The sequence below is a fragment of the Mus caroli genome, unplaced genomic scaffold (assembly GCF_978045245.1).
Source record: "Mus caroli unplaced genomic scaffold, Mus_caroli_1 scaffold_9, whole genome shotgun sequence".
NCBI classification, from domain to species: domain Eukaryota; kingdom Metazoa; phylum Chordata; class Mammalia; order Rodentia; family Muridae; genus Mus; species Mus caroli.
In genome coordinates this window covers 111,018,060-111,090,148 of record NW_028227264.1, presented here as the reverse complement: position 1 = coordinate 111,090,148, position 72,089 = coordinate 111,018,060, and the positions used below count along the sequence as shown (strand labels likewise).

At 44.7% G+C, this 72,089-nt stretch overlaps 1 long non-coding RNA gene across 1 annotated transcript; it reads left to right on the top strand.

Moving 5' to 3' along the window:
• The first annotated feature begins 67,642 nt into the window (after nucleotides 1–67,642).
• On the top strand, nucleotides 67,643–70,224 carry LOC147002759 (uncharacterized). Its single transcript, XR_015048561.1, has 3 exons — nucleotides 67,643–67,748; nucleotides 68,801–68,865; nucleotides 69,938–70,224. It is a non-coding gene; the product is annotated as an uncharacterized LOC147002759 (long non-coding RNA).
• The last annotated feature ends 1,865 nt before the right edge of the window (nucleotides 70,225–72,089 follow it).

The following is a 72,089-nucleotide window of genomic DNA, read 5'->3' as shown; positions in this document are numbered from 1 at the left end:
TCAAATTAATGTTCTGTAGATGATATGGAATTATACTGAAAGGACTCCAAAGACTTCACCAGAAATTTCTTGGATCCGATAAACCCTTTCAGTTAAGTAACAGCATGCAAATTCAATGGCTTTTCTATATACTAAGAATGAGCATTTTAAGAAATGATAAATGGAAGCAATATGTTTTCATAATAGCCTCAATTTTTAAAACACTTAAGAATAAGTCTAAGGAGGTAAAGACCTTAATAATCAAAACATTAGAAAAAGAAATTGAATAAAACTTTGCAAGATGGGATTCCATACCGTATTCATGGATCAGCAACATGAGTAATATAAAAATGGCTATGTGATCAAAAGTCAGATTAAATATAACCGCCATCAAAATTTCAATGGTATCCTTCATTGAGCTAGAAAACTCCACCCTAAGCTTCATATGAAGGTCAAGGGATCCTAAAGAGCCAAAGACAATAGACTGTCATAGAGGACCCAGAAATGTGACCACATAGCCACAGCCAACTGATTTTCTTTTCTCCCTTTCTTCCTTTCTTCCTTTCTTCCTTTCTTCCTTTCTTCCTTTCTTCCTTTCTTCCTTCCTTCCTTCCTTCCTTCCTCTCTTTCTTTCTTTCTTTCTTTCTTTCTTTCTTTCTTTCTTTCTTTCTTTCTTTTTTTCTTCAAAAAAGCCACAAACATACCATGGAGAGAAGACAACATCTTCAACAAATGGCCATGGAAAAATTGGATGGACACACCTGTAGAGAAATTAAACTAATTCCCATCCTTCATTCTGCTCAAGCATCAACTAAAAAAAAAAAAAAAAAAAAAAAAAAAATGGGCCTTACTGCCTTACTGTAAAGCCTTTGGAATGACTAGAAGAAAAGCCAGGGAAATCACACCAAGGTATAAGCATAGGCAGAGTCTTTGTGAAGATTACTTATTACTCAAAGTTCAAGACACAGTTGCTACCGCTGACAACTGGGATGCAGTCTGGTTCAAAAGTTTTGGCATACACAAGGGAAAAGTTAACAGCCTCAAGAGACAGCCTACAGAATGGGAGGACATCTTTGCCTACGACCACCTGACAAAGTGTTAATATCCAGAAAAGATAATTAGCTCAGCCACTGTGGAAAACCCAGAAGACAATGATCCTGTCCCCCTCCTGGACACGCCCCCAGCGGAGTCAAAGCCTGCACACAGAAGAGGCTTAACACTATTCCTGATAGCCAGGTTGTACAATTAGCCTACGTGCCTGCCCATCAGTGGGTCAAGGGATGAAAACAATGTGGTATACATACCCAGAGAATGAAATTGTGTCAGCTGCACAAACAGATAGCACTGGAAACCATTATACTAAGCGAAATAGACAGACCTGTATGTTTTCTATGACATAATCACAGAAACTTGGTTAAAATATGAAAATAAAATGGTTCTTCAGAGCCCAAAGGAGCAGAGGTCTAATCACTTAACAAATGGTATCTGACGTGGGTCTTCCTACTGCTCCTGATTTCTTTTGTCTATGTCTGTTCATTGCTCCCCAAGGCTCCCACGCGCTGTGCTCAGTTATTGTTATAGCTCTTCTTTTACTTCCTAGGCCCATCCCGTACTTCCTGTAGTCACTGTTGTCTGATAATATTCTTAGGAATAGCCAGCACAATTACTGTGGTCATTTGGCACCCCTGCCCCATAGTCTGTCCGTGGCACACTTGGCCTCTCTCTATAAAACCGCCCCTCTTGCTCTCCTCACAGCTGTGCAAGTGGGCCTGCTGGATCAAACATAGACACCTCAAGTATAAAATTGCAGAGTCAAGCAAGAACTGGAAATACAATGGACTGTAAGAAACACACTCGCTGGCCAGCTGAATGTACCAGAGAGACACCTGGAGGTCAGCAGGCCAGAATGCTGAACTCTCTCTCTCTCTCTCTCTCTCTCTCTCTCTCTCCCTCCCTCTCTCTCCCCTTTTTCTCTCCTCTCTCCCCTCTCTCTCTCTCTCCTTCTTCTTCCTCTGTTCTCTCTCTCCTTCCTCTGTTCTCTCTCTCTCTCTCTCTCTCTCTCTCTCTCTCTCTCTCTGCCTTCTGCCATTCTCCTTTCCTTGAGGTGGGAGAAAGATTTTTATCCCCCCCCCCCCCACATCAACTGAGGCATGTTTCAGCCCAGGAGGCCCTCTTCCGCAGTCTAGCCCTCTTCACAGTCCTGTCAAGCCAGTCAGGTCCTGAAAAACTGGCAACAGTTGGAAGTTTTAATTGCAGTGGTTAAGTCCATTATCTTTCCCCACTCCAACTTCCCCTCGGTCACATTTCTCCTGCCTGGTTGGTTCCCTGCTAAGCACACAGACATCTCTCAGAGTTGAGGTGTCTGTACACACCCCTGGGAGTGTATGCAAAGTAGCTGTGCTTTATCAGGCAGTCTCTCAAAATGCTCTGTCAGAAGTGTGGTGACAGGGTGCAAAGCCAGAGAGAGGTCTCTCAGACTAGGAAAGAGCCTCCATGCTAGCAGCTGCTACAGACGGAACGTGAAAAGTCCCTCACACGCTCCCAGGCTTAAGCACTTGGACTGCAGCTGGTGGCACTGATCTGGGAGATTATGAAATTTCCTCGGCTTGCTAGGGAGAGCTAGTTGGCATATATAGGGGCATAAAGTGGGGGCTTAAGGTTTTTAAGTCAGTTTTACTTCCAGCTAAGCATTCTGTTTCCTGATCAATGGCCTGTGACAAGCAGCCTCTATGTATTGTCATTGCCATGTGCTCCTGACACCACAGCTGTAAAATACAATGGCCTCCATTCCCCTAAAGACTATGAAGGACTGTATCCCATGGACAATGGGCTGACTAATTCTGACTGACTTTAGATTTTCCTTTCAGGTAATGTACTGAGCCAATGAAAGGAATTAGGCAGAATGGGAGGAACGTTCTAGAAGCAAGACTGAGTTAAGTTGCTAATTTTCTCTAGAAAGTGATAAGCAAAAACCATCATGTTATAAGGTGGCTCTCGAGTGGTATTACAGCCAAAGTGTATGGTAAAAATCAGGGAAGTATGTCAGGAAACTTACCAATAAAAATAATGCTAATCACCTGGGTTTTGTGATATTGATTACCATTTAAAATTATTTTCTTGTTACTATCTCCTATTAAGATGAACAGTGTTTTGTTTATTGTAAATTATTGTCACTGTGCATTATTAATATACATTGTTGAAAAAGAGCAGATCACTGAAACAACCCAGATACATGGTGTCTTAGTTAGGGTTTTACCACTGTGAAGAGACACCATGACCAAGGCAACTCTTATAAGGACAACAGTTAATTGGGGCTGGCTGGCAGGTTCAGAGGTTCAGTCCATTATCATCAAGGCAGGAGCACGGCAGCATCCAGGCAGGCCTGGTGCAGGAGGATCTGAGAGTTCTACATCTTCATCTGAAGGCTGCTAGCAGAATACTGGCTTCCAGGCAGCTAGGACTAGGGTATTAAAGTCCATGCCAACAGTGACACACCTACTCCAAAAAGGCCACACCTTCAAATAGTGCCATGCCCTGGCCCAAGCATATACAAACTATTGCACATGTGAAAATGTTCCTAGAAAATAAAGCACACTGCACACCAGAGTCCTTTGTTAATAATAATTGACTCCCTTTAGGGACTCAGCAAGAGGTTGAGATGCTCTTTCTCCAAGGAGACTGTCCCCTGTGCAAATTTCCAATGACATATAGTTTCTGTACCTACCACAAATATTTAGCTTTGTAGTTTTTATTCTCTGAGTGAAATTTTTGGATGACATTATGCACATCATTTTAGCGTATCTTGAATGTGTTTGTGTGCCTAAACATACCAAGGTCAACTTGTGTAGTGAACGTGATAAGGGACTGTACCGACTTGGCATTTGATCAGCTGTTAAAGATGCACTGTGCCAGACACAGTGCTGTGTAGTAGGACGAGGGAAAACTGGCAGATGCAAGGTTGAGTGAACTATAGCTACTACTATAGAGCGCTTGCCAGACAATGCACGAGGCTAGGTTCTGCACACAGCTCTGAAGAAAAAGGAACCTGCCGTTGTTTCCAGAAGTGCACATTCTACCGTGACTCATGATCTAAAGAGAGAGGCACATGGATGCTGTACTGTGGGAAGAAAAAAGTGAAAGTTAACCAAGGGTCAGGAAGACTAATCGCAGATCCTCAGAACTGAACTAAATTCTTCAGGATCAATATATTGAGAAAAAGGAGAGTCTTTGGGGGGCAAAATGGGCCACTGACGCTTGGTTGAGCATCTTGTGTTTATGTAAAACAGATGTTAAGTAGAAAGTACGAAGCAGGGGATTGGGAGTAAGAAGAGCGTAGAGTGGGCCTCAGTCACGAAAGACTCTGTGGAAAGGGTTTTAAGCAGAGCACAGCTTATCACACTTGTAAACCAAATTTACTTGGCTCTTTGAATACAGGGAAACTTAATTTGCACATATACTGTTAACTAAATGAATCCATGAAGAGCTGAACTTTCAACTGTATGTCATAGACTTGAGAATCTGCTTGGATGAAGTTCACAGTTATGTCAGTAATGATCCGAAGCGTAATTGAGAAGATCAGTAATGCCAATGGCAAGCAGCCTGGCTAGAATTCCAGAATGAGCAAAGAGTATCATTTAATATGAGTCTCCTTTAACTGTGGCACATGCACTAAACACGTCTACCTCAAACCAACCTGCCTGGTTTCCTACAGCACTAAAAACCAGTACTGCACAGTTCCTGTGCCACCATCTAAAGATCCCTGCAGTTTCTCCATTCACAGCATTAACTCTGAAAGAAACAACGAACTGTAGTTCATAAGTCCTGTCCACAGAATCATGCAGCCATATTTTCTACAGAGGCGTTTTAGGGTTTCGTTGCTGTGAAGAGATGCCATGACCAAGGCAACTTTGACAATGGAATATATTTAACTGGGGCTGGCTTACAGTTTCAGAGGTTCAGTTAGAAGTATCATCATGGCAGAAAGCATGGCAGCATGCAGGCCAACGTGGTGCTGGAGGAACTGAGAGTTGTACATCTTGATCCAAAGGCAGCCATGAGGAGGAGACTGTCTTCTACAGGCATCCAGGAGGAAGGTCTCTCTTCCACAGTAGGCAGAGCTTGAGCATAGGACCTCAGAGCCCATCCCACAGTGATGAGGGCCACACCCACTCCAACAAGGCCACACCCACTCCAACAAGGCCACACCTCCTAACATTGCCATTTCCTATGGACCAAGCATATTCAAACCACCACAATATTCAATAAAATTCTTCCCTCAATTTTACATTAAAGTAAGTTATCATAATATTAGACTTAATTTAAAAATAGTTTCCCTTACGCAAAGAAAATTAGTCATTTTAGAATTTAAAAATAAGTTTCTATTATGATCTATCATATAGGTTAAAAATAAAGTGGTGACATTAGTCAGTACTGAAATAATTTTCTAGGCTTAGTTCTGGTTTCTTGCTTAATTTAAGTAAATACTTTTTAATCTGAAGAAAGTGTACCTTTGGAGGTGGTTTGAAAAGAATTGCTCTATTTATAGCTATACCAGCCCAGAAATGGCAGTACTACAAAGATTCTCATCCGGCAGTATCATACTCAAAATGCAGATAATTCAATTATTTATGTATTTTTCTTCTACTCAAAGTCTTGCCTTTAGGGAGCCTGGCCTGCTTCCTTCTTTGCCTTGACTATGATTCTTGCTGACTTCTGTGGCAGTGTGATGGTTTGTATATTCTTGGACCAGGGAGTGGCACCATTTGGAGGTGTGGCCTTGTTGGAATAGGTGTGACCTGGTTGGAGTAGGTGTGTCACTGTGGGTGTGGGCTTAAAACTCTCACCCCAGTTGCCTGGAAGTCAGTCTTCCACTAGCAGCCTTTGGATGAAGACATAGAACTCTCAGCTCTGCCTGTGCCATGCCTGCCTGGATACTGCCATGCTCCCACCTTGATGATAATGGACTGAACCTCTAAACCTGTAAGCTAGCCCCAATTAAATGTTATTTTTATAAGACTTGCCTTGGTAATGGTGTCTGTTCACAGCAGTAAAACCCTAAGACAGGAAGGTTTTAATTTTTTTTTTAATGTAGAATAAATTTAATCCAGAAGGCAGGTTGCCAGTTCTTCCCAAGAAAAGTTTCAAATTGAAACAAAGTAGCTGTGTGTTCATTGTTGCTCCTTGGAAACAGAGGACATCTCCATGGATACCATTTTTATTGTTTTCCTCTTCTGCTGAAACCTTCCCAGAGTGGCTTTTAAGTGCCGCCATCCACGCCATCCACACATGTCGCACGTCGGTACCACAGTGACTGTAGATGTCAGTAGAAGTGAGGGCATGTCCTATGCTCGCCTCATGATCTCAAGCTCACTCTTACCTGCTGTGATGTTCACTCTTTCCAACCAAATGAAGCTCCTATCAACACTCAATACTTACTGCCATTTGATTCTGACGCCACCAAATGTACAAAAAGGATGGGCTCCCACACCAACCAATTATCCAACTCTAGGTCTCCTATAATGGTATTCAGTTCTGGTATCAAGGAGTTAGATACACAGTAACTAGGGAAAACTGTAGCTGTGTCTCCTGAGAGTCACAAAGCATCTTTGTGGTTAAACACACTTGAAGCTGCGTTTAGGATGTTTCTTCATTGGAAACTAAGGCACTAGGGCATTCTCCCACACATGTGCATTAATGAAGGGCCTGTATCCTCAGAAGACTGGATGACTTTATAACATGTGCATTGTTATTCAACAGACTTCCACTTTTATGGAGACTGTGGAGAGAAATACCTAAAGGGGAGATAGTGTTCACCATGATTTGGGATAGGAGAAAATGGTTATTTTATCTCATAAATATGCTACCTACCTCATGAATATTCATAGTGTTTTTATTTAAAGTTTGAAACTAAGGGGCTGGGGAGAGGGCTCAGCAGGTAAGAGCTCTTGTTGCTCTTCCAGAGGTCCTGAGTTCAAATCCCAGAAGTAGGGCAGCTCACAACTGCCTGTAATTCCACTTCAGGGGATTCAGTGCTTTTCTTTGATCTTCTTTGAAGTGCACACACACAAGGAAAACAATATAAAAAGCACAACACAGACCCACTAGGCTGCTTTTTGCCTTGAGGCAACCCACTCCAAACTGTCGTCTTAGAAATATTTGCTCTGCTTATAAACTTCTATTCCAATTGTCTGTTTCTCTTGTCTGATCCTTTCCTTCAAGAAGATAAGAAGTTAGAGAACCCCAAGAATAATACTACCTCTCTGAGGACAGCCCAGACCCCACAATTTTGACCCAACAAAATTGCCCCCCACTTTAGACATATCTGAGTTATCACCTGTGTTTCCACCCCACCAGCAGTAACCTAAAAGTTCCATGGCCTTCTCCTCCATTTTTATAACTTACTATGACGGCTCATGGAAGTCACAAAATCAAGATTGTTTATTTCCAATTCATTATTTAAAATATATAATTTGCTGGGCAGTGGTGGCAAACGTCTTTAATACCTGTACTCAGGAGGCAGAGGCAGGTAGATCTCCGAGTTAGAGGCCAACCTGGTCTACAGAGGCATTTCCAGGACAATCAGGGCTACATAGAGAAACAGTGTCTCTAAAAACCAAAAATAAATGAATGAATGAATAGAATAGAATAGAATAGACCATTTAGGAACAGACAGATGCAGGTTTTGGGGCAAGAGCCTGAAACTCTCAGGGGCCTCTCCAGGTATAAATGTCATGGCAAAAGAAAAGCAATTCTAAAAAGAGACATTGTGCCTCTCCCTTGGCTGTCAGATAACTGAATCTGTGGGGGTCAAGAAATTGGAATTTCCTCAGAGCACCCATGCTACAAGAAGGTGAAGTTTGGTGCCTCAGCACCAGCTGTAGGGGGGATCTTATCTCTTCAGGACAGACTTCCCTGGGCCAGTGGGCTCAGGAGGTGGGTAAAGGTGCTCGCCCAAAACATCTAAACCATGAACTCAATCCCTCGAACGTATGTAAAAGACAGAAGGAGAGAGACGACTTTAAAGTTCTCCTCTGATCTCCACACATGAGTGTGGAGATGGCATGTGTGAGCCCAGGCAGACATGTCATATGTATGCACGATAGTAAGAATTATGAAACAGTGTTTTGACAGAATCAACTGACCTGGCCTCTTGAGGACTCACTGAGATCAGGAAGCCTGCAGGGGTCTGACTTAGGTCCTCTTCATCTATGTCATGACTGAGTAGCTTAATGTTCTTGGGGAAATCCTAACAGTGAGGGTGAGGACCATCTCTGACTCTTTTGCCTCCTTGCCTCTTATTTCCTCAAACCAGGTTGCTTTGCCCAGCCTTGATATGATGGTATATGCATGATCTTATTGGAGCTTGCTATGCACTGTTTGGTTGATGTCCCTGAGAGGCCTGCTCTTTTCTGAGGGGAGGTGGGGGTGAATCTGGGGGAGAAGGAAGGCAGAAGAAAGAGACTTAAAGAAGTCTCCACCCCCCCCCAGGTCCTGATGCAGGGTTCAGGTTTAAACAGAAGTCAAGAAAGAGCCAGAATTAGAGAGTCTTGGTCAAGGTGGTTCCCTAGATGCTGTGGCTGCACTCTGTTCTGTAAGGTCAGCACTGTGTGGACTCTACTCCCTTTAAAAACACTTTTTCTTATTATTTATTTATTTTAAACTATTTTTTATCCTTCTTTCCTATATTATATCCCACCACACGGACAGGCTGTCCTTCCTGAACCTCCGTGTGTGTGTTCAGCATACTGGAGGTGCTCTGTGTCTGTGAAGGTCAGATAATCATTTGGGAGAACTGATTCTCTCTTCCACATGGGTTCCAGGGACTGAACTCAGGGTGCCAACCTTCGCTGCTGGCACCCTCGTATACTCACTACCTCACTGGCACCTCAAGTTATTTCTATGAAGGCCATATAAAATACATATCTCACAGTGTCTAGAAAAGATATGGAAGCCATAAGCTCATTTTTTTTTAAATTTACAGTATTTATCCTTTATTTATTTATTTATTATATGTAAGTACACTGTAGCTGTCCAGAAGAGGGAGTCAGATCTCGTTATGGATGGTTGTGAGCCACCATGTGGTTGCTGGGATTTGAACTCCAGACCTTCGGAAGAGCAGTCGGGTGCTCTTACCCACTGAGCCATCTCACCAGCCCCCATAAGCTCATTTTTAAGGCCCTCCCTGAATTAGTTTCATCTCCTCTTGCTGTAATAAAAGACTGTGACAAAAGCGACTTAGGGAAAAGGGGGCTTATTTTAGCTTTTAATTCCAGATTATGCTCCGTCATTGCAGGGATGTCAAGGCAGCTAGAACTTGAAGCAGCCGGTCATGGCGCATCCACAGTCAAGAGTCGAGCAACTGAGTGCATGCACACTAATGCTCAGTGTGCTCTCTCTACTCTAATATAACCCAGGATGCCCTGCTAAGAGAATAGTGCTACCCATAGTAGGTGGGCCTTTCCATTTTAATTAAAAATAACCAAGGTGCTCCCTCCACACACATACATGCCCACAGGTCACCCTAATCTATTCCTTCCCTCCCTGAGACCCTTTTCCCAGGGGATTCTAGATTACATCAAGTTGACAATTCAAACTAACCATCAATGGTTGTTTGAATAGGGTTGGCCCATGGGAAGTGGCACTACTAGGAGGTGTGGTCTTGTTGGAGGGGGCTTTGAGGTCTCTTATATTTAAGTTCCGCCCAGTGTAGAATTCCACTCTTGGCTGCCTTAGGATCAAGATGTAGAACTCTCTCGGCTCCTCCAGCACCATGTCTTCCTGCGTACTGACTTGCTTCCTGAAGTGATGGTAACAGACCGAACTTCTGAACCTGAGAGCCAGCCCTCATTAAATGTTGTACATTATAACAGTTGCTGTGATCATGGTGTCTCTTCACAACAATGTAATCCTAAGACACCATTACACCCTCAATACTGAAGTAACTATAAATAAGAACCACACAATGGCAATTCATAACCTCAAAGGATTTGGGGGCAGACAGTTCAACTGTGGGAACTCTAGTAACGTTTATTCTTTATCTTCTTGACTTAGTTTCTGTTCTATTACTGTAAAGAGACACTATGACCAAGGGCAACTTCTAAAAAGAAGCACTTAATTGGGGGGAGGGTCTTGCTTACAGTTTCAGAGGGTTAGTCCATGACCATCATGGCAGGAAGCATGGCGGCAAGCAGGCAGGTGTGTCGCTGGAACAGTAGCTGAGAGCTTATATCCTGATGAGTAGGCAGTAGGCAGAAAGCTAGCGAGACAGCCTGGTGTGAGCTTTTGAAATCTCCAAGGTCACTGTCAGCAGCACACCTCATCTTACCAGACCACACCTCCTAAGTCTTCCTAAACAGTTCACCAACTGGGAAACAGATTCAAATTTATAAAGGTCCCTTCTCATTCAAACCACCACACGTATAAATCCTGCCAAGTCCTATGACAATTACAACATCTTAGATAACAAAGCAAAGAAACACAATAAAAGAAAAACAGATAAAGGTTCCACACTTAAATCTGTTTCAGACCAGATACCAGCATAGTCTTCCTTGGGAGATATTAAAGGCATTTGAGCTAAACTCCAGATTCTTCTGTCGTTATTTAGTATTATGATAGACAGTCTAGAGATAGTCTTAGCTGCTTATGGAAATTTATTATAGTGCAGGAGAGATCTCAAATCAATGTTAGAAACATGGTTTTTTTCGATTTTTTTTAAAGATTTATTTATTTATTTTATGTATATGAGTACACTGTAGCTGTACAGATGGTTTTGAGCCTTCATGTGGTTGTTAGAAATTTAATTTAGGACCTGTGCTTGCTCCGGTCAACTCTGCTCACTCAGTCCCTGCTTGCTCCGGCCCAGAGATTTATTATAAATAAGTACACTGTAGCGGGCATCAGATCTCACTACAGGTGGTTTTGAGCCACCAATGTGGTTGCTGGGATTTGAACTCAGGACCTTTAGAAGAGCAGTCAGTGCTCTCACCCGCTGAGCCATCTCGCCAGCTCGGTCTGTTCTTTTAATGCTACTAGAACAACTAGTCTCAAAACAAATGAACAACAACAACAATAAAAAAACTCATAGGATGCATGGTTAATATTGTTAGCAAGATAGGATCTAGACAGTGGTTGCCAACCTGTGGGTCACAACCCATTTGGGGAATCAAACAATCCTTTCACAGGGGTTACATATCAGATATCATGCATTTCAATATTTAAATTATGATTCATAACGGTAGCAAAATTATAGCTGCAATGTGTTTGCCGCAGACCCTCTGGTCCCCTTTGTCTGCGTGGAACGGGTATTATGTCTCCTCATGGATGGGCAAAGCGTCGGATGAATCGACAGACAGATGCACACAGGAGAGGTTGTGTTGGATCTGAATGTAATTTGTCAAATCGAGCATCAGATTTTTTATACAGAAGACAATAAGGAAGTTGGGTGACATACCCGCAAGGTACAAAATGAGGTAACCGGATGCTTAATGACTCTTACACAGAACAGAGGAATGAAACCGCAAAGACTGGCAGGAACTGGGCAATAAAATAACCGAGACAAAGTCAGCCCTATCTAAGGTCAGCTATAGTCTTAGAAGCCAGGTGTGAGGTCTTTACACTCCCGGGGCAAGGGCTTTCACACCCAAGTCATGGTTCTAACTAGGGAGTTCCGTTCTAGCTAACCATCTCATGAATAATGCAATACTCTAAAACCACAGCCCGATCTACTTCCTAAACCATTGTAAATTCCTGTATATGGGTGTAACTCAGCTATAGTTCTAAGTATCTATTCTGGTTTCTCCTATGGTCAGAAACTTCTTTCTTCCTTGGTGATGGTAGATTCCTGTGAAGGGCAGTGACCTAACTTTTACTCAAAGTGATAGTATAATACCAGGGGCAGTACTGAATTCCAAGCCCAAGGTCTTGCTCAAGGACGTTCTAGGACTGTTGGAACACTGGCTTTAGCTATGTCAGAATTCAATCTTAAAAGGCACTTATAATAGGATAATACTAAAAGAGAGCATGTGGATCCATGCACTAGACTAACGAGGGAATGGAAAATTAATGTATGGGTTAGAGAGAACGCCAGACTCCAGGAGCGAGTTTCTGTGAAACTCTTCTACCTCAGTGAGTAGCTTCCAAGCCTCTCGGCTTGTCAAGCTGACTCGACCAGAGCGCGTGGCATGTGTTAATGAAAATAATTTATGGTTGGGGGTCACCACAACATGAGGAACTGTATGAAGGACTCACAGCATTGGGAAGGTTGAGAACCACTGATCTAGACACACGGAAGAGACAAGCTTCTCTTGATTATGAGGGATCATCTAGATTCAACTTATTCATGTGGGAAGACCCGCCCTAAGTGTGGACTGTTTCATTCCAGGAGCTGAGGTCTTAGACTAGATGAGAACAAGAAAGTAAAGCCAAGTGCAGTTACTCAAGTCTGACTCTACACTACAGATGCAGTGTGACCAGTTGACCCAAGCTACTGCTGCGGTCATTTTCCACCTTGATGGACTGTGTATCCTTAAACAGGGAGACAAAATAAACCCCTTTCTGTATTAGGTCATTTTTATCAAGGTTATTTTTAATAGAGCAACAAGAAAACAAACTAAAACATGCAGCTAATACTTTCACATATGAAGATAACTGACAGCTAGACCAGATATTTAAGATCTGGGAAATGATATAATTAGGATAAAGCTGTAAAGGTTCTAGATGATCACAGTGAGACATATGTGTTTAAAGTTTATATATATATATATATATATATATATATATATATATATATATATATACACACACACACATATACATGCATATGTATACATATATACATACATATGTATACATATGTGTGTATGTGTATATATATGTGTGTGTATGTGTGTGTATAAAATTATACATGTTATGGATAATTTTGGAGAGAGAAAGAACTTTCTGACTAAAAACTTACAGAATATTTAACTGACAATTCAGAGTGAAGCTTCTAAAACTGTGACATTCTGTATTACTTACTTTTGTATTGCCATGAATAAACACCTGGTCCCCTGCCTCCCTCTCCCCCCAAAAAAAATCAAGAGAAAAATTTTTTACTTTTGTTCACAGTCTCAGAAGGGTCAGTCCATAGTTTCTTGGCCACATGCATTCAACACATCATCATGGCTGCAGAAGCGTGTGACATAGGATTGCTGTTCACAGGTAGTCCTGTGTGGGGCCATGAAAGGCAGCCTGTTTTGGTAGAATGAGGCTTGCTCCGGTGACCCAGTAGAGACCCAGTAAGAAACTCTACAAGGGACGGAACAGTGAGTTACATTCCCAGAGACAGGTGTCTGACACCACAGAGGCCCCAACTCCGTAATTCTGTGACTATAACTCATGCAGACAATGTCCCAAGCTTCTGACATTCTGGCTAGACTCCACCCCCACAGTTACCTGACTATAGCCAGGTAAGCTCCTCCCCACTGCTACCTTACAACTGCAAGATAGCCCAGCCCACTTATAAAAGGGGCTGCTTGGCCCCTTCTCTCTCTCTCTCTCTCTCTCTCAACTCTCATCTTTCTTACTCTCATCTCTAGCCCTCCTTTCCTCTCTCCCTTCCCCCGTCTCTCTACATGGCCATGACCAGCCTCTCCCTCTCTCTCTTTCTACCTTCTCTCTTTCTCCCTGCCTTTCTACAATAAAGCTCTAAAACCATAGACTGTCTCTGCTCATCAAGGCCCACCATGCTTGAACGATGGAATAGGCTTTCCCCTAAAGAACCGTATCTAACCTCCCATTGGAAGGCCTTCCTGAGCTTCAGCCAAGGATTCTAGCCTGCATGGGAACCACCCAGCACCCCCCCCTCTCTGCCCTCTCCTCCCTTCAGCCCTGGAGCCCCCATTTTGTTCTCAGCACTTCCACGGTGTCCAGTGGTGTCTAGGATGCCAGGGACTGAGAGTCAGTTATCTCTGGCCTCGGTGAGGCCCAGAGACATAAGACTGCCCCTGAGCACCCCCCTTGTCTGTAGCTTCCCACAGTCAGACACCCACCCTGGGCCACATAGAAAAGCATGCGTCAGTCCTCCTTGTCTGCCCACCCAGAACACCGGAACTCCGGCGAGAAGCAGGTTCTCTCCCACTCCCTTTATTCCCCCATGCCCACTGCCCCACAGACCTGGGAGCAGAGACTGAGCCAGGAAGCTGCCAGGGATAATTGACCCCCAAGGACCCACATTCCACCTGACCTGTTTCCTTCAGCAGGGCACACCTTCCAAGGTTTCCAAAATAGTACAACCAGCCTGGAACCAAATATTTAAAGCATGAGCCTTTGGGGGACATTTCAGATGAAACCATAACAAGTGAGAAAAGTGATTCACTAAGAGTTTGAACCTGACTAATCTCCATGAAATAAATGAAAAGATCCCAAGAGGTTATAGGGCCCATCCTGCAAGACAAACTCCAATGAGCCACGCCTCTGAGATCAATGCCCTCATAGAGGCCAGTCCCCAACTCAGGGCAGAATCGGGGCAAGCCTGGTGTTACCAAGAGGATTAAGACAAAAGTAAGACAGTGTGTGACTTCTCCAACTAGGTCAGTAGAAGGCATTGCATCTATCCTGCTCTAGGCAAAGCCAGCCACTAGGCTCCAGGGCTACTCAGCAATCCTTCGGAGAGGTTAGTAGAAGAGAAACAGAGACTCTTGGTCCACCTGTCAATCATGTTAGCGAGTCAGTTTGAAGTCAACAAAGCCTTCTGATGCCTATAGCCCCAGCCATCAGTACCTGACCACAAACTCAGGAACTTCAAGCCAGGTTTCCTGCTAAGCTAAGACCTCAGGGTTACAGAGATAATAGATGGCTATTGATGTTCCAGCCCAGTGAGTTTAGGAATGATTTCTCTTTTTTTATTTTTATTAGATATTTTCTTTATTTACATTTCAAATGTTATCCCCTTTCCTAGTTTCCCCTCTGAAAATCCCCTATTCCCTCCCCCTGCTCCTGCTCCCCAACTCACCCACTCCCACTTCCTAGCCCTGGCATTAGGAATGATTTCTTACACTGCAAGAGATAGATAATACAGAGACACCTTTGAAGAGGGCACCAAATTTATGTAGTGCCAATGAGATTCACCCGAGCACCAAAAAAACTGTGCTATTTACATATCCTGGGGCAGAGAAAAGAACACTTTCTATGGAAGGAACATAACCTTCATATCAAAGGTAGACTAACTATAATACTCAGACAATAAGCATAACAAAGAGACAGAAAGACAGAGAGATGAGCACTCCAGCACTTAGACGTCTCAGGTATGACTCTATTCATGCAGGCCTTCTAGTTAAAATATTTATAGATTTGATCCAATGGTACATTAAAACACAAAACATGATTACATAGATTTTGTTTGAATTTGTTTGTCGCTAGAAAAATTTACCATTATAATCTATTACATTAGCATATTCATAAAGAAAACTTTGATTGTCTCAGTGGAGGCTCTGAAACCACTTGATACTGGGCCACCGAGATGGCTCAGCGGGTTTTATTCTTTAAGCACAAAAGGGTGGCAGGAGGGTACCTGGCATGGTGCATTAGATGTGACACACAGTCCTGAAACGTTCATTTACCCTAAACTGAAAACCAAAGGATATGTGGTGGCCTGAACAACAATTAACGTCCATCTGCAGGAACTACCAGGCAACAGTTTGACATCAGACAAATACAAACTACCAGTCTGGCTTTAAGGCTCTCCTGAGGAGGAGGGACAAAAATCAGGAGTTCACCATCATCTTTGGCTGTATGGTGAATTCTAGGCAGGGCTTGAATTCCTTGCCAAAATGAGAGTGTCTCTCTCAAAATCAAAACACAGAAACCATCATCTCCATTGTTGTAGTCTGAATGTGAAATGTCCCCTATGGTTCCCGTGTTTGCAAACTTGATCGATCCCCAGCTGGTAGTGATGTTTGGGAGGGAATGACCCACTTTAGGAAGTGGGTCACTGGGGGAAATGGGTCACTGAAAGAAGTGGGTCACTGGGGGAAGTGGGTCACTGGGGGAATGTCTTAAGGCTTTATAGCCTGGTGCCACTTCCTGTTCACTTTCTTCTTCCTTAGTATGTGGCCACGTATGCCTTCTTACCTGCGACCGTGTCTTCCCTCGCAGGATGGACTGTATCCCCTTGAAACTCTAAGCCAAAATAAGTCCTTTCTGGAGGATATGCAGGCTGTGTGCATTAGGTACCTGTCTGGTTGCTGTGATACAATACTCTAACCGAAGTTTCACAGTTCACGGAGAAGATATGGCACGTAGTGGCAAGAGCTTGACGTGGCAGGTCACATCTGTGGTGAGGAAGTAGAGAGCAAGGAACTATGGTACTCAGTTACTTTCCTCTGTTCGTCCAGTCTGGCCTTCAGGGTGTGCCTTTGTGCCTCAGTTTACCCGATTTAACAACCCCTCACAGATAGACCAGAGAGACTTATCTCTAGGGGTTTCTAGCTCTTGCCAAGTTAATAGTAAGGGTTAGCCTTCACACAGTGGGATGAGGTGTGTGTGGCTATACATAATGTTTAAACAGTTTCTTTCCCATGATTCTGAGCTCCCCCAAATAGGCCAAGAAGCCCCAGCTTTCGGGAACTGTAAAATCGCATTTACAGAAGCGTCAGGCTCCAGGAAAAAAAATGTCAGGCTGATTTATAAAGCTTATATGGGAGGGAGAGGAGACATATTTCTTGTGTTTCATATTTGGAGGCAGGAGATCCTGGTTCATTCTTAATTTCCATTGTCTTCACAGAAGGTGTGGCCAAACGAGCTCTTTCTCTTCTCTATCACGAGACAAAATAACTTGAAAATGGAAAGATGTAGGTACTCATATCTCCAGGTCAACAATGTAATATAATTCTTTTCAAGGGCTACTGTAGGGGCTGGAGAGATGGTTCAATGGTCAGGAACACTGGCTGCTCTTTTAGAGAGCCAGGTTCTGTTGCCAGCATCTAAATGACAGCTAAAGCCATTTGTAACTCCATCTCAGATGGATCTGACACCCTCTTCTGACCTCTGTGGGCACTGTATGTATATAAGTGGTATACAAACATACATACAGACAAAATACCTGTACACACACACACACACACACACACACACACACACACATATGGAACATCAAGTGATGGGCTAGCATACATTGATCCTAGCTTCTAGATGACACTAGACAAGACACAGACCAGGGGCTAGGGAGTGACCATCTATCTTTGTATCAGGGAAAGATAGGATGTCGGAGCTCATGTCTAATATCCAAACTGAAGTCATTGTGGGCCTACTTCTAAAGGCACTGGCAAAAATATGTAAAGATAAATTACAAACAAAACTATTGAATTTCCTGGGCCTGGCAAAGCTTTCTCACTCATGAATTATTCATTAGGTATATAAAAATACTTTTCACCCAAGAGCCCCAAAGCACTAAGCGATAGGTTTCTGTTTTCTTCTCAGACTGCCTTGTCTTAGTATCGAAAGAACAGTCATTAGGGTATGTCTACTCCTCACACACAGGGGTGAAGGCATTGCTGCCTTCTCAGCATAGAGAAGCTGAGGAGAGTGTTTGAGAAATCCAACAATAATCAAAACCTTTACAAACAAAACTTTGCAAAAGATGGATGCCCAGACATCATGCAACCCTGCTCCAAGGCCTGGTGTGAATGTAGACCCTTGGCCTGAACCTGTTATGGGGAGACAAAGTTGGTATGTCTTTTGGTCTTTAGTCTGTTTGAATCTACAGTGTTCAGTGTTCTCTGCAACACTAAGTTCGAGTCTCTTGAAACTTTAAATATGCTACATGTGGTGGTTTGAGTGAGAATGTCCCCCGAAGTTCAGATGTTTGAATAGTTGGTCTTCCCAGTTGGTATAGCTGTTTGGGAGGCATAGGAGGTGTGACTTTCCTGTATGTCACTGGGGGTGGACCTGGAAAAGTCTCGTTCTCTCTATGTCCTGCTTATCTCTGAGGTCTGAGTGCTCAGCTGTTCCTTCTACCACAATCCCCCGCCATTATTCACTCTCACTCTCTGGAACCACAGGACCAAATAATCTTTCTGTAACGCGCCTTGGTCATGGTGCTTTATCACAGCAATACAAGTTATCACAGCAATACAAATAAACTACTTTAAAATGCTACTTTTTGGGGGTTGGATTTTTGTTTTTGTTATTGAGACAGGATTTCTATATATAGCCCTGGATGTCCTAGAACTCACTATTACAGATCAAGATGGCCTTGAACTCACAGAAATCCACTTGTCTCTCCCTCCTGATTGTTGGGATTAAAGCCATGGGCCACCATAGCAAGCCATTTCCATGTTTTGATTTTGTTTTTTGTTTTTTGTTTTTGTTTTTTTTTTTTTTGAGACAGGGTTTCTCTATATCGCCCTGGCTGTCCTGGAACTCACTTTGTAGACCAGGCTGGCCTCGAACTCAGAAATCCGCCTGCCTCTGCCTCCCGAGTGCTGGGATTAAAGGCGTGCGACACCACCTCCCGGCTATTTCCATGTTTTGAAACGAGGCCCAACTATGCAGTCCTGGCTGCTCTGGACTTTACTGTGTAGACCAGGATAGCCTCAAATTTGCAGTGATCCTTCAGTCTCTGCCTCCAGAAAGCTGAAGTTGTAGGCCTGCGTTACCATACCAGGATAAACACGCTATTGCATTAAACTGAAGCTAGCTGACCTTCAAGCCACTGAACATTTTCAACTTTATTTGATTTATGTGACAGAGAGAAAAAAAGAAAACTGGTTATTCAGTGGAAAGTTCTAGGTTATAGAAAAGGGAGAGGAAATTCTGTTTTTTTTTTTTGTTTGTTTGTTTTGTTTTTTAGTTTTTTGAAATAGAATCTTATATAGCCCAGGGTGACTTCACACTCTCTCCCTCTCCCTCTCCCTCTCCCTCTCCCTCTCCCTCTCCCTCTCCCTCTCCCTCTCCCTCTCCCTCTCCCTCTCCCTCTCCCTCTCCCTCTCCCTCTCCCTCTCCCTCTCCCTCTCCCTCTCCCTCTCCCTCTCCCTCTCCCTCTCCCTCTCCCTCTCTCTCTCTCTCTCTCTCTCCTTCTCTCTCCTTTCTCACTCTGGAAATTCTAGAGATCAAATCTGAGGCCAGTGTATGGGTAGCCAGTACTTTTCCACCAAGCTACAGCCCAGCTCTAACCTCAAGTTGCTATGTAGCCAAGGATGACCTTGAATTCCAGGGCCTCTGCCACCACTTACAAGTGCTGGATATATACCGTCATACCCAGCCTTATAAACTACTTTTCAACAACTAGAAAACAAGATGATAATGATCAAAAAGGGAAAGCACATTTCAAGACTCTCCCTTACCTTTGTATTACTAAGCCTTAGGGTGACCTGAATGGGATCAGCCTCCGTCTGCTCGTGTATCTGCACAGCCCCCAGTTGATGAACTGTTTGGGAAGGATTAGGAGGCGTGGCCATGTTAGAGTAGGTATCTCCTTATTGGAGGAGGTGTGTCACTGAGGGTGCCTTTGAGTAGGTTTCAAGAGCCTACCCCAGGCCCAGTGTCTCTGTGTGTCTGCTGCCTGTGTGTGGATCAGGATATAAAGCTCTCAGCTATTGCTCTAGCACCATGCCTGCCTGCTGCACACTCCCCACTGGGAGGATAATGGACTAACCCTCTAAAACTGTACTCCAGTCCCCAGGTAAAAGTTGTCTTTTATAAGAATTGCCTTGGTTGTGGTGTCTCTTCACAGCAATAGAACCGTAACTAAGACGACCCCAATAGAGGGGTTATTTTGTTCGAGGAACTAAGAACCCTCCCCCTAGAGATCCGGGAAAAAAATTGAGGTTAGGGAAAGAAGGACAGCCACTAAACACCAGAGTTGCATTGGGCAAAAGATGAGAAACAGAGCCCATGAATGGAAAGTCACAGCCACAAAACTCTGAAACTGTGCTAGTGTCAGAGAGCATGATGCTTAGTTAGAATTGTCAGCTTGACACAATGTAGACTCATCCATGAAGAGGGTCCCGTGAGGGACTCTCTGGATCAGGTTGGCCTTTGACACATCCCAAGGGGCCATCTTGATTATATTAATTGATGTGGGAAAACCCACCCCATGTGGATGGCATCACTCCCTAGGCAGCAGATGCTAAGGGTGGAGGAAGTGAGAGAGGCACTACCTTGCATTGCTCCGTGTTTCCGATTATGGAGATAATGTGACCAACTCCCTTAGGCTCCTGTTTCTGTGACCTCTTTGATATGATGGACTGTCACCTGAAACTGGTGCCAGAAAGGGTTGGCCAACCTGATCCAACCCTTTGTCCCCTAACTTGCCTTTGTCAGGGTTCTTAAACACAGCCACAGGACATGGAACTGAGACAAAGGATAAAGCAACATTAACACAAAAGGCTTCATCACCACAGCATGTGAAGTGTAGGACCTGGTACACAATGGACCAAGTCTATGTGGAATGACACACTTGGCAGTGGTCTCTCTTAGCCATCCATTTTGTCAAAATGATCGTCTCTTAAACAGAAGGTTAACAAGAGGGAATCGGTTTATCACACATTATAACCATCAGAAAAATCAACGTTTTTCTTGATTTCTTAGCACTTTATGTTTACTTTTATTTGTTTTTGAGACAGCATCAGGATGGCCTTCAACTTGCCAAAGCTGACCTTGAACTGTCACCTTGATCCTTGATCAAGGAACTTGATCCTTCCACTACCATCTCCTAAGGACTGGTACTATAGGTATGTGATGGCATGCCTGGCATATGTCGTCTCCCCTCCTCCCCTTCCTCTCCCCTCCCTTCCCCTCCCTTCCCTTCCCTCCTTCTTTCTTCTTCTCTCCCCTCTCCTCTATTTTCCTCCCCTCTCTTTTTTCTCCTTTCCCGTCTCCTTTCCTCCCCTCTTCTCCCTTCCCCTCTCTTTCCTTCTCTTCCCTCCCTTCCCTTCTTCTCTTCTTTTCCATCCCTTCCCCTCCCTCCTCTCCCCTCTCCTCCCTTCTCTCCTCCCCTCCCCTCCCTTCCCTCCCTGACTTTCTTTATTGTGGGTGTGCTCACATACATGAGTGCAAGTGCATGCATGCCACAGAATACAAGTGATGTCCTTCCTGGCCCTCTACTTTGTGAGGCAGGGTCTCCTGTCATCTCTCACAGTGTCTGCCAGGCTGGAGGGTCCATGAGCCTCTAGGGATTCCCCTGTCTTTGCCTCTGATCTTGTAGGACTTCTGGGATTTCATTGTGCTTGTGCCTGGCTTTATGTGGGTTCTAAGGATGGAAACTCAGGTCCTTCCATTTGTAAGGATATTCCCCACGGGGCTGTCTCTCCATCTTTCCTTACTGGTTTTCTCTGCCTTTGTGGTCTATTTTTGCCTACACTATTCTAGCAAGGCGCTTATTAAAAAATGGCTTTCCACCTGAACGATAAATATATTTGGAGGAAGCAAAAGAAGAAATTTTACCTTTGAGTATTGGCTTCTCTTTAAATCTCTTGCTTTCATATCTGTGCCTACTTTCTTAAGATTCAAACACTCTCAGCCCATGGGGAGAAAGCAACAGTTGAGAAAAGATAATGTTGCCTAGTTACCAGGGCAGACGGGTCCATGAAGTTAGGTTTATGTGCACAGGATGTTGGTAGATTTTAAGACAGGGATGTCTGGTACATGGAGCATTTCCCTCTGTGATGGCATAGCTCTCCGGGCAGTTGCTAGAACCCACTTCTTCCTTGTGCATAATATTGCCATGGGTGTAAGACACAGGAATGTGGTTTCAATTCTACGGACAGAAGTCTTCCCTTTGAGACTCTCTAGAAATCAGAGTCCGAGGAGAACACAGAGAGGTGAATGAGAAAGTAAGCTAGGTCAAGCCAGGCCAAAATCTCTCCTTGAAAAGGGATGGTATCAGGTAAGAATTCTCTAAGGAATCAGGAAGGATTTCCATCTGGGATAGTGACCTTAGAAATCCAAAGAGTCAGGGCCCCTGCTTCTCCAGCTAGGAGGTGAATCCAATACCTAAGCTGACATGGGAGGCACAGGGGAGGCACAGGGGAGGCCAGGCTAGTGATTTTCATCAGAATCACCTAGGTGGTTAGATGCTGCCTCCTGGGTCTCCTCTCTCCTAAATAGTTTCTGGGATTGGACAGCTGTGGGTCTGTGCCCAGCACTGTTTGAAGCCTGCTCAGTGTTTTAGATTTTCTTGTGTTTGTGGTCATTTCAACACTATTTTTATTCATTGAGCCATCCTACTACAACAGGCCTCTTTTCATAGGTGAGGAAGCTGAAGCTGAGTTTAAATTAACAGGCAGTCACTTAGATCTGCTTGTAGAACACTATTGAAAGACCCACAATGTGAGGACTCCCTCACGTTCTGACTCAGGAGAGGCGACACCCCAAAATCACCCACAAGAAACGGTCTTGCTGCAACTGCAAGAGGATTTTTATTCGAGAGCGTTCTCGGGCCCATGGTCATACACCACGCAGGGGTAGAGGACCATGGCGCCCCAAGTAGCTGAGTAAGGGGGTATTTAAAGGAAGAAACCACAATTCATGGAGGTGGGGAGGGTGTTGTTGGAAAATACCAAAAATACCAGTTAAGAGTCACAAGGAAGTATAAAGTCACAAGTGTCAGGTTATCTCTCAAGACAGTTTCTAAGAGCCCCTAACAATCTAAGAGCCCCTAAAGATAGCACATTTGCATTGCAGGTTCCAGTAATGGTCAGGGTGCCATTCTTTGAATTGAACCCAGGAAGAGGGTAGGTGGAGGAATGTCGCTATCTGTTTTATGACCAGTACCTGGAGCACTAAGCCACAAAGGCTACACTCCCAAGCCTGGGCCCAAAAGCCTCGAATTTTGTTTTTACATTGCTATACTTTTTTAATACTTCTTCACTATATATATATATATATATATTTCCAGTATAATAAGCTGGATGTGTACTAATGCAGATATACTCAAACTACAATTTTTATTATTTCTGTTTAGCACCCAGAAAAGGCATCTTTTGCTATCATCCGTTCTCAAGTAAGACAGACAGACAGACAGAGATACACACACACACACATACACACACTTTGAGACAGTGTCTCAATATATAGCCTAGGTTGACCTTGATCTGATGATCCTCCTGCCTCAGCCTTCTCTAGAACTGGGATTACAAGTGTGAACCACCACGTCCTGTTAAGCTGTTGAATTCTACTTTACTCATCTCTAATAGAAATAATAAATAACATCTTGTCTCCTTGAAGTGTGGCTTCCTGGTTTCGACTGATTGGAGAGTCTAAGACCAAGGTCTCTGGGGCTTTGGAGGTGCCTTTGGAACTCTGGAAATCAAACTGTAGAAGACAATGGCACACATTCTTCAGTACATTAGTAGTACATTCAGTACACTGAAATCGGAAGGGAAGGGGAGCCAGACTTTCCTCAAAACCATAGTTTTGTGTTACCAAGATTAGAAATAGTAGCTTATTCTATAAGCTTTTCTTACTTAGGAAGCCTTTTCAAACAAGTAAAATATTTTAATCTCAGGAAACCCATTATACTGCTTGCTCAACACAACTACTATAGTTTAGACAGTACTAGCAGGCAGGCTTCTGGCGAAGGCAACCCTTGGGAGGTTGGCGATTTGGAATGCCAGCCCGTATGGATACTCTTAGATTAGACGAAAGCATGGGAGTGGCTTAGCCAACATTAAAAAGAGGAGCGCGCGCGTCTGAATTCCACACACTTTATGCCTCCGTGCACTTCCTGAACCGCCCACAGCTGACTCCGGTTTCCATCCTGGATGCAGAAGCAGGCACATTCTCTTTCTTAAAGACTCGTCTTCCTCCTCCATCGCTGCAGACTCACTGTGAAGCAGTAGTCTCTGTACTTCCTCACTCAAGGAACCCCAGGCTCCTTTTTAATAAAGGTTGTTGATCCTCTCCACACGTGCACCGGGCACAGAGTATTAGTGAGCCAAAAGTTGGGCTGCACTTTGGTCTTTGCTGTCTTCTTAACTTACTTTTCATTAATACAATTGTTGTGTTTTATAAAAAAAAGAAAAAGAAGCCAGGGATATGTTTGGTGGAGGCAAGGTATAGTGTGTGTGTGTGGGGGGGGGGGGGGAGTGCCTGTGCAGTGGACCCATGTTGAAGCATCCCTTCCCGTTTATTTAGGGCATGGGGAGGGGAGTTGAGGGAGCAGCAGAGACAGAGAAAGGTGGGGGTGGGGAGCCCTGGCCTTGAGCACATGGAGAGAGGGGGGAGGGGAAGAGATCAAGGGAAGAGCAAGAGCAAAAGAGAGAGGGGGCAAGCAGCCCCTTTCATAGCGAGTCAGGCACACCTGGCTGTTGCCAGGTAACTGTGGGGTGGAGTCTAGAAGAAACGTCAATCACGATGGTGCCTGAGAACTCGTCAATTGGAGGGGGGCACTAATTCTCCATGTGGGTGAACACACTTATTCACATGAGCATAATGAGTGTGTGTGTGGTGTGTGCATATGACAACCTTGAGCCTCTTACTGCTGAACTCAGTCAGCATGCGAGGCCGACTGGCCACTGAGCCCCAAAGATCTGCCTGCCTCTACCTTTCCAGCCCTGGAGTAGAAAGCTTGAGCCACCACACTTAGCTTTTCGTTTCCTTTGGCTTGCTTTAAGGTATCTTCAAAGGACTGAGCTCGAATCCTCAATCATGTTAGTAAGCAAGCTCTTACAGACAGATTGCCCCAGTCTAGAAGAGAGTAATTCTCTCGCACCTCGCCTGAATGCAGCGCTAAGGTTCCTTTTGTTTATAATGAAGTTATTCTGGAGACCACTGCTCCTCACCTCACGCCCAAACCTCACTTCCTCAGACAGCGTGATCTATTGCAAAGTTCCCTCTCCTGTAAGACAATGAAATGAAACCAGCCACCAGCTGTCAGCTGCCATCGCTTTGGGCACAGGCTTGTGAGTGGACATTAAAGAACCACCCACCTTTCTGGAATTCAATAAGTCTCCCTTGCTTAGCACCTAAGCCAGAGGGAAGCTTCAACGGTAGTAAGTAGCAAGTTGCTGTGTGAATTCAATGTGTGCTTCAGTTTTCTTATTTTAGAGGGGAGGGGGAGGGGAGGAGAACACAGCATTGGCACATTGGCGCACTGGCGCAGTGGCAACTGGAGTAGTGGCCAGTGTTGTCAGTTATCAGTGTTCTCCACCTCTGGGTCTCACTCCTTTTGGGGGAGGGGTGTTGAATGACCTTGTCACAGGGGTCACCTAAGACCATTGGCAAACACAGATATTTACAATATAATTCATAACAGTGGCAAAATTATAGTTATGAAGGAGCAACGAAAATGATTTTATGGGGTGGGGGTGGGGGGTGGGGTCACCACAACATGAGGAACTGCATTAAGCAGTCGCAGTATTGGAAAAGTTGAGAACCAGTGGGTTAAGAGCCCTTCCAGTAGACCAGGGTTCAGCATACATACAGAGCTCACCATCACCTGTAACCTCAGGTCCTGAACATCTATCTGATGTGCCTTTCTGGCCTCCAGGCATACCTTATGAATGTGGTGCCCAGACACGCATGCAGGATGCATGCAGGTAGACACTAAACTACAAGAAAAGAATTGGAAGGAAGTGTAGGGTTAGTATTTTTCCTAAGCTCTGCCCTGCAGTTTCCTGGCAACAGTCAGGTGTGCCTGACTCACTATAAAAGGGGCTGCTTGATCTCTTGCCTTCTTGCTCCTGCTCTGTCCTCACCCCTTCCCCCTCTCTCCTCATTCCCTTTCCCTGTCTCTCCCCATGTGCTCATGGCCCGCCTCCTCTTCTCTCTCTGTCTCTTTGTCTCTGTCTCACACACACACCACACACACACCACACACACACTCCCATTTCTCTGCCTCTACTCTACACCCTTAATTCCCTTCCCCATGCCCTAAATAAACTCTATTCTATACTATACCATCATGTGGATGGTCCCTCAGGGGGAAGTGATGCCTCGGCATGGGCCCTGGAGGCACCCCCTTCCCCCACACCTGACTACACCTCCACCAATGTTTCTTTTCTCGTTATCTTTTTATAAACACAACATGCAGTTACATTGATCAGTGCAGTAAATTAATACAGGAAGCAGTGGGCCCAGGTGATTCCCCAGAGAAAAACAAAACAACACAAAACCAAGATCCAGGGTGTTAGGTGCAGTGCCCAGGATTCTGCACTGAAGTTCTGTGTTAGTAACTTGCTCTTTGCAAAGTTTAGATTTTTTTCAAAGCACATAATCTAGTGAGGTATGTCCAATGCAAACATATCACTTTAAAGGTGAAGTACTGGAGGCCTCTTATGGGTGGTGGCTTGCTGAGTGTCACAGGAGTAGAGCTGAGGGCAGAACTCCAGTCTTAATTTCTTTTTTTTTTTTTTTTTTTTGGTTTTTCGAGACAGGGTTTCTCTGTATAGCCCTGGCTGTCCTGGAACTCACTTTGTAGACCAGGCTGGCCTCGAACTCAGAAATCCACCTGCCTCTGCCTCCCAAGTGCTGGGATCAAAGGCGTGTGCCACCACCGCCCGGCTCAGTCTTAATTTCTTAGGTGAGTATTCTTTGGGATACAGCCTCTGGACTTAGGTAAGGCAGCTTTTGTCATTCATAAGATAAGGTACACTGTTTCCTTTTTATGCAAAATAGAAAACCGGAAGGTGAAAAATTATCGTTTTGCACTTGCAAAATTGCTCCAGTGGATTTGAGATCTGGCTCGACACCGACTAGCTTTTGAGGAGACAGTGAGAAATGCAGCCACTTCCTCGGTGTGAAAGAGAAGTGGGGACACTCAGTGGAGGGACTGCTCAGTTTGGGTCCCCTGATTGTAGAGAAGCAGCCAGCAAATGCAGCGTCTTGCATTGATGATTGGTTAACAGCTTTCCTTGGACCAAGGAAAAGCCCCGCTTAAGATTCACAAGTTGAAAATCCTTCCGCTAAAATAAATTGTCTCGGCATTTTTTTTAAGGGGGAAGAAAAATGAAGACGGTTCTCAAAGCAGTTAGCATTTATATGGTGCATAGCTGGAAATAATTATACGATAATCAAAGGATCTGGGTTGCCTGCAAATCATGTGCTCACACAGGCAAGGGGCTTCAGGAAAGCAAGGGACCGTTCTGAATCTCAAAAAGAGCACAGGGCAGAGGGACGCTGGAGGATCCCCTGGCTTCCTTTCAGTGGTAAAGCAACAGCAACGAGAACTTTAGCAGGTCCTGCAATTCCCTGCCTCCCACGCAGGAGCCCCTTCTAATTAGGGCATTACTCCCACTGCTTAATTAAATGCCTTCTTGGAGCAGCTTCAGATCTGACAGGGACAAATAATGGCTCCTTCCTCGGCTCAGGATGTAGGTAATCTCGCTCCAGCTAACAAAACCTGGACAGAAAACAGCAACGGGACCGTGAAGGGTTTTGGATACTGGGTAAGGCCTGGTCAGTGATGCCCAAGTGTGAAATGAACATGAGCTATGAGCTCTGAGCATGCCACTGTTATGCTGGGCAATGTGTGTCAGGATAGACTGTGTTAGGAGACAGCCACAACGATTCAGTGCTCAAGTGTATACAATGGTTTCTAGTTTCTTTCGGGATTCTTTATGTCTCCATTAGCAGCTCAGGAAGAAAATGTAAGCTTGGGGTGGGGGTGGGACGGATTGGGGCTGAGACTCGTGTGTTCACACACTCCGCCTCCGTGACTCCTGACTCCGTGATCTTTGCTGGATGAAAATTGGGGCCATTTGTTATCTGCAGAGGGGATAGTGGGAAAGAAAGATAAAGGATTTTGAAAGTACTTTTCCAGCCCTAACGTTGGCTTATTTTACAGCTAAAATCTATACCCCATTAATTGGATTATTTAACTTTCCCCCACACACACCAAAATCCAGTGGATTTTACAATGATGAGGTGTCTTGGTCTGATATCCTGCAGTAAGGAGTAGGGTGTCCTGACTACTACCAGGGGTGGCAATTCAGGAAAGGATAAACTGTGGTGCAAGAAGGTCTGAGTGCTACAACTTAAACAATGCAATTCCTTCTCCATGTGAAAGAGTATCCACTGCAGGAAATCCAGAGTTGGCCCTGTGACATTATAAAGCCTTCTGAAGAAGCTCCATTGTGTTTGACAGTAAACCTCAAGCATATCATATGGCTGCTGGGGTGCCAACCATTACATCTGTATTCCAAGAACAAGAAGACACAGAGCACCTCTTTTTTTGAGATATACTTTTTTTAATTAGGTATTTTCTTCATTTACATTTCGAATGCTATCCCCAAAGCCCTCTATACCCTCCCCCTGCCCTGTTCCCCAAGCCTCTGGCCCTGGCACAGAGCACCTCTTTTGACTAGGGAAAGTTGTTCTCTCTCTGGGCACACTCCTGCTGCTAAGACAAAAGGGAAGATGGGTGCCAGGCAGCTTAGCAGCTCTGTCACAGTCAGTGTCTTGGCTAGATTCCTTTGTTGAAGGTCATTTCCCTTCCCTAGCCCTGCGCATCCTTCTTTGAGAGGACGAAGACAGATGCCTGTTTCCCACACTCCGAGTCAAAGAGGGGAACTGTATGTTTCTGAGGACCCCCACAGACCATCTTCCCATGTTGAAGTCACCAAAAAGCTTACTGCAGATGAAGCCATGGAAAAGTGGTATTTTTAAAAGCTCTTATAAGAATTTTTCAATTTTGTCTAGGAAATAAACTAATTGCTGCCTTCCCTAAAACATCCCCAAACTGTTTTTAATGGCTTTCTTGCTATAAATAAGTTGCAGTGCTTAGCAACCAGGAACAGAGGGGAGACATATAAAGCTCTTTGTTTTTAAAATAACAGCTCTTCCCAGGGCTTGCATTAGGTGAAGGGACCTCACTTCCTGACATTGTTTTTCTGTTGTTAAGAAATGCTGTATTTCTCATTGGTCTTGGTTTGTTTTTAAATCCTCTTAGTTTGTCTGCATAATCGAAACAACATAAAACACGCATGGATTTTAAGAAGTTAAGATTAGTTCATAGAAGAAATACTGTGTTGGTCGGGGTTTGTATGGCTGCAGTGAAACACCATGACCTAGAAGCAAGTTGGGGAGGAAAGGGTTTATTCAGCTTACACTTCCACATTGCTGTTCATCATCAAAGGAAGTCAGGACAAGAAATCAAGCAGGGCAGGAACCCGGAGGCAGGAGCTGTTGCAGAGGCCATGGAGGGGTGCTGCTTACTGGCTTGCTCCCCGTAGTTTGATCGCTCAGGACTACCAGCCCAGGGATGACATGGAGGCTAGGGACAACAGGTTGCCACTCGCAGAAGAGCTGAGCACAGAGTGGGGATCCTCCGGGGACTGAAGGGAAAAGGGTAGGAAGAGAGTTCTGGCAGGTTACCGTGGGGAGGAGAGTCCTTGGCTTGCTCAAGAGGCTAGTTTGGTTTGGCTGGCTTGGCTGACTTGGTTGGCGGCTATGGCTGGGAGCACAGGGAGGCCTTCTGGCGGGAGGTTAGACTCGTGACTCTTTACAGGGAAACCTGCTCCATTGCTCCAGCACGGCAGATCCCGATGAAAAGAGGCAGTCCATGGTTTTGAGGTGTTTATTGTAGAAAGGCAGAGAGAAGGGGGAGAGTAGAGAAGTAGTGGGCAGCCATGGCCATGTGGAGAGCGGGGGGGAAGGGGATGGGGAGAGAAGGGGAGCAAGAGTAAGAGCAAGAGAATAAGAGGTAAGAGAGAAGAGAGAGAGGAGGGGCCAAGCAACTCCTTTTATAGTAGGCTGGGCCATCCTGGCTGTTGCCAGGTAACTGTAGGGGTGGAGTCCAGACAGAATACCAGGAGCCTGGGGCATTGCCTATGTGACTTATGGCCACACACCTCTCTGCAGGGGTGGGGGACTATGGGAAGCTGTAGCTGCGACAGGAACCAGGGGCCCAGGAGTCATGGCCAAACATCTTCTGTCCCTTAGGGTTACTGGGGTTCCAGGCCTTTGCTCGACTGGAGACCAGGCTGTCTGTGCACAGCTCACTGCCCCACACCATATCATAGTTTAATTTACTGAACCTCTCATTTCTCTACTCCATATATCCATGAGTGACTGACAACGACTGTATGGCCGGGAGTGGTAAAATTGAGACTGACATGGAACCACAATCCCTAAGTTCTGTCCTCTGACAACCCTCATACTCTTTGAGCTCTGGCAGCCACCTCTGTAAAACGGACCATGAAATGACTCTGTTTTAGGGACTAAATGGTCTGAATAGTCATGACAAAAACTGAAGGAGCCCACTGTCAAGGGCACTTGCTAATGCTATCTAAGCACCCTTTGGCTTCGCACACTATCAGACATACTATCAGAAACTGAGGCACACACACATTTAGGAACATGCTGAAGGTCAGAGGTCACAAGGAAGATGCAGAACCACGGTGAGACTCCTTGGTAGTTGGCCCAGCACACCCTATAATCAATATTGGGCTTTGATCAATTTAAGTCATTTAAACTTTGAGAAGATTCCACAAAGCCTTTTTTAGTTCAAGCTGATTACTTCAGAGCTTCTGTGTGCCAAGTGCTATCCTTTTAAAATTGAGCCTTTAAAATGTAAAACCGGTTTTAAGAGTAACATTTCAAACTTTAGAACATAAATATTTTCATAGTCTGAGGTAACTAGTGACACTTGTTACTTTGTTACGAGTCTGTGCTGGTTGCTTGGTTTGTTGCTGTGACAAGATACCCTGAAAACAGCAATGGAAGGGGAGGCCTTTATTAGGGCTCACAGTTCCAGGGGATCCAGTCCATCACAGCAAAGAAAACATGGCAGCAGGAACTGGAGAAACCTGGTCACACTGAATTCACAGTCAGGAAGCAGAAAGACAACAGGAAGTAGGGACAAGCTATCAAAGCTCAAAGTCCACCCAAAGGGACTCACTTCCTTCAGTGAGGACGTTCCACATCCTAAAAGACTCACCTGACCTCACCAATCATCACCAGCCTTTAGGAATGTAGTGTTCAAACCTATGAGTCTCTAGGGGGCATTTCACATTCAAACTTTCATTAAACTATATCTTCACCCCTCCCAGCGTCCGGTTGCTGCCATCTTCCCCATCAGTGTCAATCTCCCCTCTGGTCCATGAGTATACTCTTTCTCATGCCATCAATGTACTATCCCCTTGGTTTACCTTGGTTATCTTCTTTTCCTTTGTCTTCTAGTCCTACATTTCACAGACTTGACACCCAGATCAAATGCTGCCTCCTATAGGACACTTCTCTCTCTGAGACAGTGTCTCACATTTTTTCCAGATTGGCTTCAAAATCACTATAAGGCTTCAGGTGACCTTGAATTTCTGATATTCCTGCCTTTACCTCCTGTAGTGGTTTGAATAAAAATGGCCTCCCCGTAGGGAGCAGCACTATTAGGAAGTGTGGCCTTGCTAGAGGAGATGTAGCTTTATTGGAGGAAGTGTGTCACTGTGTGGGAGGGCTTTGAGGTCTCAGATGCTCAAGCTAGGCCTAGTTTGGTATTTTCTTCCAGCTGCTGGCTGATCTGAATGTAGGACTCTCAGATCCTTCTCCAGCAACACGTCTGCCCTGCATACTGCCAAGCTTCCCAGCATCCACGATAAAAGACTAGACCTCTGAATCTGTAGGTCAGCTCCAATTAAATGTTTTCCTTCATAAGAGTTGTTATGGTCATGGTGTCTCTTCACAGCAGTAGAAACCCTAACTAAGACACCTCCCAAGAACTGGTATTAGTGACGTGCTCCACCAGGCTGGGTTTATGCCATGCTGGGGATCTGTGGGCATTAAGCAAGCATCCTATGAACTCAGTTGCTTCCTTAGTCACAAGAAGCCTCTCTTGATTTCCTAACGCTACCTCTTGGATCTCTCCCATCTCTTTCCCCCAATCCTCTCCCTCCAATCTCCCTCTATAGCACAAACTGGCCTTGAGCTTGTAGCAATTGTCCTTCCCCTACCTCTCAAGTACTGAGCTTAGAGGTGTGAGCTACCTCGCTCTTACAAATTCCCCAAAGCATACAATTCCAAACAAGTCCAACTCCAAATGATCTACCTCAATTCCAGAAAGCACAGGAGGCATCAAATGAAGGCCATAGCTGCAGGAAGGAAGAGATGGCTACAGACAATCTTATCTGGTGCTTTAGAGATGAAACAGCCTTCCAAGATTCTGTTTCCCCCTCGACCCCCCTAACCTGATGGCAAGACTCATCTATCTTATAGATGATTTGGGAAATGTTGGATGCATTGGGGAAGGACCCATCCTCATGCTTTGGGGTTCTGCTGACACATGGTGACCTACATTCTGCCTGTCATCAATGAGTGAGTCTATAGGCCTGTTGGTCCTTCCATACTTGAGGCCATGCAGAAGCCACTACCTTTCCCAAGCTCATTGGATGTTGTCTAGTTATAGTAAAATTTTGATTAATGTACAGCATAAATATAGAAAAATCTATACATAAATCGAGTATACAAATTGATGGGTTTCTTAAAAAATGAATGTGTGTATGGTGAGACAGTGGTTCCCTGAAGCCTTAGAGGTCGCCCCCAAGATGATCCAGCTACTCCCTTGACCCCAAGGGAGTCATGTGTAGTCTTTTAACACCAGTTTGTATTTCTGCCAGTTTGGAATTTTGCCCAAATTTAATCAACCATGGTGCTCTTTTATAGTGTGCCTGGCTTCTTCTGATCCCTGTTTGAATGTATGTGGTTTAGTCTATGGCTACAGACAGTTCAGACAGTTCAGTCTTGGGCACTACTAAATTTTATGGCCATACCAAAGTAGGGCAGGAACCTGGAGGTAGGTTTACTGGCTCTTTGCTCCCCATGGCTTGCTCAGCTTGCTTTCTTACAGCACCCAGGACCACCAGACCAAGGACAGCCCCGCCTACAATGGGCTGGGCCCTCCCCCGTCAATCAATCATTACGCAACTACTTTCTAGGCTTACCTGCAGCCCAGTCTTATACATTTGATACATTTTCTCAGTTAAGGTTCCTACCTCTCCAATGACTCTAGCCTGTGTCAGGATGACATCAAACTAGCCAGCACACTTCCTTGGAGAATCCTCTCTGGATGCTGCTGGCATCTAGTTCCCCCAAATGATTCAAATAGGCACTATGTGATAAAAGATGTTAATAAGCCGAGCAGTGGTGGTGCGCTCGCCTTTAATCCCAGCACTCGGGAGGCAGAGGCAAGCAGATTTCTGAGTTCGAGGCCAGCCTGGTCTCCAAAGTGAGTTCCAGGACAGCCAGGGCTATACAGAGAAACCCTGTCTCAAAAAAAAAAAAAAAAAAAAAAAAAAAGATGTTAATAAGTAGCCCTGCTTCAGCAAGCCAAATATTGCAAGTGGAAAGGGGCTTTACCATTCCCATAGAGAGAATAAACTGAGTTCACAGATGGGGCTTTTGCAAGGAGGTACAGAGCCAGCCTTACTGAATCAGGAATGGGACGACACAGTGGTCCCAGGAAGCTGGCACAGGTAACACTTGGGACAAAAGTGTTTGTATCTTCCCTTGTGCTTCGAGTACATTTTTTTTCTCCACTGCTCCCTTTCCTAACTCAGTTTGACTGTTATAAACACAGGTGAGGAAGTAGGAGTGGAGGATGGGTGAGGAAGTAGGAGTGGGGGATGGGTGTGAGGGAAACAGACGGGGGGGGGGGGGGGCGAGTGGGCGGGACGAGAGTGTGGGAAAGTCAGTGGGGTGGGTAGGATGGGTGTGAGGGAAACAGTGGGGGTGGAGAGTGGGGATGAGGGGGGGGAAGGAAGGGGGCGAGAGAGGGAGGGGGCAGGATAGGTGTGAGGGAGACAGTGGGAAGTGGGGGTGGGGGTGGCAGAGGGGGGTGGGCGGATGGGTGTGAATTGAATGGGTGTGAGCGAAATGGTAAGTGAGGGAAGAAAAAGAAATAGCAGAATTGATGAGGACAAATAGGATCAAACTGCAAGTGAAAGATGGCTCTGGATCTCTCACATCAGGAAGCCCAGCACTTGGGAGGCAGAGGCAGGCTGCTCTCTGTGAGCCAGAGGCCACACTGTTCTACATAGCAAGTTCTAGGCCAGCCAGGACTCCATAACAAAACTCTGTATCAAAAAAAAAAAAAAAAAAGAAAAAGAAAAAGAAAAAGAAACAAAATAGGCCTGGCAGCTAAATAAGGTTTAAATGTGCTGATTAAATAAAAATAAGTAGCTTAGGATATAAGGGTCTAGTTTTTAAAAAATTAGACTTGAAAGGGGATATAGAAAAAAATCGAAACCAGCAAAATGAAAACAATTTGTGAGTAGAGCTAGATATTTCAAGTTAAAATTAGCAGATGATATATGCAGAATAAGTATTTATTCATTTATCTTTGGTTTTTTTCGAGACAGGATTTCTCAGTGTAATCCTGGCTGTCCTGGAACTCACTCTGTAGACCAGGCTGGCCTCGAACTCAGAAATCTGCTTGCCTCTGCCTCCCAAGTGCTGGGATTAAAGGCATGCACCACCACGCCTGACCTAAAATAAGTATTTAAACTTTAAAAAAAAAACCCAAAAAACAAAAAACTGAGGATTAGCAAAATGAGAGGTGAAAGCTTTGGAAGGGAAAGCTGTTAAATCAAAATGGAGCCGAAACCAAAATGATAGGTGGAAAAAAGGTAAGGTAAATGCGGTTTAAAAAGTGGAAGAAAGAAAAATAACAACCCCCGCCCCCAAACAGCGCATGCGTGCATTCGTGGGTGTGTGCGAGGAGATTCATAAAAACAAAACCTAAAACAAGGACCTAACCATCCAGGTCAGGCAAAAACAACTAAGAATGAGGAAGCTCTTTGGGCAGCTACAATCTTGAAGCCCTTAGACTGGGGTAGGATCTTCACATATGCGTACAGGAATATTCAATGGAGCAAGTCAAAAAGAAGGCTTCGCCTCTGAAGTTTATGGCTGTGGCGGGTGGCAGAAGGAAACATTCACCGAAGAAACAACGACAAAAGCGAACCACTAAGTGCAAGTTGTAGTAACTTATCAAGAAAAACCCCAGGAGTTATGGCATCTCTGGCAGGCTCGGAAGCCGTGCATCAGTCTGGGATGCTCTATGGCTGGGGAGTGGGGATGGGGGTGGGGGGTAGGTGAGCATCAGGGAATCTTCTCTGTGAACAAATCTTCTCTGAGATCTGAAGGGCCCAGGGATCCAAGGAGACAAAGCAGATAGCCAGTTTCATCAAGTCCTGAAACAGGAAGGCTTTGACTGATATGAGGAACTAGAGGAGACCCGGGTGGGAACAGACAGGGCTCTCAAGGGAGAAGTGAGAGATGCGGTTGAAGAAAGGACTTGGGGATGGCTTCTCTCCCGAGTTAGAAAAGGCGCCGGGGGGCTAGGAGGTAATCAAGTTGGGGGAGGGGGGTTGTCTCTGTTCTCAGGAGTGTCTGAAAACTAGGTTGGCGCTCATAGGAGTGAATTAGAGGAATAAATTAGTGATTAGTATGAGGTTGAAATAAATCACCTCACGTGGTCTCTTCTGCATGTGCTCATTTACATTTCTGCTTCTCTACTGTATTGTGATCTAGTCAAGGGAGGCCTCATCAGGTTCCAGCCCCCTGCAGTTTAGTCTTCCAGCTGGAAAAGTCATAAGCCCAAGAAACCTTTTTAACTATAAGGTAGCCAGCCACAGGTACTTTACTATAGCAACACAAAACTGACTAGTACATCAAATGAAGAGGGTGGGTTCTTTTTGTTTTTGTTTCTGTTATTTGTCTCCTTATTTCCCTAGAAATAATGGGAAACCATTCATGTGTTCATTTCATGGCTTTAAAGACAACTCTAAAGTGCTTAACCTCTTATCTCTTTAATTCCCGTTGAGAAAGGTGACATCTTCCTTGGACCATATCTGTCTTGTGCATCATGGCACAGTGGAAAAATAACGATTTTTTAAAAAGTTTTATTTGTAATTATATGTATGTATGTATGTATGTCAGTGTGTGGGTATGTGCATATAAGTGCTGGTGTCCCCAGAGGCCAGAAGAGAGTTTTGAGTCCCTTGGAACAGGCATTATAGGTTGTAAACCACCTCATGTAAACCTAAGTTGGGTCCTCTGCAAATGACTGAGCCATCTCTCTAGCCCCAAGAATAACTGTTCAGGGGGCTGGAGAGGTAGGTCAGTGGTTAAGAGCACTGACTGCTCTTCCAGAGGTCCTGAGTTCAATTTCCAGCAACCACATGGTGGCTCACAACCATCTGTAATAAGATCTGCTGTCCCCTTCTGGTGTGTTTGAAGACAGCTACGATGTACTTGCATAAATAGATAAATAAATAAATAAATAATCTTTTTTTAAAAAAAGAATAACTGTTCAAATCTGTTCAAATGAATTAATATCAAGTGACTTTGATAGTACGCTGACTGAAGGGCACATATTCTTGTGCTTGCCCAGGAAACTACTACTGCCTCAGGAGAGTGCATTCTGTCCTGTCTGCTCATGCAGATGGTAGGTGTTGGATGTCCCCTTCAAGGCTTCTGCTTTCCCTAGCTGTAGCAACTTGCCCTCTCAAGCATAGGTTATTCCTGGAAATTTTGGGAATCGCTGGTGGGCTCCAACTGTCTCCCATGGTAACAGCTGGATGTTGTGGCTAGTCATCTGTGACCAACTGTGCCAGTGGATGAAAGGCAGCTGTGGTTTTTGCTTGTTTTGTTGTTTTACTAAATATATACAGGCCTGGCCTTTTTCCCTGAAGAACAAAATGACAACTGCTTTTGTCATCTTTACCAGTCTCAGAAAAAAGTCTTACTGACCCTCGGAGAACAGTGGTGGGAGTAGTCTTCGACACCTGGGGTAGACGGCTTCAAATACCCCCAGGTTGTATAAGACAAGACTATTGTAAGACTCTGGGGAGCCTTAGCTTACCGGGGACCCCCTGAGTGAAGCATGTGCAGTCAGGATCAATGCAAAAAGCAAGAGGAATTTATTGTTGAAGTGCACTGGGGTCGTCCCAGACCCGAAGGAGAGGCGCTGTTCACCAGCACCAGTTCTGCGAGGTTTTATATGGTTTCCAGGGGCAGAACAGAGCATCAGCAACTAGGCACAATATGATTGGCGGAATTCTGCACCCTTTAAACTGATTGGTCTTTAGGGAAAGAGGTGACAAGGACTTCCCTTGCCTGAAGGTGGGCAATAGGTCCTTCCTGTCCCCACCTGTGGGTCGGTTCTGCTCTGTTGTCTTAGAAATGTTAATTAGGCTCTCCCTTCCAGAGGGGCAAGTGTTTCAAGACCTTCTCAAAGTTCCTAAGCAGACCTTTTCACTATCTTTAGTAATAGCCACATAGTCATTAGGACTAATAATCCACCCCTTGGTTTGTTTTTTTTTTTCATTTAGTTTTAAAATTCACAATGTAAAATGAAGACTTCCAGTATTAAAAATATTTTTCTAAGTTTTTCTAAACGGTGTCACCCACAACTAAAATTTGCTCACACTCAACGGAAATATCGCACGGTGCCTCTTGCGTTCTTCATCGCTGCTTACAAATTTAAATACAAGTTAAAGAGGACTCAGCAGACGTCAGAAACGAAGTCAGTCAAATTTGGCGTGGTTAATTTTCAAATCACTGTGCTGTGACTAATTATTTTTGGTCTACTTTCTTTTTTAGAGTTCCACTACTTTGCATGCTTAATTAGTGTTCTGAAGTGAATTGAACCTATAACCTATAAACTCACTCTGGGCAAACACTCTGCCACTGAACTACATTATCAGCTCAAACCCCAGGTGTATAAGTTGTGGAGAACTATTGGGCCTTGAAGGAATTTGGCAGGAATTTGTCATTGGGCTAGGACACAGATGTAGGCTCAGGCAGGAATTTGACTTTGGGTTGGGGCTCAGGAATTAGGCTCTTACATTTGGGCTAATGCAAAGCTCAGAGAGAGCTCACATCATCCTGAAACGGTGATCATGGGACTTTTGTGTTTATTGCCTTATCTGTTCCTTAACCTAGAACTGACCTTATTATTTGCATGTACTTAAAAGCAGACTGGGAAAAAAATAAACCCGCTTCGGCCTCAGCACAGGCTGGGGTCATGCTACAGTCTTGTCTAATTGTCATTTTCTGTTTAATCTTCGCTCCCTCCCTGGAGAACCCTTTGGCTGGCTGAGCTGGCTTGGTCAGTCAGTGTAGGGATGCCCAGTGCTGCAGGACTCCGAGACAGCCTAGGCTGACTCAAACGATTCCCTGCTCCCAGAGTCTGCCCTAACCAGGTTCTTTATTATGATTCCACACGGAGCTGTGGGAAGGAGGTGTGTAGAGGTGGAGGGTTAGCATTCCTTCTAGACTCTGCCGGACAGTTACCAGGCAATAGCCTGGCAGGCCTGCCTTACTATAAAAGGGCCTATTTGGTCCCTGCTGGCTCTCTTACTCCCTTGTTATCTCTGCCTCTTCTCTCCCCCACCCCTTTCTTCCTCTCTCTCCTCCCCCCTCTCTTCACATGTTCCTGGCAGGCCTTTTCTCTCTCCCTATCTCTATCTCCCCCCCAACTCCCCTGTCTTTCTCTGCCTCTGCTCCCTTCTCAACTCTCCTTCCCATGTCCTAAATAAACTCTGTTCTATACTATACTCATTGAACTTATGGCTGGTACCTCAGGGGGAAGGGATGCCTTAGCATGGGCAGACAGAGGCACCCCTCCCACCTCAACATACCTGTCATATCCTGACTCTCCCTTTTCATACAACACAACAGAGAGGGCCGAGAGGGTAGAGAGCGGGCAGAGTTGCGCAACTGGGCTCCTCTTACCACTACAGGAAGTACAGTGTTTGCTAAAGGATCAGGGTAAAATGTGCTAAATTGAAGCATTTGCACGTTTCCTCAAACAGTCACAAACAACCTGCGGGTCACAACCCCTCTGGAGTTGAATGACCCTTTCCCAGGGGTCACCTGAGGCCACCGAGAACACAGATATTTACCTTCTGTTTCATAACAGCGACAAAATTGCAGCGACAAAGCAGCAAAGATGATGATGATTTTTTTGGTTGGGGAATCAGGACAACATGAAGAACTGTATGAAAGGGTCGCAGTGTTAGGAAGGTTGAGAACCACTGCTCTAAAACTTCAACCAACTAAATATATGGGCGCGGGAAGAGTCTAAACCTGATGTTGTTTAGAATTGCTGTCAGGTGATAATAAAGATCAGACTGATTCATTGTTCAGAATATCTCCATACGAAATCTTCTACGGAAGCTCAGTACTTCTCTGTTGCCTGGACCCAAGGGGAACAGGACCTGAGAGTCCTTCATCTGCTACTTTGGGAAATAACGGGAAACCTCTATGTGACGGTTTGTATATGCTCGGCACAGGGAGAGGCACTACTAGAAAGTATGGCCCTGTTGGAGTAGGTGTGCCACTGTGGTTGTAGGCTTTAAGACCCTAGTCCTAGCTTCCTGGAAGTAGTATTCCTGCTAGCAGCCTGAAGATGAAGGTGTAGACGTCTCAGCTCCTCCTGCACCATGCCTGCCTGGATGCTGCCATGCTCCTGCCTTGATGATAATGGACTGAACCTCTGAACTCATAAGCCAGCCCCAATTAAATCTTGTCCTTTAAAAGAGTTGCCTTGGTCATGGTGTCTTTTACAGTAGTAAAACCCTAACTAAGACCCTCTAATAACCTGAATCTTTAAAAAGGTTTTAGGGCCAGTGAAGCGTTCAGCTGGCAAAGGCACTTGCTAGCAGGCCCGATGACCTGAGTTCAGTCCCCTAACCCCACATGACTGAAGGAGAGGTGACTCTCACAAGTTGTCCTCTGACCTCTGCACGCGTATGCACCATGGCACACATGTGGGCGTGTGCATGAGTCAAGTTGTATGCACATATCCACTAAATTAATAATAAATTTTTAAAATTTCAAGCGTTTGACAAATATTCTTGTATACTATTCCCTTATTGCTCGGGGAGGGGGGTGGAGGTGGTGGAGGGGGGAACCCTGAAGATTATATTGCCAGCCAGGGAGTTCATGAGTTTGAAAGTCTTTTTATGTCTGCCATGCATCAAACTGACTCACCTGGAACTATGAAAAATTATCACTTCTTATCGCAAAAGCTCCTTTGTAGCCATGGAAACTAGTTTTCTTTGTTTTTTATACCCCAACCCTTCTCTTTCTCTTATGACACAAGGTCTCACTCACTCTTTGTTCCAGGCTAGCCTGTACTGGAACTCTCTATGTAGCCCAGGCTGGCAAAAAATGCCTGGCATCCCTCGTTCCTCATCCTCCAAGGTCCTGAGATTATGGCTGGAGCTGCCATATCCAGCTTGATTTTTTTTTCTTTTAACAGCTGAATTTAGAGTTTCTGGGCTTTGAAATAGGAAACATTTATGATCAGCAGTACAGATTCGGGGAAGACAGAGCTCTTGGTAACAGCTAGAGTAAGCCTGCTCCATAGGATGCTATACGGTGTCACATTCAGATCAGATTAACACGCCACCCTGCCCCCGACTGATAATAGCATCTATCCTCCTGCTTATCTTTACCAAGTCCTTTACAGAGATTCTATTCCTCCAAACAGATGCCTGAAATTTCTACAGTAATCAGGGTGAGTTTTACCTATAGTTGGGGTTTGAGTCATAAAACAGGAAAGACTAACCAAGATGGAAGTGTTTGCGATGGGGTATGGTTCCAAGGTAGAGCATCTGCCCAGCCTTTATGGGGCCCTGAGTCTAATTCCCAGAACTGTGGACATACATACATACATACACATACACACACACATACACACATACATACATACATATTTATACATACATACATACATACATGTGTATAACAGGGACCCAGACCTTAGTACAACTGACTCCATGATTGAAGTACCACTCAGGCCATGAAACTTAGCTTGTAGACAGGACCATCTGCCAAAATGAAAACAAAGACCTGCCGGGCGGTGGTGGCGCACGCCTTTAATCTCAGCACTTGGGAGGCAGAGGCAGGTGGATTTCTGAGTTTGAGGCCAGCCTGGTCTACAGAGTGAGTTTCAGGACAGCCAGGGCTATACAGAGAAACCCTGTCTCAAAAAAAAACAAAACAAAACAAAATAAAACAAACAAAAAAAGAAAACAAAAACCTAATCCACCGAAGCCCACAGTTCTGGGAAAGTCTCTAAATGTGCTAACCTTGTTTTTTAATCTTCCGCAGTTTCACTTCTGGCTGGCGGTTCTTGTTAAGTGAAGTATGCCAGCCCAGAGGATGGTTTGTGTGCTTAAAAGCTCACTGTGAGAAAAGTTCCAGGCGACACTGGGATCCTGAACTGTGTAGTTACCAGCTAGCTAATAAAGACTTCCTATTGGCTTGCAGCCATGTCTGAGTACCCATCCCCTACAACAATGTGCACTTTCATTAGGATGCAGGAATACCCTGGACGTTGAAGATTGTGGCATGGGGAAGACTAGGGACACAGAACAACAAGAGTGTCAAAATCCCAATTCACTATCTGAAAGCTGCCCAGGGGAAAATATTCTTTTTCTTCTTGTTTGCATTTGAGTGAGGATCTCACACTCAGAACTACATGGATTTCACCACATCCTGGATCAAAGGTGCTTCAGTAGGAATCCGGTTTACACGTGTAAACAGCCATGCTTTGACGACATTGTTTCTGATCAGTGGTGGAGTGTGTACACACAGTGATGGTCCCCTCTGATTGCCTAAGCAGAAGATGGCGGCTCATAGCTATAATCCCAGTATTTGAGAGGTCAAAGATGATGAGACCAAGGCCACAGTGAGATCATGTGTCCCAACCACAAAACAAAAACCAAATAAAGGCAGCTGGGATTCTACACATCTGTTATCCCAACATTTTAGAGGCTGAGAGACTAGGATTTAAGGCCAATTTAGGCATTCTTCTTTACAAAAAACTACCTTTAATTAAATTATATTAAAATATTTTCATTATATGTGTGAGCATCTATCTATCTATCTATCTATCTATCTATCTATCTATCTATCTATGTACCTTCCTAAATGTATGTGTGAGACTCGGTGCATGTATCATAGAACATGTATTAGGGTTCCCTGGAGGAATAGAACTGATAGAATGAATCTCGACCTCGATATAGAAAGAGGATTTCCAGAGTGGCTTACATGCTGTGGTCCAGCTAGTCCAACACTGGCTGTCTACTAATAGCAGACCTAAGAATTCAGTAGTTGTTCAATTCATGAGGCTAGATGTCTCAGTTGGTCTTCAAGTATATGCCAGAATCCCAAAGAGATACCTCAGCTAGTATTTGGTATGAGCCAGAATCCCGAAGAAGGAGGTAGGCTCTAAAGCTTGTGGAGGAATGGACTTGTCTGAGAGAGCAAAAGCAAACAGGCAAAGAGCAAAGGCTTCCTTCTTCCAAGTCCTTTATATAGGCTTCCAGAAGAAGTTGTGTCCCGGATTAAATCTTCTCACCTTAAAAGATCCAGACTAAAAGTGGGTCTTCCTACTTCAAATGATTTAATTAAGAAAAATCCCTCATAGGTGTGCCTGGCTGCTTGGGTTTTCCTTAAGTCCAGATGCAGTCAAATTGACAACCATGAACAGCCATCAAAGACCATATATAGCGATCAAAGGACAATCTTCAGGAGTTGTTTCTCCTTTTTTACCACAGTGGCCCCAGGCATTGAACTTACATCATTATCAGCCTTGGAAAAAAGCACCTTTACCCACTGAGCCATCTCGCTGGCCTCTAGCCTGGACTGTACAACCTGTTTCAAAAACAAAACGGCTGTGGCTCAAGGTAGCCTGACTTTATGGCATACACAAGGCACCGTATTCTATGGCAGTCACAACTTAAAAAGATATTATATGGCCTAGTGATATCCAAGGTGTTTTTCAGTTTGTGAAAGTATGTTGTGTGAGACTCACGCAAGTCACTTAACAACACATTTCTCAGAATATACCCCAGTGTTTAGGAAGTGCCTGGCTGTACATACAGTGCATATAAAACCACATATATGACTCATATATACTATACAGCTTACATGGAAACAGGTAAGTTCCATGCAACCACTTAAAAATTATTTTGTTAGGGCTGGTGAGATGGCTCAGCAGGTAAGAGCACTGACTGTTCTTCTTAAGGTCCTGAGTTCAAATCCCAGCAACCACATGGTGGCACACAACCATCTGTAATGGGATCTGATGCCCTCTTCTGATGCATCAGAAGTCAGCTACAGTGTACTTATGTATAATAATAAATAAATCTTTGGGCCGGAACAAGCAGAGATTGAGTGAGCCAAGTTGACTGGAGCAAGCAGGGCCGACTGGAGCGAACAGAGGTCCTAAAAACTCAATCCCCAACAACCACACGAAGGCTCACAACCATCTGTACAGCTACAGTGCACTCACAGACATAAAAACAATAAATACATATTTTAAAATATATTTTGTCTTTTTCCCCCCACAATAAACATGAAGATTGAGATTAATTGAGTTTGGAACATGAAGCAGATTGGTTTTGCAGATTTTAATGAACAGAAACAGAGATCTGTAAGTCCATCAGTGTCCGCGAAGCAACAAATATCTGTGAGATAACATAAGGTGTTTGAAGAAATCAGATGGTGAACTAAAAATATTTCTATGTACCTTGTGGATCAAAACACCTGTAGATTATTAACAAGATACTACAGACATGGGTTAAAGAAAAGGCTCAGTGGGTTAGACTACTTGATGGACTTCCAGAAGACCCATGTTCAATCCCTAGTACCCACACTCATGGCTCACAACCACCTGTAACTCTAGCTATAAGGGATCCAGCACCCCCTCCTGGACTGTGTGGGTTCCTGCACTCACATGTGCATATACCCCCACATAGATACACATCTACATAAAATTTAAAAAAATAATAAAAATAAATCCTAAAGTTTTTAAAATAAGATACTACAGTGTGGAAGGAGAGGAGGAGGCAGTGAGGTCGAGTTCAGCTTCCAGTGTCCATCTGTGGACTTGCAGAATGTAACTCACTTCCTATCGTGTTAGAGCAGTGATCAAAATTACAGAAGCTTCCAGTTAAGTGACTTTGTTGGAGAATTTGCTATGTGTGTTGACATAAATGTAGGGCAAGGATTTCATATCCAGGTAAATGGAAATTGTCACTAATTTTACCAGCTCACAAGAAACTGAAAGTTTATATATTTTATTTTCCAGAGACTCTTACTGCACTCACTCACTGAGAACTGACAGCCACAGCATGGTAATCAATTTTATGAGATAATTACTATCAGAAGCACAAAAAATAAATAAATAAATAAATAAATAAATAAAAAATGTGAAACACTTCTACCTTCCCCCAAACCCTTTGAAGCCAGAGACTTTAAGCAATTAAGGCGCCAGAACACATTAGGTGCATTATAAGTGCAAAACAAAACTGACTGAAGCCGTGCCTGCTGATGTGTTTATAAGAAGATAGAGAGGAGATATGTTCTATGGAGGTGTGGTGAGGTGTGGGGGAAGGGGATATAGAATAGAGTTTATTCAGGGCATGGGGAGGAGAGTTAAGAAGGTAGTAGAGGCAGAGAAAGGCAGAGAGAGAGAGAGAGAGAGAGAGAGAGAGAGAAGTAGAAGAGAAGAATAGAGGCTGGCCATGGTCATGTGGAGAAAAGGGGGGATGGGAAAGGGGGAGGGGACAGGGAACAAGAAGGGAAGAGCAAGAGAGGAACAAGAGAGGGAGGAAGGGGCAAGCAGCCCCTTTTATAGTGGGTCAGGCCTACCTGGCTGTTGCCAGGCAACTGTGGGGTGGAGTTTAGACAGAATGCTAACACCTGCAAATGAGGAAGACAGGCCATGGTTCATTTTAAAAGCTTTTAGTCTAATCAGCCAGGAACTAGATGCTTTGGCCCATGAAAGGAACCAAAGCAATTTAGCAACCATGTGCAAAAGGCTTATGCTCTAAAGAAGCTAAAACAGAGCCATTAACCACTGATGGAAACAAAAGGCCCATTTCCAACAAGGCAAACCTCTTGACCCAAGCCAGTGTGCTAGAAGGCAGGGGAAGCACCTAGAAGACCAGAAGAAAGAGATTCTTCATAAGAAGTTGTAGGAACAAAAGAATACACATTTAGACGGTGAGGACTTAAACCACTATGGGGAAAAAGTGGAATGAAAACGGTCTCTCCATCCCAGCATTAAAAGCTTATAGTAAACTGTTCATAAATCCTTGGGTTTCCTGAAATCACAAAAGCAGTCTTGCTGTCTGAAGTCTTAAAGAGCCAGTGCCCTAGTGTGCTTTGCTAAACACCAGAACCCAAAGCGACTTGAGGGTGGCAGGGTAGGGGTGAGGCAAATGGGCACCATTTCAACCTGGAGGGAAGCCAAGGCAGGGACTTGGGAGCCGAAGCCATGGAGAAACTCTGGCTTGCTCCACTGTCTTTCTTATACAACCCAGGCCCACCTGCCTAGGGATGGCACAGCCCAGGGCAGGCTAGGACCTCTGACATCACTTGACAATTAAGAAAATGCCTCCACAGCCTCAGCCACAGGCTAGTCTGATCTGGGTGCTTCTTTAGTTAGGGTGACTCTAGGTTTGTGTCAGCTGTAGAACTGTGGCAGCCAGCACATGAGGTGCTGGAGAGACGGCACTGTAGACACAGTGCTCGATGAGAGAGCATGAAGACACGAGTTCAGACCCGGGGTATCCTTGTCAGCCAGCTAGTCGTGTGGACTCAGGCAGATCCAGTCCATGAAGAGCTCCCATCTCCAAAGAGAAGGTGGAGAACATTAGAGGAAGATGTCTGATACCCTCTGGCCTCCACACACAGGTGTACAGCGTGCGAATATATGCCTGCAAACATATGCATGCATACACACACACACTCACACTGACACACACACATATTCATACATATACTCACACTGACACACACTGACACACAGATACACACATATACACATTCATACACACAGTCACACACTCACATACATTCACACACTCACATACTCACATTGTGACACATTCCTACACATATACATACACTGACATAGATATATAATATATGCACACTCACACTGATACACATACACACACACTGACACACACTCATACACACATACACTGACACTCATACACATATACACACACTGACACACATAGATACACAATACATGCACACTCACACTGATACACATACACACTCACACACACTCATACACACATACTCACACTGACACTCATACACACATACACACACTGACACACAGATACACAATACATGCACACTCACACTGATACACATGCACACACACCAACACACTCACACAAACACACACACATACATGTACACATGTATATATCATCCATATAATAAGCACAAAGAGCTGGTGAATGAGTCTAAAACTTGCCCCTTTGTCTGCCTCTAGTGAGTACACTGGTTCTCCACCTTCCCAGTGCTGGGAGCCTTTAATACACTTCCTCACGTGGTGACCCCCCCAACTGTACAATTTTCATTGCTACTTCATCTTTGCAATTTTGTACTGTTATGAATTGGAATGTAAGTATCTGATATGAAGGCTATCTGATAGGTGGCCCCCGGAGAATCGCTGCCTGCTGGAAAAGCTGTCACTTTTCAGGAAAGCTGGACAGAAACACTTGGGAGGTCACCATTGGGGTAGTTCCCTGCGTTCACGGGAAAGGTAATGAATGAATTGCATCTCTGTCATTGTCAACAGCACTAAGAAAAGGCTCGATGAACGCTTTTAGCTCAGTGTAATCTTCTCAGCTAAAGTCTCTTAGCTTTGAGAGGAAATGTATTATTAATTAAAGATGCTACCTAAAAGCATGTTCCAACCACTCACACCAACAGGCCAGCCTGTACCTTCCGAACCAGCCACAGATATTTTATGTTGGGCCCTTCCTTAGCCCCTCTTTTTTGGTCCTTTGTTTTCTCTGTGATACAGGGGATTTATGAACACAGACAAAAAGCTGTTTCACATTCATGGTGTATTTTTCCCATTCATTTCTTTTGGATCTGAAATACAATTCCTTGTGTGCAATTTTATTTCTGATGTAGAGAAAGCAACATTTAGAGACAATAACAAGCTCACCACTTGGCTCTCAGGCTCCATTTAGGTGTTGCTGTTGCCTTGAGACGGAGTTCAGTATGTAGATTTTGTCTGGTCTAGAACTCTCTATGAGGATCAGGCTAGCCTTGAACTCACAGAGATCCACTTGACTCTCTCACCCAAAAGCCCGAATTAAAGGCATACACCACTACTGCTGGTGGTAATTTTGTTCTTTAGATTTGCAGAAAGAGAAAGTAGAATTGGTTGCACCTGCTGTGGAAAGGGCAGTGGAAGGCAGTGGGGGGGGGGAAGGCCGGGCTGTGGGTTGAGCGTAGCTGCAGGCACAGTTGTGTTCTTCAGCTACAGTTATTGCTCAGTTTCACCAACCATCCATCCCGCCTACTTCGACTTTTACCCCAAAGCAGTCAGTGGTAGCATTCATACGGGAAACAGCCGTTGCAACTTTCGCAGATGTCACTGTTGTGAGGAATCTCTTGAGCGTGTCTTGGTCTTGTTTGAGGTAGTGTTCGTCTCTGAAGATGTGCAGCTGGGACAGATATGCAGCTGGGACAGCCCCCATGTTCTATCCTCAGCACTACCATCCAGGCAATATCCATGGTGTACAATGCTCCGTGGGTCCTTCTGTCCCCTTCAGTGCTGTCACAGTGAAACCCATTTTTAAATAAATAAATAAATAAATGAAACAAATAAACAACCAAGTAAATGTCAGCACGCACACAGGTCTTTGAAGGATGCTTAACATGTAGAACATCAACGAAATAGCTCATGCCCAGTTTTGCAAACATCGGGACAGTGACCGCAGCTCTCTTGGATGCGATTGCGGGTACAGAACTGGTACCAGCAGTGTAAAGGTTCAGCTATCCTGGTAGTTTAGAATGCTTTACTCTTGTGCCCCTGAATGCTTTTGTTAGAGGATGGGACAAACAGGTATGGGTCTCAAATTACAATAACCCTATCCTCAGATCTTAAGCTACCTGAGAAGACTCGGATTCTGTGCTAGGCATGGCTGTTCTTGGCCAGATTCTTTCTCTCCAGCGGTCTCCACCTGGATTTTCTTTTCCTCACCAAGCCTTGGTGTTCTTTCATGCAAAGAGAGGTAATGAAAGTACCTAGCTTGAATGGCCCTTGTGGAAACAGATATGTTATAAGCAGTGGTATGGTACGCGGCCTTTAGCAGGGGGCTGGAAAACATTAGTAGTTATTATGTACTTATATCTCACACAGAGTAACTGACTTCTCTCTCTCACTATTCATCACAAAAGACCATGCTCAAGAACCCGGCAAATTGCAAGTCATGGTGACACACGATTATCTGAGATTACCTTCAAAAGTGTCTCCACAGAAGTTCGATCAGTGCAGAAACAAGTCCTTTGGATTGGTGCACACACAAGTCCTTTGCTCTCTGTCCCTATAGCTATCGCTTCTGTTCCCCCTTTTGTGTCACCGGGCTTTTTTGTCAACCTCAGTAACCCACTGAACACAGCAACTGATAGCTACCCCTGTTGCCTCGATATACTTGATGGCGTTGCGTGCTTGTTTCTTTGCACCTGCTGCCAAGCTGAAGAATGATCATCACTACCCCTTGGTTCTGTTCTGGCTTTGGTATCTATAAATATGAGAAAAGGCATAGAGAACATTTGGGAGAAAGTCATGATTTTAGAATATGTGAAGATCGAGCTTGCAGGTGACAGAAAAATCTCTTCTGGTGGGTAGGATGGCTGTCAATGAAGATTAGCAAGGAACACACTCAGAGGCACAGTAACCAACCCTGAGAAATACCCTGTCCATAAGCTCTTGAAGGTATCCAACATTCCCACCCACGCCACGGCCACCTCCGCACAAGCTCTAGAACCTAGGCGAGGAGGAATTTACAGAACCCAGATGACTCTGAGACGAGCCATCACCTCCCACTCCAGCTCTGACTTAAGGTCCCAAGAATAGCAATGGGATGGAGTCCTAGTATAATTCCGGACTTTAGATCTGCTGACCTAACTTTTCTCCCCAAACCGAGTTTTGTCTTGCTCTGAGCAGTGCCCAGCTCTCCGAGGTAGGACCAGGATCCTCCTCGTGACCGCTAGTCACTTGTCTGAGACTCTACGTCATGACGAAACTCTCTGACGTCAACTGCCGTTTGGCACAGACTCCGAGTCCTTGTATCTTTCTTCCTCACCTGAACCCTGCCTCTTCGGGACTGCTGGTGATGACCCTCATTATCAGTTCACCAATCCTACTCACCAGAGCTGGATTTAGCCAGCCTGGCAGAAACCCATTCTCAAGTCTGACTCAGCTCTCAGTTAACGAGTACTTACGGCTACCCGCTCCTCTCAAATGTTCTTGCCAGTGTCTACCAAGTGTCTCCGTAGACAAAAGTCTTCACGCCAATCTATCATGTACTGTATGATAAATATCAGCACTTGATAAGCCAGAAATCAAGTTACCCATAGGGAGCAAGTGGCTGGATAAGAACGTGGAGTAACCACAGAAATCAGGAAACACAATAGACCAAAGGTTGGGAAGAGGAATTGTAGGCTACTGTGGTGGATTAGATATGCTTAGCTCAAGGAGTGGCACTATTAGGAGGTGTGGCCTTGTTGGAGGAGGTGTGGCCTTGTTGGAGGAGGTGTGGCCTTGTTGGAGGAAGTGTGTCATTGTGAGTATGGGCTTTAAGGCCCTCCTCCTAGCTGCCTGGAATCCAGTCTTCTCTTAGAGGCCTTCAGATGAAGAGGTTGAACTCTCAGCTCCTCCTGCACCATGCCTGCCTGGGCACCACCATGCTTCCCAATGGACTGAGCCTCTGAACCTGTAAGACAGTCCCAATTAAATGTTGTCCTTGTAAGAGTTGCTTTGGTCATGGTGTCTGCTCACAGCAGTAAAACCCTAATTCAGACAGAAACAGATTTTGTAAAGTGGGAAATGGAATAACGGGGAGGGAGCTCCAACTGGGAGAGAAGCAAAAGACATCAGTCCAAAAGGAGAAGGGACAAGGGACACATCACACCAAGGTTGTTTGAGAAAGATTCAAGGAATCACATTATTTTATGTTTACCTAAAATTATATGTAATATACAAATACATTACATATCTACATCATCTAAATTTATATATATATGGAAATTAAGCCACTTCTTGTGGGGAGTATAGTCCCCACAAGAGTCACAGACTAATAAAAACTCAAAGACCAGTCACCTCCATTTGAATGGTTGGCCAAGGTAGTTCAAGTGACTCCAATAATAATTATAATAATAATATGGATTTTAATAATTTATTATTAATAATAAACTATTATTATTAATAATAAACTATTATTAATAATAAACTGTTATTATTAATAATAAACTGATTGCCTCTCAGGGGTTGAAGGTGGGCCCTATTGTTGAAGATACTGCACTCTTGGACACAGGACTAAGATGGCTCTAGCTGAATCTGATCTGAAAGTCTCTTTCCTGTAGTCTAGCTTCTACAGTTCCAAAAACACTGTGCAAACTGCCAAGTGAAGGAGGGAAACAAGTCTGACTAATTGAACTTAAGGCCCACTTAACAGGGGAGAAGTCATTCCTCGTACCTGAAACCCAGCTTCCTGGGGCCAGTGAGGTCATAGACCATAGAAAACAACTGACCACCACCACCTTGCTAGACTAGCATAAGCACTTACTACAATCTACATCTTATCCTTATACTGTATCCATATACTTCCCAGCAAATGGAGATGGTCTAAGGGTTATTATTGCTATGATGAAACACCACAACCAAAGCAATCTGGGGAGAAAAGGGTTTATCTGGCTTATGCTTCTACTTTGTAGTTATCACTAAAGGAAGTCAGGTCAAGGGTTGGAACCTGGAGGCAGGAGCTGATCCAGAGGTCATGGAGGAGCGCTGCTTACTGGATGGCTCCCCATGGCTTGCTCATCCTGCTTGCTTGCTTGCTTCCTCCCTCCCTCCCTTCCCCCTTTCTTTCTTTATATTTAAATGTATTCTTCTCCTATACAATACAGCTGCAGCTTCCTCTTTGTCCACTCTTTCCAGTGTCACTCCCCCCCCCCACACACACACCTTCCCTCTTCCCCAGATCCACTTCTTCTGTTTCCCTTCAGAAAAAGAGCACAGTTATCTCCCAGGGATATCAACTACACATGGCATAACACGTTATAATAAGACTAGACACAAAATCTCATAGCAAGGCTGGACGAGGCAACCCAGGAGGCGGGAAAGGGGCCTAAGAGCAGTCATCCTGCATTCTTATAGAACCAGGGCTATCAGCCCAGGCATGGCATCCACTGGGCTGGGCCTCTCCCATCAATCACTAATTTAAAAAAAGCCCTATGGGCTTGCTTATAGCCTGATCTTATGGATTTAATTGATCTTAATTGAGGTTCCCTCCTCTCAGATGACTAGCTTGTGTCAAGTTGATGTAAAACTACCCAGATAGACCATCTCAGAAATCTACTACTGCACACAATGCAGAGATCAACAGGGCATGGGGAACCCAAGCCCAACAGCTATAGCTACCTTACAGCTCCTGCATCTACGGCTCAAGGAACATCTCAGCTGAGGAAGCAGAAAGAGTATGAGAGCCAGAACACCAGAAAATCTTCTGTGAGACAGTCTCTCCTAGAAATGACTGCATAAACAAGACTTGAGCAATGGTGGTCTCAATGGACATGTAAGGGAGAAGGGGAAATTTTCATGGTCTTCCAATTCTTTTGACAAAGAACTGCAGGCAATTAATGACTACTGGGAGACAGAGAATTAACCTCTCCCTGGAACAATCGCCCTTATAGGTTGTCCAGTGAAGGGTGGCCATGACTGAATCCATATACATACAAACGACAAAAATGGACTCAGTGGCTGTATTTACACACACACACACACACACCAACAATAATCAAGAAAAAAGAGGGATCAACTTGAGAGTGGGGGTACATGGGGGGCTTTTGGGGGCTGGCTGGTAAAGGATTAGATGGGGCAAGGGAGGGGAAGTGGTAGTTCAGTTTCAATTAAAAACACATTTTAAGGCTGGCTGGCTATAGGACACAGAAAACTAGATTTTCATTGCCATTCAACCTAGACGGTTACTTACATAGGAGATATGCCTTCCAGCTCCGGTGTCTTCAGTTTTTAAAAAGAAGCTAGAAAACCAACCCGGGGGGGGGGGGTGGGAATGCATTTGTCTCTTCTTCTTATGATAAATATAATATCTCACATTTAAAGGACTTTTACATCCATAATGAAACTTTCATCACAAAAGGTATCTAGCCCAGGAATATAGTGAGCTACTCCTGGGAAACTTGACAGCCGAAAGACTTGAACATGTACAACCTTATACATAAAAGCAAACTTTATTTATAACACTTTTTATCTCTCTCCTTCTCACAATTCATCTCTGCCAAGTGCCTTAGAACCCCAAACCTCTGATCCTTTCTCTACCTAGGAATGATGCATATGTCTAACTGCTCTGGCTCCACCCTTGTATCCCACACATCTGTGGGACTTGTGTACATGTGTGTACTCTTGGTGGGGATGAAATATTTTAAGAATATCCTTATGCTCTTCCCTTCAGCTATCAGACTATCAAGATGATAACCCAAAGAAATCGCTACTTTCCCAGAAGTCTCAAGCTGGGTCAAAGAAAAGTCTGGAGCTCTTGGGGTCAGCCAGAAGAGAGGAGTTTACTCCTGGGAAGAGATATCAGAGTTCAGACAACTTGTCCCCTCTTGTCCCCTATTTAAACCTAAATCTCACATCAAAAATTATGACTTCATAATTTCTCATTTCAATGTGACCACATTGAATGACTATCTTTTCTCTCTTTTCCTACCATTATTTAACTGTCTAATTGGCTTAGTGAGAGTGGGTGAGAATGGGCGTCCATGGTAGCCTGTTAGCGCCTAGGTTCTGACCCTAACAACTCCAGTATCATGTACTTTATTAAAATTGCTTTTCTCCTGTTAATCTGTCTTATGCACGTTTAATTCTTAGGCCAACCATAGAACCTATAAGGGCAGAAGAAACTGTTGTCTTCTCTAGATAACTGTCCATTCCAGATCAAGAGAATGCAGGAACAAGGACCCAGTCTTTAAGTTTGGAGTTTTCATTGTTACGTGAGACTGAATATGTTACGTTTCTAAAAATAAGGCTGCCTCACAGCAAAAAGGAATTGACATCAAGAGCTTAAAAAAAAAAAAAAAAGACAAGGGAAGTTCGTCTCCACTGAATAGAGTCTAACGTGATGGAAAGAAACAAAAATAATGTTGGGATTGCGTTCTGTGGGCCGGCTGGCACAGCTGTACGGTTATGTAAGCATGGAGCAGCACCTTCCCTAAGAGAAGCCCTGAGCTAATTCTGTCTGCTGCATCCCCAGTCCCAGCTCCCAGGATAAAAATGTCTACTGGGAGAGGATCTGAAACAGCCCAGCCTGGAACTTGTCAGCTGGCAGGGTGCCAGGTGACTCAGAGCCGTGTAATGCAATTAAGTGAGTTGCGTCATCTCTGAGTGTGCTGTGGGAACGTGTGGTCTTGAAAGTGGTGGCTAACCTTCTCTGAAATACAGCCCTCTCTCCCAAGCACCTATGAAGCACTATCAGTCAAAAAGGCACGAAGCCCAGACACCAACAGTACAATTGGCTGTGTTCATCTCAGGCAGGGGAAGGAATGAGTCTAAGAGAGGGGACGGCTAACTCGAGTTTCTGACCAGGGACCAGGGAACTCTCAGCCTCCCTCATCCCTCCATGATGTGCTTAAAATCACTTGAGGTACCTCAAAACCGCCACGCCCCATCTTTGAGAAATTCCAGTTTATTTCCCGCCTTCATGCCTGGGTGCGAGAATTAATTTTTTAAAGCATATACACACACAAACAAATCACACACCACACAGATATACTATATACATACACACACCATGCACGCACATCATACACACATACCTCACAAATGTCCCACATATATACACATAGACCACACAAGCGTCTATACTACCACCAATGGTCACCACGTTAAGGCTCTTTGGGGACTTTGTCTTGTTTGCCTACTATACTACTTAAATTTACAAGTAGGGTTAGGGTGAAAAACAGATTTCCTTCCTTCTTGTGTCATTATGCATTTTCACACACACCCCTTAAAGCAGTCTTTTCTCTTGGATATTTTTTGTTCTCTAGCCTCGCTTCCTCTTAACCAAACAGTATCTTCAGCTATCAGACACCTATCCGCCTACTTGGTCTATCTAACCTTCCCTGAACCCCACTATTTATGATCTGACAGTTCGTTCTATTCTAGTTGAATGTCTTTCTGGAGGTAATGTCATGTGATGTCAGAACTTTGAAGATAAAGAACATGTTGATTTCTTTATTGATAGGCCCAGTAGCTTGCTTCATGCTTCAACTTCTTTGAGCAAAGTTTAGTTAGTCATCAACATGCTGGCATATAACAAACCGGAAGTGACGTCTCAGCCAGTCTTTCACACCCTTCCAGCATCCCTCTCGCAGCGCCCCACTATCCCCCTCCACCAGGTGCCTCTTCACTGCATGGAGAGGCTAGGGCAAGCATAACTCATGCTTGTAATTCTTATAAGTTCCACCTTCTTCATCCCCTGCCCCCAATTTTTTTTCTCCTTATTTACATGTTTGCCTCTATCCTGTGCCTACCTATGTACAAAGTCAAGAGGCAATACATTCCGACATCACAGGACCTCTGAAAAGGGCAAAGCTGGTCAGTTTGCTCACCTCAGAACAATGGATGACTGGTCAATAAGAGAGGCAAGTCCTAAAAGGCAGATGGCCATGTGACAGCTGTGCTGTGTTTCTGTGGCTGTGTTAGGGCATGTGACTCAGGGCCGTGTGGCAGCTGGGCCACCTCTCCAGCCCCATAGCTCCCTTTTGACCTTAGGTTTAGGCAAGCCTAGAAAATGGAGGTCACATTGCCAGGTTCAAGAAACTGGGCGCACTGTGGATATGGACCCTTTGAAAATATGCGATGCTTACTAGAGATCCTAGGACCTTAATGTTTGTCCCAGATTCGGGAAATAGTGTCCACACTGGAAAGCACGATCCACCTTTTTCAAGCAGAAAGACCTGGGCACAGAGCTTCGACTCTGCTGCCTCCTCTAGTAGCCTGGGGAGTCCCTGACACATCCTCACAGCAATGCCAACCCCTGTTCCCGGAGGAATCAGAGTTCTCATGCTCCTGACTCCCTATGTCCAGTTTAGATTTTCTGCCAATCAAAGATAATCCCTGAGGGGAAACTGTCACTTCCACTCAGGCGAGTCTCCACAAAAGTGCCAAAGTGACTGCTACCGCAGGGTCTTCCCCATCAGCAATTGTGAAGTCTGAGAGCATAGGGGGGTGAGGGCGGGGGTGTGTGTGTGTGGAGTGGGGGTAGTGCAGGAATCCTAGCGGGATGCTGAGCCTGTTCGCTTTCTCCTCAGGCACAGTGTTAGCCTAAAATCTTAAGGGGCCTGAAACAAATAACAAGATGAGCTGGGGTGCAGCTATGAGCCTGCTCCCGAGTCTCAGACAAAAACATGAGGTCTACACAGACTCAGAGGGTCTCACTGGATCCCACCACACTGAACTTTCCTCTCATTTGCCCTCCCAGTGAGGATGCAGGAACCAAACTTCCTCGTTCTGAGAGTCTCTTCTTTTTAATGTCAGGAGTTTTTTTCTGTTTGTCTATTATAGTACTTTTAGGTCCCCAACATCTTGAATCTCCTACAGTTTTTATATGCAAACCGTGACATTTTGAGTGATACCAAGTTGAAAGGTGGGGAAAAGGTGAAAAATGTGAGTTTATGATTTTTTCAGAGTTATCTGTGGCTTTACCATATTCTTTAAGGTATTGAAGTATAGTTCCCATGGTAGAGTGAGCACGAACAAGGCCCTGGGCACCACCCCCACAAAACTGTGTATGTGCACATTGCAGATTCCTTAAATGTAAATCAAGATAGATGCAAAAATAAATCCGGACCTGGTAGCACCCATCTGTAATCCTAGCACTCATAAGGCTGAAGGGAGGAGATTGAGAGTCTGAGGTCTGCCCTAAGCTCCAAGGTGAGATTCTATCTCAAATCAACAGGAACATGTGAAAAGTCTGCATCAGGGTTGAGTGATCGCTGTCTCCCAGGGCCACGTTAAAGAGTGGGTAGGTGACTTTTGTAACAGTATCTCTTCAAACCCTCCAAATAGCCCGATTTCCCCCGTGGAGATGTTTTTCATAATACCAACGCATTTGTCAACTCTCTGGACACAAGCTGCACATCTTGCAATGTATTCACAATGCCAGTGACCCGGAATTTGTGCAGACCCCACAGGCTAACTGCTCAGTCCCATGGAATTGTCTTGTACTTCTGCTTTCAAAGGTTCCAGATCAGCACATGTACTCCTGACCAGTTTGCTATAAACTGGAGAGACCCCCTCCCTCCTATAGATAATTTACCATAACTGTTCATGGTATTGATTATTATGTCTACTGGTATATCATAAGGGACATAAGAGCTAGGCACCGTAGCACATGACCTTAATCCCAGCACTCGGGAAGCAGAAGTAGGGGGATCTCTGTGAGTTCAAGGCCAGCCTTGTCTACCAGCCAGCCCTATGTTTCTTAACCACAAACAAAAGGACACAATAACGGATGCAGGTGAAAAACCAGACCAAGAAGTTCATTGAGGGAGGTTTAGAAAGACTCAGAGAACAGCAGCTTCTGTCCCTTTGGAGTTAGGGTCCATTGCCCTCTTGGCAGGTGCCTGTGACCAGCAGCCCAGCAGCTCTGGACCCATCTTTTGAGAGTTTTTTTTTTTTTTTTTTTTTTTTTTTGGTTTTTCGAGACAGGGTTTCTCTGTGTAGCCCAGCTGTCCTGGAACTCACTCTGTAGACCAGGCTGGCCTCGAACTCAGAAATCCGCCTGCCTCTGCCTCCCAAGTGCTGGGATTAAAGGCGTGCGCCACCACGCCCGGCCTTTTGAGAGTTTTTATGATATCATCACCCTACAGGCATTAGTATTCTCCAGTCCCTATCATCTCCCCAAAGAGTGGATGGAGCAGGCATCTGACTGAAGCTATCATCCTTCTGGTAGACCTCCTGCATCCTGAAGCTATTAAAGAAGCCACCAAGAGTCACTTCATCATAACAAGAGATGTTCCGACCACCCAAGAAGTCCCAAGGGACTTAGGAGCTTTGAAATCAGGAGTCAGAGGTACAAACCAAATATTAGAACACAGGATGCTCCCAGCATCTTTATCACTCAGGAAATAGAAGAGTTTTAGGGCTCTGTCAGAAACTAGGGGCTGAGACAAAATACACACACACACACACACATACACATATATACATATATATATGTATATATGTATATGTATATATATGTATATATACATATATATACACATATATGTCCCATGTATGTGTATATCTATATTGTATTTAGCTGGGCAATATTATGTATCTCTATACACTGACATCAAGCCCCTGTGCTATGAATCTGAATGGGGTTCTGCTGCCCACTCTTGGCAGTTCTCCTGGTTTTCTCTACGCCATGTCTCCCCGAAGCAGCAGGAGGAATTTATGTAAAAGGGCTTCACAGAGTTTTCCTGAGAGAGTTGCTTTGAGTTTCTGTTGTCTGCACTGATTATCTTACACGCAATACCTGACCTACTTTATTTCTTATTTCTTGGTTTTTAAAAATTCCAGTCACGAAACAGCCTCCTCCCCCCACCTCCATCCTACCCTGTTATTTTCATAATGGATTTGTGGAAGTCACCATGGAAGCTTTTTTAAGACACATGGGGTTGGGCTGAGCTGTCACCGGGTGCTTCAGAGAGAGCTTCAGGGTGTGGAGGTGGCGTCAAACACCTGGGACAGAAACTTCCACATTCACTGTGCTCAGGAAAGGAAGCCACCAGCGGGGAAGGGAGAGGCTGCTTACTGCTGACAAATCTTAAGACCAAGTACAAGCACTGGGGAAAGGGATTGAGGTACAGGAAGATGGCGTCTTCCAAAAGCAGCCAATGATTATTCCAGAGCATAGAACAGAAACAAGGAGAGTGTAAAACACAGAAGACACAGGAGCAAAGAAAGCAGAACTCAGAATTAGCAAGTCACAATCTGCCCCTCCTTGTGGGATAGCATATCACCACCACTAAAGATTCAAGGGGACAGCAGATTCACTAAGACTCAAGAATGGCTGTTTGGGACTGAACAGAGACAAAACTAAGTCTCCATAACAAACAAGCAGGCTTCAGCCTGCATAGACTAACCACTTAGCTCTTACCTACTTTAGCCCCCATACAAATTTCCTAACAACTGTCTATAGACTTGGTATTTTGTTTTACGGTACTTAATTTATTTTATAGTTTTGCTAACAGGGTTTCACACTATAGCCTAGGCTGGTCTAGAATTCACTATGTATCTCAGGCTGGCCTTCAATTCAAGGGATCCTCCTGCATCAGAGTCCCGAATGCTGAGATGATAAGAATTAACCCCGACCCCTGGTGTAGAGCTGCTGATTCAAAACAGCAGAAATTGGTGGGTTTGGTGATGCAGATTTGTAATCTGAGTTCCTAGGAGGCAGAGGCAAGGAGAGCTGAAGTTCCAGGCCAGTTTAGGCTACAGCAAGACCCTCTCTTAAACAAAGCAAATAAAACAAAATCGAACAGCCTTGAATGTATTCCTTCACAGTTACAGAAGCCAGGAGTCCAAAATGACTCTCACTAAAAATCGTCTCTGGGTAGAACTGTGTCTGCAAGCTCCAGAGAGATCGTCTTTCCCTGCCCTTGCTCTGCGGATACTTGACATCTGTGCCTTGTGGCCACCTCACTCCAACTTCTGCCTTCTTAGCTATGTTGTTTCTCTTCTGTGTCCTCTCTCATGTGTGTTGTCTCCCTTTGTACCCCCTCAAAAGATATGTGCAATGGTCTTTAGGGCTCACCTGTATAATCCAGTATAATGTACCTGTCTCAAAAATCCTTAATATTACCATGGTAATGAAGGGCTTTTGTTGTGGTTGTTGTTGCTGCGGTTTGGATGTGTCCCCTTCCCAGGCTATGGGTTAATGGAGGAAGGAGCTCTCACAAAGCATCTGGGCTTGCCCAGGGTGTCTCCTCTGAGCACTCACTTGCCTTTTGACTTTTCCCCATGGCGTGATGACATGTCACCCTGGAGTTGCCGCCATGCTTGTGAGGCTTTATGGCCTCTAGAACTGAGCACATAAACATCTTTCCTTTTAATTATTTTCGAGACAGGACCTCACTGAGTAGTTCGTGGTAGCCTGGAACTTATTATGTAGACCAGGCTGGCCTCAAACTCAGAGAGATCTGCCTGCCTTGTCTTCCCGAGGGTTGGGGTTAAAGGTAAGTACAACCACTCCCAGCTCCATAAATTATTTCCCTTTATAAATATTCACCCTTTTCCGTGAGACCTGAAGTATAAGTTATGACAAACTGGAAGAGATGCAAGTGAGCTTTCCAAGAATGGGAAGGTCTATTAGATACATATCAGCAGCGGACTGATAGATTTTGTGTGTGAACTTGACACAAACTAGAGTCATCAGAGAGGAAGGAGCCTAGATTGAGGAAATGCCTCCATGAGATCCAGTTAAAAGGCATTTTCTCAATTAGTGACCAATGAGGCAGAGCCTCATACAGTCTATTGTGGGCTGTACCATTCCTCGGATGGTAGTCCTGGGTTCTAGAAGAAAGCAGGCCTGAGCAAGTCACGGGAAGCAAGCCAGTAAGCAGCATCCCTCCATGGTCTCTGCATCAGCTCTGGCCTCCAGGTTCCTGCCCTGCCTGAGTTCTAGTCCTGACTTCTTCCAATGATAGACTATGATCTGCATGTGTAAGCTGAAAAAACCCTTTCCTCTCCAACTTGTTTGGTTTTTGGTCATGGTATTTTGGCCCGTTAATAAAAACCCTAACTAAGATAAGCATATCAAAGCAAAGCAAAAACAACCTCAGTGCTCTGCCGATGGTAAACTCCTGGACTAATCAGAGCTGTTTCAAAAGCTGAAGCAGGAAATCATGAACTAGAGGCCAGCCTGGTCTATCAAGCAGGTTTCAGGCCAGCGTGAGATGTCAATCAGTCAATGAATCAATCATTTAATCAACCCTTAGACACAGAAGTGCTACAGTCTCCTGTTCTTTCTTCCTTTTTGGGTGTGTTGGGGCGACAGGGTATAGGGAAAGCTTTTTTTTTTTTTTTAATTCCTGAACCTGGATGTTTCATTAGGAACAGTAGGTGATGATGATGATCTCTCTCTCTCTCTCTCACACACACACACACACACACACACACACACACACACAGAGATAGTGATTCACTGACCCCTAAACTCCAACTGGTCATGTTGCATATTTTTGGTTAAATATTTATGATCTGTGTGTTTGTGTGTGTGTGTGTGTGAGAGAGAGAGAGACAGAGACAGAGAAAGAATGACAGGGAGACAATATGTGTATGTGTACAATGCATGTGTGTTTATGATGTATGTGCATGGTTGTGCACACATCTATGACACTGTTTGTGTGCATGTCAGAGGACATTTCACTTGATAAAAGAGATTTTCTCTTGTTTCTACTGGGACTACAGGAATTCAACCAACATGCCCAGTTTATGGGCTCTGGGGATGAACCAGGGCTTCATATATGCTGCTAGGCAAACACTCTACTAACTCTATATACCCAGCCAAGAAAAATGCTTTAAAGACAAGTGTACACACACACACACACACACACACACACACACACACACACACACACACACACCAGCAAGAATGACACCAGGAGCAAGAGTCTTGTCAAGACATATAGCACGGCTCTCTCTTGATAATCTCAGAGCCTGTATCCACCCACTGTCTTTTTCCTTAATAAGCCACAGCTTTTCTTGACACGGACTCTCCCTGCAGCTTAAGCCAAGATCCTGGCTGTATCAGAACAGAAGTCTTTGGACCCCTCAGGCAGCTAACAGCAAGGGGCAGTGCCTTCCTCTGGCAGTGAATTTCCCCTGGAAGGGGCTGCTTACCCCATCAGTTGCAGCAAGCTATTGGCTGTAGGGAGGGAGTCTACATCACACACTGTATGATAGATAGCTGTATCCCTGGCCTTTCCCTATTTGCTGCTTGCAATGCCACCCCCCCTACATTGTGACAATTAAATGTCTCCACCTATTATCTCTGTGCTCCAGTGGGAGAGTGAAGGTTGGCAAAAGTACTCCCTGTCTGAACACACCCCTACTCAATGGATGACACCCCAGTCACCCTCTCCCTCTCTCCCCCTCCTCTCTGTTATACAGCCCAGGCTGGCTTCCCTCGCTTCAGCCTCCCAGAGAGCCTGGGACTACACACGTGTGCCACCACGCCTGGAAGAAGAGCTATTTCTAAATCTGGGACAAGAGTCCCCTGGCAGGAGGAGGAGGAGGAGGAGGAAAGCCACCTTCCAGACAAATGCCCTAAAATCTTTTCACCGGAGGCAGTCGGTGCCTAAGGATTCCGTCCAGTCTGTAGTCATGAATCTCCGCTTCAGAGAAGCCTTTGGTTTTTGATGTTTTGCTCTTTCTCTTTTAGGTGTTTCTCACTTCTTTACTGGAAGTACTTGAAAAGCTCCTACTGTACTGACGTAGGGAGAAGAGGATTGCTGTATTTTTGGTACTCAGCAGGGCCATGGCCTGAGATAGACGCAGATGGGAACCTAGAGAAAATCACAGAATGGGTCCCCGACCGCTCCACGCTCAGTGCTGGCCTGCTTCACAGCGTCAGCTGGCGTCCAGCTAGAAAGCGCGTGCGCAGAAATCCGTCTGAACTTTCAGATCTGGGTTCTTTAAAACAAAGAGTGTATTTAGAGTGCCCACGTATGTGCATGTGTGTGTGTGTGTGTCCACATGTCACAGTGTGCAGACGGTGTCAGTGGACAACTTGTGGGATCAGTTCTCGCCCTCTCCCATGGGTGCTGGGTGTTTAATTGACAGTAAGCGCCTCTGTAGGCTGAACCATCCTGCCAGCCCATTTCTGAGGATTTTTTTTCTTTTTTCTTTGTAAATAAAGCAAAGGGCACAGAGGAGCTTAGGAGAAATCATTGGATGTTTAAAAAACGTAGTTATATTTGCTTCTGCACGTTGCAGGCGGGCGGTCTGGAATTCTTCTCCATAGGAAATCCATCCCTTTCTTGTTTCCTCTTGAGGACCCTGTGAGGAAATAGCTTAGCAATTGAATATGAGCTTAAAAAACTTACAAAGCACGGAACCTTCTCTCTCTTCCTCAATGAAGCACTTGTACCTCGTGAACTCCCACAGCAGCCAAATTGAGGGGAGAGAAGGAAGATGTTCTTTTATAATCAGTGCTTAAAATATTTGGGTTAGGGCTGGAGAGATGGCCCAGCAGTTAAGAGCACTGACTCTTCTTCCGAAGGTCCTGAGTTCAAATCCCAGCAACCACATGGTGGCTCACAACCATCTGTAATGAGATCTGATGCCCTCTTCTTACATATAATAATAAATCTTTGGGACAGAGCAAGTAGGGCCTGAATGAGCAGAGGTCCTGAGTTCAATTCCCAGCAACCACATAAAGGCTCACAACACCCATCTGTCCAGCTACAGTGTACTCATATGCATAAAGTAAATAAATAAATCTTTACAAAAATATTTGGGTTAATGTACTTTGTGTTGGCTAACCGTTCTCATTTAAAAGCTGACTTCCTAGGACGGCTGGGTTTCTCCTCCCCTCTCTTCCCAGGATTGGGGTGTCTATGGAAGGAATAGCTTGTTCCTTAGTGGCACTGGAAGGCTGGTGTGCTGTCTATGTGTCCGTGTTCCTTGTGACAGCTGTCTACCCCATCCGTTTGGTGTGGCAGGTTGGTACCCCCTGGGATGCGAGAGGATGCTGATTCTGCTCATGCGTGCATCCTGCTGGCAGTGACTGTAAAGTCTATAGTTGTGTTCTGTTGGCTTGGTGAAGATGTCCTTTCTGACCCCACGGCCGCTATACTCTACAGAATATAATTCTTTAATAATAGGGCTGAAACATTGAAATGATTCCTTGATCTGTGGGTTGCAGAGGGGATATTATTATATTTCCAGGTACAGAGACAGTCTCTCCATGCAGTTCCACCCTGACCGGGAAAATTATCAATGAGCAGTATATATTTTAAAAAGAATCTCCCACCGCCCCGATTTTCAAATATCTCTATCTGTATCTCTAATGCCTGAAATATCCAGTAAGCCATGCTGCTGTGTCCAGACAGGCTGTCTCCACACCTGGCCACTCTCTCCAGAAAGCACAGGCAGGGTAAGTGTAACAACATCCTTCAGGGCTCCAGAACTGTCATCAGAGCACCTAGTGAGTAGCCTTGGCTTCATCTTTCGGTGACCAGCGGCATTAGCCCTGAGCACGAGGCAGCCCCGGTGTTTTGAAGGCCAGGCTCTGCCTTCTCCGATCCAACCACCACAATGTGATAGAAGGCTGTTTTCCGGATACGGAAGACCATTCCCGTTGACCGGATCTTCTGGAGAGCAGGCTGCAGCTTTTTGACACGACCTTTCACCTCCATGTTTCTGAAGGAACACTTTCACTCTCCTCCGGCAACTTTTCCTTGAACAGCTCGACAGTAAACACGGGCACCTGGCTTTCTGTCCTTCTCACTTTCTTCGTTCCTCTTTCTCACTAGGGGGTCATCATTTCTAGCTGTTCATTTAGAGTGAGAAACGTGTGATTACTCCTCTTACCTGAAACCTAGAACACACTGTAGACTTGATAACCGGCCTGATTTCAAAACCTTGTGTCTGGGAGAGCAGAGAGGCCTGAGGGCGGGGGAGAGGTGGTGGTGGTGGGGGGGGGGGGGTCAGGGTGGAACAGTCGGAGCTCACACAGATTTAGCACTTAAGTTAATTCTGTGTGGCTTGAGTGTGTCCCCCTCTGAAATCCAAGTGGCCAATGCCTAGGCCTTTAAGGGGTGATTAGGTCTTGAGGGTTCCTCCCATCATTAATGAGGCCCTTTCAAGGCGATTTCTCACAACACCCAGATCTTCTACCCTTCCATCTTTTGTCACACAGACATATAGAATTTCCCCCCCTCCTGAGACTGTGTTGCCAGCTCCCACCTTGGAAATAGAAATGGAGCCTGCATCAGACACTAAACCTGCTGCCACCTTGATCTTAAATGTCCCTGCCTCTAGACCTCTGAGAAAATAAATTCTCAAAGCATTATCTAGACTAGTTATTTTGTAGTAGTGCACACAGACTCAAATGAAGGTCTAATCACATTTCCCCACCCCCAAGAGATCCATGGAAGACCTCCTTATTAAATCCCCTTAGCACATAGAAACGTGAGAGAGTGGCCATGTTAGCTACTAAATGTTAGTTAGCACCTTTAACAACCAGAGAATGGATAAAGGCAAGGTAATTTCACTTGGGTCAAGGAAGAAGAACTGGGAAGGGGGAAACAGGACCAATTTTTCCATGCCTATAAAGGAAAAAAAAATCAAAGCAAAACAAACAAACAAACAAACAAAACAGGTAGAAACCAGCTTGTATTTTGTATTAGCTAAAGCAAGTTGCAAGGTCCTATCTAACTTCCAAACGGGCCATGATGGCCACCCATGATGTCTACAATCCCCTCTCCACCCGGGAGGCTGGGGGAAAAGCAGGTTTATATGATGCGTTGTGTCCGATCACAGTGCATTGCCTTGGGCTGGGCACATGGCAGCCTGGGACACAAGCAGGATTCTGCATTGGCAATAGAGTAAAAAACAGACACTAGGTTTGTCCTAAGTGTTCAGAAAGAAGCAAGTGACAGAAAGATTGCTCCATCTCACGTTCTTCCACTTTCAATGGAAAGTGTGTGGGGTGAGTGTGTAGGAAGAAAAGGAGAGAGAAAACTCTAGAGAAGGGAGAGGAGGGGCGGAGACAGAGAGGCCCAGCGGCTGTCAGTGGCTGATCAAGGGAGAAGGATAGGGAGAGGCGAAGGGCTCCTGAGTCTGACTTGGAGTCCTCCAAGATCTTCTCCTAGAAAAGCAGAGTTAATGTTTATGCTGAGATGTCAGAGAGACCAAAGGAAAAGAACTTTTTTTTTTTTTTTTTAAAGAGGTGTGAAATGGCATTGCATTCTGGGTGGTCGGTCGGATTAAAGCAGAGCCGACAAGGTTCCTGTCAGGTTGGGCTTGGGGGAGAGGGCGATTCTCCAAGTATGGAAGCAAGAACTTGAGCCCCGGAGAGCAGTCCTCTCTTTGTTCTCCTCTGCGTTCTTCTGACTTTCTCAGCGCAGTTCATAGGTTCTCCTTTTTCAGTTAAAGCTAAATCCAAAAGAATTAGCCTCCTCAGCCACTTCTAGTGTGGTGGAAGATTAAGTTCTAGAAAAATGCTTAGTCATCTCAATGGGCTGCTTCCGGAGTGGGGACGCAGCTCAGCTGAGAAAGCACCTTAGCCTGTTAAGCCGGGGAGAGAGCATCTAGCATCACGTGAGAGCCCCTCCCCACCCCACCCCCCTCGGGCGGTGCGAACACTTGATCTCACCGCTTCAGGAAGACCAGGAGTTTGAAGTTATCCTCACTATACAGTGAATTCAACCAGAGGGTGGGAGGGGGGGAAGATGGAGAGGGAGAGAGAGAGAGAGAGAGAGAGAGAGAGAGCTATTTTGTCTTCTCCGGATTTTATTTATCACCCTTAATTAAACCTTAGGTCCTTAATTAATCATGGGATTTAGAAATGTTCTTGGTTGACTGGTTCGGGAGCGGCTACTGTTTATTGCTTCTGTCCTAACTGTCTCCAGTATCTTTCTTCCCTCTAAGATCCGCCACCTCTCTCTCCCTCTCCCTCCCCCTCCCCCTCCCCCCCTCTCTCCTCACCCCTGTGAATAAGTCCTCCGCTAGACTCCCACCTAACAGCTACCGGTTTTCACACCTATGGAGAGACTTTCTTGGCCTAAGGATTCAGCTCTCTCCCCTCCGGTCTAGTCTGTTTTCTTTTGCAAAGTCATGCTTGCCCGCGGCCGGTCAAGGATGAGTCTATTTGATCAGCGTTGAGATTCCTACTTAGGAATATTTTCTCCTTTACACTGAAGCCTCAGGTTCATCTCCTTTTACCTCTTCCTTGCTGTCCCTTCCCTCCCAATACCTTCAGGTATGTCAGACGGATGGTTCACCAGGATTCTTTGGTCTTGAGTGAACCTTGAGGGCCTGACCCTCCTTCCTGCCCAATCATCAGGTCCACCGCCCTGTCCCTTGGCTCCTTGGGGCTCTGAGCCTCTTCTCTCATCGTCCCTTCTTAGGAATGACTCAGAACTTCTCTCCCAGTCTTACCCATTTCTTCACTGATGAACTCCCCATTGTGCAAGAGTCTGGAGATAATGAGAATGGCCGTGGTCATGCGTCTACCAATGTGTGAGCCTCCGTGCTGAGCGCTTCCTGTAAAACATTATATTTACTCTTCTGGAGAAATCTGCACTGAAGGCGTAGAGCCAGGGACAACGCTGAGGCACCTCCTTTATGCTTTGGGAAATCTCTTAACTGTGCCAGGCTCCTCACTCTACTGTCACAGCACTCCTACATGCTATCTGGATGCTCCTTGGAGAGGAGGTGACTGGGGATGAAGGGAGTTAGGCCGTTTATGAAGCAGGTCATCTCTTCAGCCACACAAGACCACTTGCTATCCTACTGTGAGGTCTTTGTTCTGCTTACATCATTATCTGAACACTCTTCTCCCATAACCACACAACGCCTAGTATTACCTTCTTCTCGGCTGCAAGTGTACCCTGCTCACCTTTCATCTTTGCCCCTTGCCTGCCTCACTTTTCTCTATCATACACACCAGTAACTGACAGTCCCTCTATCTTACTGGGATAGATGCTTTTTCTTGCTATTTTGCAGAACTGAAGCCTGAACCCAAGGCCTCCTTCATACTAAGCAATTGTGAGGTGCGATTGCGTGAGCTACCCTGAGAATGTATTTTTTGGATCTGCCAGCACTCTTTATTAGATTGGTTCACTAGGGAGTGTACAGTCCCTGAAAAAAAAAATAAAATAAAAACAACAACAACAAGAGCCTGGTCTCTAGTCACCACAAATGCTCCACTAATTTATGACTGTATCTCCCCCTTGTATCTGGGCAATCTGTTAATTCAGGGTTAATGAGGGGAAAGCAGAGGCAAACTCAATCTATGCTGACAGCATAGATTTCTGCTATAGCAAGCATGCCCTGCTATTTGTGATGCTCTGTTCAGCATTGTGCAGAAATGCTTACATCCAACGCCATCCTCCTGCCCCACCAAGAGACCCAGCACAGGCGCAGAGGACCAAATGGTGTCTATACTCTGCAGGCAACACAGACCCAAAGCTTGGGTAGTCAGGAACTATTTCAGGATGGAGAGAGAGAGAGAGAGAGAGAGAGAGAGAGAGAGAGAGAGAGAGAGAGAGAGAGAGAGAGAGAGAGAGATTTCATTAATAGGATAAAATTTGTGAAAGTGTTTAAGAAAGAACCTTTCCATCCCAAATATTTCTCAAGGGGATACCATCACCAGGAAGGAGTTTATCCTGTCCACAGTCTGATCCCTCTAAGTGATCATCATTCGCTTCCGAAGCATTTGACTGATAAAGCTATAATAACTTAGAGTAATATAACTAAAAACACTACAAGAAGCCTAGAACCCTGGCTGTCAGCTTGCACGTACCTCTGCACGATGGGATCATCTGATTGAGCAGCTCCCCTTGAGACCCTCAGTAACTGTAAAAGATAAATATTCAGAGGGAGTGGGGAAACTGAGAGAGTTGCCAAACTGACGGAGTGCTTTCTTTAGCAGGCACAAAGCCGTGGATTCTCTCCCAGTGCCACAGGAATCAGCTATCAGTGGCTCATAGCTGTGATCCCAGCACTCAGGGTGTGGAAGCAGGAGATTCATAAATTCAAGCTCATTTTTGGCTATACAGTGAGTTGAAAGCTAGCCTGGGCTACATAAAACAAACAAACAAACAAACCCACACCTATTAAAAACCTTCTTTGAATTTGATACATTTGAGCTAATTCTTTATGTAGCATTAGATAACTATTTACCTTTTCACTCAAAATTCTGCCCCCCTCCAGGACACATGACCAGTGCCAATTTCAACATTTCTGGAAATTACACAATTTGTTTGATAACATATCTGTTTTGTTTGTTTGTTTGTTTGTGTTTTAAAAGGGACGGATGCTACTTCCAGCACTTGCTTACAAACTTGGTTTTTTTAAAAATCAGTTTTGCACACACTGACACACACACACACACACACACACACACACACACACACACGAGGCTTGAGAGATGGCTCAGCATTTAAGTGCACTGGCTACCCTTCCTGAGAACCTGGGTTCAATTCCCAGCCCCCACATGGCAGCTCACAACCATCTTTAACTCCAGCGTCAGGGGATCTGACACCCTCACAACAATGCACATAAAATAAACTGAGCAAATTTTTAAAACTTAAATGACACAAGCTGGTGGTGTGGCTCAGTTGGTAGCGTCCTTGCAGGAAGGCTTAGGTCTGATTCCTCATATCACGTAAGCCAAGTATGGTGGTATGCACTCATAACACCAGGCAGGGGTAGGAAGATAAGAGTTCAAGGTTATGCTCAGCTATGTGAGGAGTTCTGAGGCCACTCTAAAGCCTGGAGAACCTGCCTTCAAACAAACAAACAAACAAACAAACAAACAAACACCAAGATACACGTTGTAGTGATTTTCCTATTAGTCCCCTGTGCTTCAGCTCTGTGTCTTGCTTTAGTTAACTGCCTCCCCCGCCCCCAGCCCCTTTCATGCCTGTTCACTTGCTGACTGTCCTGCTTTCTGAGCCAGATATCTTGTCACTCAGTGGATGGACAGAAACAAACCACAGGGCAGGCTTCTCTTCCAGCAGGTCCCACTTTTGCTCTTAACTTTATGACAATATGGCTTCTGAAGACCTTTAAGTGGTATATTATTAAACCTTTCTTTTAATTCAAAAGGTAAAACAGAACCCATGGGTTTTAGGACGTAACCTTGATGGAGCTCTTGGACTGCTTCCTAACATGTAAGTATCCAATAAATCATTATTTATACAAACATATAGACTGACCACCTATTAAGCAGATAAATAAATATCTAATATGACCTAGAGAACAACTGGAGAAGAGCCACAGTGCAGCTAGACTCAAGGCAAACGTCAACTTCATGACAACTACAGTAACTCCTAAGGACTCTCTTTACAGCATTTCTTTCCAAACAGAGCAGAATTAGAAACAGGGTCCAGCCTGAGCTACATTAGACCTTGTCTTAAAAAAATATTCCTAAACTTAAATTTCTTTAAAAAGCTTTTCTGAAAGCTGGGTCTTGTGGCACAAGCCTGTAATCCCAGCTATTCAAGAGCCTGAGGCAGAAAAGTTATGGAATTCAGGGCCATCCTGAGCAACTTGGAGACCTGGTCTCTAAAAAAGGCAGCTTCCTGATGCATCAGAGCAAAGTCATCGCATAATGACATAGTAAGAAGTGACTCAAAAACACGGGAGGACGGAGCTGTTATTGCTGTGTCACTGTGCCTTTGTGCAAACACATTGGATTTGAACTTAACAACCTAGTGCCCTATCCTGCAGAAAACCAGGAACACAAGTCTGTGGAGGTACTGGCCTCAGAAAGAATGTTAGATCTTCTTTTTGTCAAAGATAGAGGAAGACTTGCCTTATAGGGTAGTCAGTAATACAGACTCTGCTTTGTATTATTCTAGACATTACTAGATTTTCACACATAAAACATCTGCCAGAACTTAGTGATTTATGATTCCCCATGGGAGATTTGAGAGCCATCTGGGGGGAGACAAGGACTCTACAAGGACCATGAACTTGAAACAAAACTGTATTAGAGGCCAAGGAAGAAGAGCACCAAGTAACATGCTCACACCTAGAACCATGCTAACTGGAAGGTTCCAGAAAAAAACTTCTGCTTCTAATGTCCCTAATATTCTGATCTCTTCAATCTAGACACTAGAAAATGAGTGGATTCATCCAGGAGGCATCTATGCTAAAATCCTACTTCCAGATTCTGCACATATTTAGCCAAAATCTGATGGATTTGCGGCCCAAACATTTTTTTATTTTCTTGAATCACAGTGATGAGACGCAGAAAGTGAGTCTGCAGGATGAAACCAGAGCTTCAGACAACCATGGCTTCAAAGGAAAACACAGTTGAGCTGTAAACTACTCCCTCAAGATTTTACAAGGGAAATGAAGAGGAACCATAAAAAGACAAGAGAAATCCCGGCACATTCCTGGGGCAACAGAAAGTGTTGTCCAAACAAGCACTCAGCAGGAAATGGTATTTCTGCTCATCTTGCACTTAGAAAGATGTTATCAATTTTCAGGTGACAAAAGTCATTGAAGGTGGTTACATTTGTATGTTTGTCCTAGTAGAAAAGATGTCTTCTTCCTTGGCCTCTAATACAGTTTTGTTTCAAGTTCATGGTCCTTGTAGAGTCCTTGTCTCTCCCCAGATGGCTCTCAAATCTCCCATGTAGACTCACTAAGTTCTGACAGATATTTTATGTGTGAAAATCTAGTAGCCTTTGGCATAAAGCATACATTATTATTATACGACAGCACAAAGTGTCTTGTTATGAAACCAAAGGACTATTGCACCTCATGGTGGTTGATCATGTTCTTGAATGTACATGATCACTTGTACCCAACTGTACATGTGTGATCAATGGTATTGAAGACATATGATCAATTTGACCCTGTATCAGAGGGATGGAGACCTTATTGATACTTAGATAATCTTGGCTCAGAAGTCATGGTGCCAGGCATCCACAGTTACATGAATCATTCGCCCAGTTAGTGACCTTTCAGGTTCTTTTCCTTCCAAACTGGAAGAGTGAAATTCACACACCACAGAGGGTGAGTTTCAGAAATAAGCCTTTTATAATAAGGAACTTAAGGGAAGAAAGAAGGCAGCTCCTCTGTGCAGCTAAAGGGGTCCAAGAAGACAGACGCCATTGACGATCCAGCCTTGGAGTTAACTGGCCTTACTGGATGGAGGAAAGGGAGTGGGCTGGCTAATCCAGTTCCCAGGTGTAAAAGTGTCTCGAACTTTCTGTCACGTCTTCAGTGCCTTTCCAGGAAAGGCTTACTCCTTCAGGGTGAAAGAGTTTAGGCAAAACCAGAGTCCCTTTCTGGAATTCCCCAGCCTCCGGTCACTGTGGAACTAGTGACATTTTAGTTTAAACACTTCTGGCATCTCTGGCCTCCAGGGACTGGACAGTTTACTGACAGACCCACAGACATTTCCAACTTTTAGCTAAGAAGGAAACAGGGAGGAAAAGGAAGGACAAAGTCCTAACTTGGCCAAGAGGCTCCTCTCAACTGTTAGCAGCTAGAGACTGTCAGTTTTCTTCAACAGGATGATAATGAGTATGTCAGTCACACTCCAGGACAGACCTCATACTCAGGAGAGGTTGGGCAAAATGAATATCACTCCACGTTTATTTTAAGAGAGGAAAGAACATAAAGTTGGATGGGTATGGATGTAGGGAAGGATCTGGGAGGGGTTGGAGAAGGGAACAGAATATCCTCAAAATATAGTGTAGGAAGTTCTCAAAGAATAAATAAGAAGAGAAAAATATAGCTCTCCCCATCCCCGATATCATCCATGACCTCACCTGCTCAGAGCTTCTCATCTCTCAGGTCTCACTTGCTCTGAGAGACTGTTTCCAACCCAGACCTCTCACCCCACACTGAACTGGGACCCTGTTTACGTCACGGAAGCCCCACTTCTCCCAACGTAAGGCTCATCATAGCATGTCAGTGTTTCTCATTCAGCTTGCTTCCAAGTGGGGAAAGGATTATAATCCTGTTTACTCTGGTTCCCTGGAGACTTACCCAGGGTTGCTACAGAAAAGACCCTCAGCAAATATGTGCTATTTGAAAAAAAAATGTAGATTAAGATTTATTAGACCTGAGATATGGTGAGTATGTACGTAATCCCAGTACTAGGGAGGCAAAGAAAACCATAAAAAACTGGTGACTACTCATCAGTTTTAATGTGCCCAAATATTCTCAGTCTGGTTTGACAAGCTTAGAGGTAATAGCTTTTTACATGTAAGAATGTTATCAGCCTCTTGTTTGTGAGCGGTGCTGGGCAGGTGGTGGTGTCTACAAAATGGATGTGGCAGCATCCCACATCATGACCTCTGCACTTTCCCTCAAAACAGAGCCAAATGACATGTGGTAAGATGGAGTCACCCAGGACAAGATCTAGCCTGGAAGC